Consider the following 60,948-nt stretch of genomic DNA (forward strand, 5'->3'; position numbering starts at 1 on the left):
AAGGAATAGGCAGTTTCAGAAAGTGGCTATTTTAAATGAGGAGTTCAGAAGCACCTGGGTGGCTCAGTCAATTAAGTGTCTGCCTTCAGCTCAGGTCATGAGGAAGACTCAATGAGAAGATGAAATCTGAGCCAAGACCTGAAGAAAGTGAGGGGCCGAGTGAAGCAGAGGTCTGGGACAGAGCAAAGAGCAGCAGATAGCTGTGGGAGAGTAGGGAAAGGCAAGAATGGTTTGTTCTAGACTGATCTCTATGTCTCAGAGTCCAAAAACACAGATTTCAGAATTGAAGGGAACTTTATAGGTCATTTAGTACAACTACCCATTAGATTATTAAACCCATACTACTCTTTCCAAGTGACCATCTTGTCTTGGCTTGAACTATTTTTTTATATTTATTTATTTTTAAAGATTTTATTTATTTATTTAACAGAGAGCACAAGTAGGCAGAGTGGCAGATGGAGGGAGAAGAGGGCTCTCAACTGAGCAGGGAGCCCGATGCGGGGCTTGATCCCAAGACTCTGGGATCACGACCCGAGCCGAAGGCAGCCACTTAACCGACTGAGACCCCAGGTGCCCCAAAGTTTTCAAAGTTTAAAGTGGTAGAGCAGAATCTGAACTTTGCTGTAGCTACTCCTAATTACTGTACTCCACAGACTTTGAAAGTGGGGAAAAAAAAAAGTGGTATTTGGACTTTAACCCTAAACTCAAGTCACACAAATTAAGGGTATTTACAAATGAAACTCGAAACTCAAATACAAGAAGAGGGAAATGAACTGCTGATACATATCTTTAGAATATTAGCTGGAAGCCTAACCAGATATCTAGAGACAACCAGGAATAGTCCTATCATTTTGTTAAGAAAAAGTCTTCTCTTAGCTCTACTGGAAATCAGACCCTTCCCAAGTGTAAGCCTTCTGATTAGAGCTTTCAATCTCTCTCTCTTTTTTTTTTTTAAGATTTTATTTACTTATTTGACAGAGATCATAAGCAGGCAGAGAGGCAGCCAGAGAAAGAGAAGGGAAGCAGTCTCCCCGCTGAGCAGAGAGCCCGATGCGGGGCTCGATCCCAGGACCCTGGGATCGTGACCCGAGCCGAAGGCAGAGGCCTTAACCCACTGAGCCATCCAGGGGCCCCTCAATCTCTTTTTTTAAAAAAAGATTTTATTTTTAAGTAATCTCTATACCCAACATGGGGCCTGAACTTATAATCCCAAAATCAAGCGTTGCATGCTCCAACTGAGCCAGTCAGGCATCCCTTAATCTCATTTCTAATGTCACTCTTACTGACAAAGTTATTTAATGATTCCAAAGAAGTTAACCTCCCAAAACAATTCACATTAGCGGAGGAAAAGAAACACCCACAGAACACCTGCATCACACTGAGAAGTAGTAGAAATATGTTTATAACTGTGAGAGGCATAATGTTAGAAGACCCAGTTAATTGTGCCTACCAAAAAAAGGTAAATGTCACTCCTCATTTATGAATATGACCATCAAGGAACCTAATGTTCAAAAAAAGAAGGAGAGGTAATTATATGTATACTGTTCAAGCAATGGTGTCTTCAAAATCCGTTCATAAGTCACACTAACAGTAAGCTTCATTCAGTCATGGGGTGCTGAGAGTACTATCCATGTTCTGAATACAATATCCTAAGAGGTATTTATCCATCAAATATTTATTGATCACCTACCACTGTTCCAGAAGACAGAGGTGAGGTGGTAAAAAAGATAAAGGCCCTACTCTCATAGAGCTTACATTGTAAGCAGGTATTATAAAAAAGAAATTGAGGCTCAGTTCCCAGGTCTGTTAGACTCTAAGACCTACACTATAGATTTTGACGTTATCAACTCCCACAGGCAAGATACTGCTTCTCCTAAAACTCCACACCTAACCATGCAGTCCTGACAGCCCCGTCTGCAACGGTTTAGGGTTCATCTCTGTCGGCAGTCCAGTGTCACTTTCTCAGTGTTCTTCCAAGTCCCAAGAGCAAAGATTGCTTGGTCAGCAGTTTAAAACATCATACTGACGTGAGTGAAGTTCTTTTTCTTCTTTCATTAGTCCCTAAACTCCCTCAGGGCAAGAACCATGTCTTAGCCTTTTTATATGTCTAGAAGATGGTATAGGAAACATTAAATAGCTGAGTGGAGCTCATGAGAACATTTCCACAGAGTAGAGGGTGGGAGTCAGACTGGAATGAACGAAGGAGTCAAAGAAAGAGAGGGCAAGAGTGTTTGCTCTTCAAGAACACGTCAAAAAAGAAAGGAAAAGGAGGGAAATGGAAGTAGTCTGAAGGAGACATGTGATCACAGGAAAGTTTTATATTTTTTTTTAAGAATGAGAAAGATTTTTGGGGTGCTTGGGTGGCTCAGTGGGTTAAGGCCTCTGCCTTCGGCTCAGGTCATTATCCCAGGATGCTGGGATTGAACCCCACATCGGGCTCTCTGCTCAGCAGGGAGCCGGCTTCCCCCCCCCCCGCCTACTTATGATCTCTGTCTGCCAAATAAATAAACCTTATAAATAAATAAATAAATGTTTCATGTTTAAAAAAAAAAGAATGAGAAAGATTTGAACATACTTGTTGGGAAGGTGGTACAGCAGAGTAGAAAGAGCAGGGATGACAGAGTCAGATAGGCATAAATTTGAATCCGACCCTGTCACTTACTACATCTGTAGGCAAATTACTTAACTTCTGTACTTCAACTTAAACAAAAAAAGAATGATATACCTACACCTCACTGTGACAATGACAGCATCTGTTTGCCACATGCTGTCACTGTCACAGTGAGGTGTAGGTATATCATCTTTTTATGTTTTATGAAATCCAGTAAATGCTATTAATGACTATTACTGTATGCAGAAGGCTGGACTCTGGTTTTCTAACCCCTCCTACATAGCTCGTGCTTCAATGCAGATTTCCTATCCCAGTCTATGTGCAATATGTGATGGCAAAGAAACAGGATCCTTATTTCTTCTGTGTGTACCATCCTCTGTGCTATTCCACTTCTTAGTGACAGTCTGCATGAGCTCATGAATGGCTACTATGGAAAATTACTAATGTCATCAGCTGAGGAAATAGAGACAATCTGGAAAACAAGCAGATAAAACTGAAGTTAAATCATCAAATGTACAAGATTCTGGGCTCCTGCCAAAACTCATTGAGAGCTAGGAAGAGAGAAACCGAAAACACAAACACACAGAACATTGTTTAACTTCCTAAGCCAACAAGGTGTTCCCAGCATCCACCCCAGGCACAGAAAGATGGCTGTACGATAAAAGGAAGGGTTCTCGGGATGCCTGAGTGGATCAGCCAGCAGAGCCGTCCAGCAATTCGTTTCAGCTCAGGTTCTGAAGTCCCAATATCAGGATCAAGCCCCACATGGGGCTCTGCACTTAGTGCAGAGTCTGCCTCAGATTCTCTCTCTCTCTCTCAAATATCTTTTTAAAAAAGAGAGAGAGGGTTCTCTCCTGAGTTTCTTTCTCAATATTTCACCCTCATGTCAGAGTCATTCCTATGAGTTGCTACTCCAGTTCACCAACTTTTCTGTCATCTGACAAGTTTCCAAATTCACAAGATTAGCACGCTTTTTAAAAAAAAATATTTAAGGGGCGCCTGGGTGGCTCAGTGGGTTGAAGCCTCTGCCTTCGGCTCAGGTCATGATCCTGGGGTCCTGGGATCGAGCCCCACATCGGGCTCTCTGCTCAGCAGGGAGCCTGCTTCCTCCTCTCTCTCTGCCTGCCTCTCTGCCTACTTGTGATCTCTGTCAATTAAATAAATAAAATCTCTAAAAAATATATGTAAGTAATTATTAAGTAATTTTTATTCACAGCCTTTTAAAGTTAGTTCCCTCATGCTCACTTCAGCAGCACATATACTAAAGTTAATGGTCTGGCCATGGGTCATGTTCACCTGTTACCCATATCTGATGGACAGAAATACCTCACGCCCTTCCTCCTAACCATATCACAAATCTCCATGCTTAAAAAGGGATGCAGGGAAGAGGACTAAAGCCCAGGCTACTGTGACAAAAGCCTACACATAGCTAGGATTATGGGAAGACAGGAAAGATACTGACTTCCATTTAGAATGAGATTACAAATAAATCACGGAGAACAGATATGAGTATGTAGAACAAAGATGATATAATTACTGATTAGAGTTCAGAGGAAACTAGAAGATAAGGAAAAGAAGATGAGGAAAAAAAGAAGTAGGAAATATATGTGTTATCTACAAACTTAATCACAAACATAATCACTAAAAGCTACTAGTAGGGGCACCTGGGTGACTCAGTCGGTTAATCATGTGACCGGGTTCGTCTCAGGAGGTGGTCTTGGGGAGGGGGGAATCAAGCCCCAAATAGGGCTCTATGCTGAGGACGGAATCAGCTTCAGGTTCTCTCCCTCTCTCTTCATCCCTGCCTCATCTCACTCTCTCTCTCTCTCTAAATAAAATCTTCCTTAAAAATAAATAAATAAATAAATAAATAAATAAATAAAAGCTACAAGTAAACAACTCAAGGTTGGAAATTCAGTTTTTGTGAATCAGTCTTATTAGGAACTTGAATTTACCAAGGAAAAATAAGAAAGAAGGGCAAAGAATAGTTCAGGACACCTCTGACAACCCACCAAAACCCACAGAGCCAGCAACCCACCACAAATTTCACGTGCAGCACGAGACTGGAACCTACGACAGTCACCCGTCACAGAAAAGAAACTTTAAAACATCTTTTCATCCTCCATAGAAAAAGCATCCTGGATCATTAAACTAAGTAAAATTTTCGGAATTATAACCCTAACCACGCTGAGTGATCTCGGCTAATACATGCCTCAGTTTCCCCAAAGTTAAAACACACGCATTACAGCGAGTCTCCGCCTGCATCTGAGCCTGTGTTCTGACCCCGGACCTAACTCTTCAACGTCAAGTCACGAATTAAGCCTGAGGAAGCAAACAGCTTAAATGTGCCCCAGGAAAAGAAAAGAAAAAGAAAACGCGCCCCCCCCCGCCCCCGGCCTGAGGTGCGGTTTCTGTAAACCCGCTCGCAGCTGCTCGGGGAGGGGTATTATTCGGACTCGAGCCCCCAGGACACCGAGGCTCCGGCGCCGGTGGCCCCCGCTCCCGCGGTCCGCACTGGGAGGCCGCCCCCGCTCCGGGCGGGGATGCGGGGACGCAGCGACACGCGGGTCCGAGCCCCGCCGCGGCCCCGCAGGCCCGGCAACCGCCCGCCAGAGCCAGCGCCCGGCGCCCCCGGCCGGCGCCCCCACCCACGCGGGCACCTGCGAGGTCCCGCCCCGCCGCTCTCCTGGCCACAGGCGGTGCTTCTCCCCCTCGTCTGCCGCGTCTGCCCGTCAGTCCTTCAGTCGGTCGCTCCACAGCCGCCCCCGCGACCCCACCTGAGGGGCAGGTGTGGGCGCCGGGCTTCACAGACCCAGCGAGTCACGGCCGACCTCTCCCTCCGCACTCACCTGCCCGGCGCGGGACGTCCAGCTGCCTCGCCGCCCCAAATCCCCGCCACCTCAGTGCTAACCCAGGTCCGGCTCGCCGCTCCACCGCTCGGACCGTCTGCGCTCGGTGGCGCCACCGCGCACGCGCGCTGGGCCTAGCGGGGGCAGGGGGGTGCCGTTGAGCATGCTGGGGGCTGTAGTCCTCTGGGGGCATGGACTGAGGTGGCACTGGGGTCTGCGCCTTCCCGGACCCCACACATGAGCCTCCTTTCCGAGCTGAGACCCGGTCCCCTGGCGAACGGCGAAGGGGGGAGGGGGCGCACAGAAGTCCTTCAAAGCCCATTTTTTTAGCTCAGCGATACCCACTGGCCTTCGTCATCACTGCAGCCTGAGGAGCTCAGGGCAATATGGGGTAGACCAGCCGCTGGGATGCGGGATAGACGAGGCAGGACTCTGGAAAAGAGCGGCCTTTACTTGATGCTCATTTTCTAAATATTTAAGTGCCTTCTTCACAGGTGTACAGAACCAGCCCTAAAGCAGCCTGAACCACTCTTACACAATTCACAAGCCCTGCAAGGAGCCACAAATTGGAAAAAATTTGGTTGAGGGCATGCCGGAAAAATTCACTCTCCCGGCATGTATAATGCAGTGGGCGTAGTCCGAAAGCTGTGTTTGGGTCACTCAACCACGCTAACATTTAGCTCATCCATGAAATGAGAATGTGAACCTACGCCTGTGAGAACTAGAGGTTGTTTGAAAAAAAATGTTAAGGCACAGTACGAATGAACAGTCCAGGAAGGTAGCAGGCCCATCTCCATTTGATATCTAGGTCTTAGTAGACGGTAGATTCTATCCTGAAGAGAATGTGTTGGGGTGCCTGGCTGGTTCAGTCGTGGAGCATGCCACTCCATCTTGGGGTTGACGTTTGAACCCCATGTTGGGTGTAGAGATTACTTAAAAAGAATAAAATCGGGGCACCTGGGTGATTCAGTGGGTTAGGCCTCTGGCTTCCACTCAGGTCATGATCTCAGGGTCCTGGGATCGAGCCCCGCATCAGGCTCTCTGTTCAGTGGGGCGCCTGCTTACCCCTCTCTCTCTCTCTCTGCCTGCCTCTCTGCCTACTTGTGATCTCTCTCTCTTTGTCAAATAAATAAATAAAATCTTTTTTAAAAATTAAAAAAAAGAAAAAGGTCATCAAAAGCTACAATAGTATTTCAGGAGTGTTCTCCTAGAAATTTCTCCCTACCCAGAAGAGATTATTTAGTTTTAGAGCTGCTTATTAACCTAAGCATGGGTTCCCAATGGTGTTCCAAGGGGGTGATGCCTGGGTGAAGGAATGGACCATTGGCAAAGTCTACACAGACAGCAAGGCAATCTCAGTTGTGACCTCACTGTTTTGTGCTCACTTTGCAAAGCAATTTCACGTTATTTACATCCCTACGAAAGCTCGGTGAATTTTATCATTTGAATTTTACAGAGTACATTGGCAAAACCAGTAAGTGGCAGAGCAGAGATCTGAACCCTGTTCCTGGGGCTACCTTCACTTTCCTTCCCAAATTCTGCTTTCTTAAAACACCCCCACCCCCAAAAATACCCATTGTCTTAGAGCAATGAATTCCAGCCTTTTTAATTTGGTAATATCCTTTTTTCTCATCTCATAACTGTGGCAGGGGCCATATTTCTTAAGTTTATGGGAGAAGACAATTTCTTGAGACAGTTGTCACGCCAGCTGAGGTGTCAAAACTCAATGGTTAAGTAATGCTAGCTTCAGCACAGGCCCCTCAGGTTTTTGCAATAAGTCATTAGCATTCATTTTTGCTAACTTTCCCTACACACTTTATAAGGAACTAAGGACTTGTCAACACTTGCCAAATAAAGCTTCTAGCCCTCCCCCCCTGGCATTCCAATGGAACATCTATCAGAGATCAATACTGGGTAGGCCAGGGGCACCTGGCTGGCTCATTCTGCAGAGGGTGGTGAGTTCGAGCCCCACGCTGGGTGTAGAGATAATTTAAAAAAACAAAAACAAAAACAAACTAGGTACGTCCAACAGCCACAGGAGATAGAAAACCAGTACTTCCTTTTAAAAACTGGTAGATGACCTAACAACTCTATGAAACTTTCTTATTTGTAAGTGCGGTGTGAGAATTCTATAGACACATTTCACCTCCATTAGTCAGACAACAAAAAAGAAAAACGCCAGTCTTAAAAGCTTCCTAGGATGCCACTCAAGGCAAAGCCCTTCTCAATTTGTGCCACGGGAAGAGTGGATAGAGCCAAGTATACTGAAGGAATTCTGCCGGGCACCAGGCTGGTGGGAAAAGCAGTATCTACATCATGACGATGGGAGGCTTACAAGGTGATAAAAACCAAGGGAAGCAGTGTGGATCTGTTTAAGTTACATTTCAAAAGCGCCTTTTCTCAGTGGTGCTTTAATGAACCTTACATGTGTTCAGTTGTTAAACAGTGTATGTCCCATTACTGAGGAGCCATTCAGCACTTTGCTCCATAAGCTCCAGGAGGGCAGACTGACATTCACCACTGTACTCCCAATACATAGTAGGGTGCTGAAAAAGAAAACGTGTTAAAGCATGAAATCTGGGGGCGCCTGGGTAGCTCAGTTGGTTAAGCAGCTGACTCTTAATTTTGATTCATATCATGATCTCTGGAATCGAGCCCATGGGGATCCACGCTCAGCAAGGGAATCTGCTTGAGGGCTTTCTCCTTCTCTCCCCCTCTCTAATAAATCTTTTTTTTTTTTTTTTCAAGATTTTAGTTATTTATTTGAGAGAGAGACAGTGAGAAAGAACATGAGCAATAAGTTCAGAGGGAGGGACGCCTGGGTGGCTCAGTTGGTTAAGCAGCTGCCTTCAGCTCAGGTCATGATCCCAGCGTCCTGGGATCAAGTCCCACATCGGGCTCCTTGCTCAGCAGGAAGCTTGCTTCTCCCTCTGCCTCTGCCTGCCACTCTGTCTGCCTGTGCTCACTCTCTCTGACCAAAAAAAAAAAAAAAGAAGAAGAAGGTCAGAGGGAGAAGCAGACTACCCGTGGAGCTGGGAGCCCGATGCGGGACTTGATCCCAGGACTCCGGGATCATGACCTGAACCGAAGGCAATCATCTAACCAACTGAGCCACCCAGGCGTCCCTCTAATAAGTCTTAAAGTATGACATCTGGAACAGAATAAAAATACCTTGTAAATACCTAGTACCTCCAGGTTATCACTAAAGAAATGCTTTCTAAGTGTAAGGTATGATTTAACCCCTTTCTTGAAAGAAATGAGCAACTTATTTAGGAACTAGGAAATGGACCCCTCTGAGATCTCTTTATGTTTGCATTTCTGCTTCATATGTTTTGTTTCGGGGCTTGATCCCAGGACCCTGGGATCATGACCTGAGCCAAAAGCAGAGGCTTTAACCCACTGAGCCACGCAGGTGCCCCTATATTTTGCTTTTTTAAAAGATTTAAAGTTACCTCTACCCCCAACTTGGGGCTCGAACTCACAACCCTGAGATCACAAAAGTCACTTGTTCCACTGACTGAGTCAGCCAGGTGCCCCTGCTTTAATAATTTTAAGTACACCTGGCCTGTGCTCTACAACTGGCATTATCCTAATTACAGCTTTTTGAAGTTTAAAGGAAAACTACTAAGTTAAACAATTAGTGTTTAAAGCTGTGGGAGAGGTATGACGTTTTCTCATGGTTTTAAACTTCTCAGGACCATAGAGCCACAGCAATGAAAGGCTAGATCATTCATAGAAACACTGGGGTCAGTCATGCTTCCCAAATTCTGTCTTGACTTCTGGTTATGTTCCAGATAAGCTAAATTTGAGCTAAAATTTGTGTCTATTCGACCACACCTCTGATAAAGAATATAGCTTGTAAGCAATATATACGAATCCCAGCACTTAAAAATGCTATTATGACTAAATGTAATTTGTTCTAAATGGGGATTCTAGAACAAAAAAAGGACATTAGCTAAAAACTTAAGGACTTTTTTAATAACATTAATATTGGTTCATTAACTGTGATGACTATACCGTACTAATGCAAGACGTTAATAAGGAACATGAAGTGTGGGGTATATGGAAACTTTGTATTATCTTTACAATATAAAAATATTCTAAAATTCAGTTTAAATAAAAATTGCATTTAAAACCTGAAAAAGGGGATGCCTGGGTGGCTCTCAGTTGGTTAAATGGCTGCCTTCGGCTCAGGTCATGATCCCAGCATCCTGGGATCGAGTCCCACATTAGGGTCCTTGCTTGGCAGGGAGCCTGCTTCTCCCTCTGCCTCTGCTGCCATTCTGCCTGCCTATGTTCTCGCTCTGACAAATAAATTAAAAAAATCTTAAAAAAAAAAAAACCTGAAAAAGGGGGCACCTCAGTAGTTCAGTTGGTTAAGTGTCTGTCTTTGCCCCAGGCTATGATCCCAGGGTCCTGAGATCAAGGTCTATGTTGGGCTCCCTGCTCAGTGGGGAGTCTGCTTCTCCCTCTGCCCCTCCCTCCACTTATGCTAATAAATAAAAATCTTAAAAAGAAAAAAAAAAAAACCCTTGAAAAGATACACAAAACTTAAAAGAAAATTAAAACCACCTTAAACTCATCACCCAAGAAACCACACAGTATTTCATTATGTAACTTTATTATTATCTTTTCTACTTTGTCTCTCTTTAAGTGCTATGCCAACATGGGGCTTGAACTCATGACCCCGGGATTACGAGTCCCATGCTCCACCAACTGAACCAGCCAGGTGCCCCAACTTTTCCTATTTTTTTATGTTGACTCATTCCCCATTCTTTGGTTGGTTCAAGTTCAGAATGTACTCTCTTCCATGGCGGGCAAACCAAACAACAGCCTCCTCCTCAAAAAAAATTTTTTTTTTAAAGATTTTATTTATTTATTTGACAGAGAGAGATCACAAGTAGACAGAGAGGCAGGCAGAGAGAAAGAGAGAGGAAAGCAGGCTCCCTGCTGAGCAGAGAGCCCGATGCGGGACTCGATCCCAGGACCCTGAGATCATGACCTGAGCCGAAGGCAGCGGCTTAACCCACTGAGCCACCCAGGCGCCCCTCCTCCTCAAATTTTAACCTGCTCCCTGACTGGCTGGTGAATTCTCCCAGGCTCAGAAAGGAGAATCTTTTCCTGAGTACCTTCTTCAAAAATGTCAGACCCTATGCTACACAATTTCAGCCAGCTAGTCCTCACATCCATCCAAGATTTACATCACTAATCTGGAGGCACTTACCCTCTGTGCTTCCACTTAAGGACAGGAGACTCTCCGGGTTATCAGATGAAATCTACCATCAGCCAGGAGAATAGAGCAGTTAAGTACTGGGTGTCTGACTGCAGCTGAACAGAAGATGGTTGCCCCACAGCTGCCCAGATCCTGATTTCTACATGATTTAGATCCTGGAGTTCAGATCACTGGTTAACTGATTTCAATCTAATTTTGAGAAGGCCTGAGTGTTCTCTTCTCAGCCAACCTGCAGCCCACCCAAATGCCCTTAATTAATGTTAACTGGGAGGGAGGGGGCCTGACTGGCTCAGTCAGTGGAGCATGTGACTCATCTTAGAGTCCTAAGTTTGAGCCTCATGCTGAGCGTAGAGATTACTTAAAAATATTTTTTAATTTTTTTAATGTTAAACGGGAAAATAAGAGCAGATAACAAAATTACATTTGATAGTATAACTTCAGTACATTAATATAAAAGCAAAAGAGACTAAAAAGGAAAGAAGATACAATAAACCCACCCAAATTGCCCAGGAAGAAAAACCAGCCAAATCACCAATTACTAAAGATCAGACGTCTAACAATCATCACAAGACTGTCACCTTATTTCCTTATTTTCTGTGAGAAAATTTAAGTAAAATCCCTGGTACGCGGTATCCCGTGTGTCTGGTATATAACCTAAATTCTGATTAAAGACACATCGTCAGGGGACGCCTGGGTGGCTCAGTGGGTTAAAGCCTCTGCTTTCGGCTCAGGTCATGATCCCAGGGACTTGGGATCGAGCCCCGCATCGGGCTCTCTGCTCAGCAGGGAGCCTGCTTCCTCCTCTCTCTCTCTGCCTGCCTCTCTGCCTACTTGTGATCTGTCAAATAAATAAATAAAATCTTTAAAAAAAAAAAAAAAAAGACACATCGACAGTAGCTACTTCCTCTTAGGTGGCCCAGACTAGAGAAGGAAGTAGACAGAATGCTTGGGAAGTAGAGCCCAGTGAGTTCATTCCTTGCATCAGACCTAGCAGTTTCAAATGTCCCCTCAAGAGTCACACAAGAGGGGCACCTGGGTGGCTCAGTTGGTTAAGCAGCGGCCTTCGGCTGGGTCAGAGCAAGTCCCGCACCGGGCTCCCTGATCAGTGGAGAGCCTGCCCTTCCCTCTCCCTCTGCCTGCCGCTGTGCCTACTTGTGCTGTCAAATAAATAAAAAGATCTTTAAAAAAACACGAGAAGAATAATAAACTGTTTCCGAAAGAGCTGAGACCTTCTATGGCTCCAAGCTTGCTTACCACATTGAACTGCACTTAGAATCTGGGTTCAAGGACTGTCTCCTATTCTCCCTTCTAATCATTTGAGCTCTTTACTCAGGACTACCTTTGATTGTATATGGCTGGAGTCAACTCCGCCTCTTTCCTCTCAGCATCCCCATTCCTGACAACTAGGCAGTTTGGCTTCTGACTGAACTGAAGAGAAAGAATGAGGTAGGGCAGAGGGAGAATCACTAACTCAGAAGAGCTTTACTGTATGGGCCCAAACCGGCCTGACTCCCCACAACGGATGTGGGTCTCGATTGTGTCTCTTGGGGTCTGCCTGGGTGGCTCAGTTGGTTAAGCATATGCCTTCCACTCAGGTCATGGGCCCAGGGTCTTGGGATCTAATCCCACATCAGGCTCCTTCCTCTGCAGGGAGCCTGCTTCTCCCTCTGCCTCCGCTTCCTGTGCTTGTTCGTTCTGTCAAATAAATAAAGTCTTTTAAAAAAAAAATTGTGTCTCTTGGGGCAACAGCTACGTAAGTCACTCTTCTTCCTCTAAGTGGTATTTGAAGCACTGATAGGTTTTTCTACTATAGGCTCGAGTGCCCTAACACTCCTTTACCACTCCTCACTGCACAACACAGGACAAGGTCTCCTTTGGAGGCTGGCTCTCTAGTGTATCTGTTCCTCAGACTGGCTGTCCAAAATGGAACATGGCAGAGCAAGATGGGAGAGGAGTAGGAGGCCTAAATTTCATCTGGTCCCAGGAATTCAACTAGATAGTTACCAATCATTCTGAACACCTACAAACCCGACAGCAGCAACTCTATGAACGGAAAAGCGACCACTTTCTGGAAGGTAGGATGTGCAGAGAAGTGAATCTGAGGTGATATAGGGAAGACAGACCACGGGGGTTGGAAGCCTGTCAGCGGGCTCCCGGCAAGTGACAGAGCAGCAGAGCACAAAATAAGAACTTTTAGAAGTCTGCTCTGCTGAGGGACATCGCTCCGGTGGCTAAGCAGGGGGTGAGCCCTTGAAGGGACAGTAAAGGGGTCACAGAAGGACCAGGGGTGCCCGAGTGTGGCAGAGCTCCCAGGTATCAAAGCAGGGAAGGGGGCTGCAGAGGCAGAGCTGAGGTGTGGCTCTCAGCTGGGGCTGCCATAAACCGTGATCTGCAGCCCAGTTTGGCCACTACTCTTCGAGCAGGGACCCCACAAGCGGCAGATCTGAGGAGGCTCACCTTCCTCCCCTGGGAAGGAGCGGTGTGGGAGCGCACCGCAGAGATCTGCTGGGTTTGGAGACTCCGAACAGAGTCGTGTTCCAGAGATAGGAACGCTCGGTCACAGGCTCAGTCACAAGCCGGGTGAGCGCGGAGTTCAGCGGAAGACAGGGAGTGAGTGACTGCTTATCTCTGAGAATGCACTGAAGAGGGGGCTCCAAGCTCTCGGCTCCTCCCGGGCCACAGACTGGGACGACACCATCTTCATTTCCATCCTCCAAAGCTCTGTGGAAAGCACTCAGGGAACAAAAGCTCCCAAGGGCGAACCCGGGCAGGTTGCTCAGCCCGGCCCCTGGCAAGGGCGGTGCAATTCCGCCTCTGGCAAAGACATTGAGAATCACTGCAACGGGCCCCTCCCCCAGAACATCAGCAATAACATCCAGCCAAGACCAAGTTTACCAATCAATGAAAACTGCAAAACTTCAGCGTTCAGGGAATATAGCACATAGAATTCATGGCCTTTCCCCCATGATTCTTTAGTCTTTCCAAGTTAATTTTTTTAATTTTAAATTTTCTTCATTTTTTCTTTTTCTATTTTTTCGAATTTTTCTTCTTCACTTTTCAACCAACATCTTATCAATTCCTTTTTAAAAATCTTTTTTTTTAATCTTCACTTTTACAGTCATATTTTATCCCTTCATTGTATTTAACCTTATTTTTTGTTAATGTATGTTCTTTCTTTAAAATTTTGGGATGGTTTCTTCTAACAGACCAAAATACACCCAAAATCTAGTGAGGGGCTCTGTTCTGTTCACCAGCCTGACCATATTCTTTTTTTTCTTTTTTTTCTTTTCCCCCCAGTTTGGGGTCTCTTCTTATTCGTTTAGTGCTTATTTTTCTGGGGTCATTGTTGCCCTTTTAGCATTTTGTTCTCTCATTCATCTATTCTTCTCTGGACAAAATGACAAAACGAAAAAACTCACCTCAAAAAAAAGAACAAGAGGCAGTATCGACTGCCAGGGACCTAACGAATACAGACATTAGTAAGATGTCAGAACTACAGTTCAGAATGAGGACTATAAAGATACTAGCTGGGCTTGAAAAAAGCATAGACAATACCAGAGAATCCCTTTCTGGAGAAATAAAAGAACTAAAACCTAACCAAGTTGAAATCAAAAAGGCTATTAATAGGTGCAATAAAAAATGGAGGCTCTAATGGCTAGGATAAATAAGGCAGAGGAAAGAATTAGTGGTATAGAAGACCAAACGATGGAGAACAAAGAAGCTGAGAAAAAGAGAGAGAAACAACTATTGGATCACGAGGGGAGAATTCAAGAGATAATGATAATATAAGACATAACATCAGAATAGTATTTGGGAATAACTGGGATCCCAGAAGAAGAAGAAAGGGTGCGGGGGGCAGAAGGTATACTGGAGCAAATTAGAGCGGAGAACTTCCCTAATTGGGGGAAGGAAACAGGCATAAAAATCCTGGAGGCACAGAGAATCCCCGCTCAAAATCAATAAAAATAGTGGTGCCTGGGTGGCTCAGTCGTTAAGTGTCTGCCTTCAGCTCAGGTCATGATCCCAGGGTCCTGGGATCAAGCACCACATCAGGCTCCCTGCTCAGTGGGAAGCCTGCTTCTCCCTCTCACTCCCCCTGCTTGTATTCCCTCTCTTGCTGTGTCTCTCTCTTTCAAATACACAAATAAAATAAAATCTTTTTTAAAAAATCAATTAAAAATATATCAACACCCCATCATCTAATAGTAAACCTTGTAAGTCTCAGAGACAGAGAAAACCTGAAAGCAGCTTGGGACAAGGGGTCTGTAACCTATAATGGTAGAAACATAAGATTGGTAGCAGACCTACCCACAGAGACCTGGCAGGTCAGAAAGGACTGGTAATGATATATTCAGAGAACTAAATGTGAAAAATATGCAGCTAAGAATACTGTATCCAGCTAGGCTGTCATTGAAAATAGAGATAAAAAGCTTTCAGGACAAACAAAAATTTAAAAAGTTTGCAAACATCAAACCATCCCTACAGGAAATATTGAATGGGGTCCTCTAACCAAAGAGAGATCCTAAAAGTAACATAGACCAGAAAGGAAGAGACACGGCATACAGTAACGGTCACCTTACAGGCAATACAGTGGAACTAAATTTGTATCTTTCAATAGTTACCCTGAGGGTAAATGGGCTAAATGCCCCAATCAGAAGACGCAGGATATCAGAATGGATAAAAAAACAAGACCCATCGATATGCTGTCTGCAAGAGACTCATTTTAGACCCAAAGACACCTCCAGCTTTTAAGTGAGGGGGTGGAAAACCACTTACTATGCTAATGGACAGCAAAAGAAAGCTGGGGTGGCAATCCTTCTTTCAGATAAATTAGATTTTAAACCAAAGACTATAATAAAAGATGAGGAAGGATACTGTATCATACTTAAAGGGTCTGTCCAACTAAAAGATCTAACAATTTTAAATACCTATGCCCCTAACATGGGAGCAGCCAATTATATAAGCCTATTAATAACAAAATCAAAGAAACACATCGATAATACTACAGTAATAGTAGGGGACCTTAATAACCCCTCACTGAAATGGACAGATCATCTAAGCAGAAGATCAACAAGGAAATAAAGGCTTTAAATGACACATTGGACCAGATGGACATCACAGATATATTCAGAACATTCCATCCCAAAGCAACAGGATATACATTCTTCTCTAGTGCACATGGAACATTCTCCAGAATAGATCACATCCCGGGTCACAAATTAGGTCTCAACCGGTACCAAATGACTGGGATCATTCCCTGCATACTTTCAGCCAACAATGCTTTGAAACTAGAACTCAATGACAAGAGAAAAGTTGGAAAGAATTCAAATACATGGAGGCTAAAGAGCATCCTACTAAAGAATGAGTGGGTCCATCAGGAAATTAAAGAAGAATTCAAAAAATTCATGGGAACAAATGAAAACGAAAACACAACTGTTCAAAATCTTTGGGATTAAGCATAGGTGGTCCTAAGAGGAAAGTATATAGCAATACAAGACTTTCTCAAGAAACAAGAAAGGTGAGGGACACCTGAGTGGCTCAGTGGGTTAAGCCTCTGCCTTCGGCTCAGGTCATGATCTCAGGGTCCTGGGATCGAGCCCCGCCCACATCGGGCTCTCTGCTCAGCGGGAAGCCTGCTTCCCCCCGCTCTCTCTGTCTGCCTCTCTGCCTACTTGTGATTTCTGTCTGTCAAATAAATAAAATCTTAAAAAAAAGAAACAAGAAAGGTGTCAAATACACAACCTAAGCCTACACTTAAAGGAGCTAGAGAAAGAACAGCAAATAAAGGATAAACCCAGCAGAAGAGAAATAATGAAGATCAGAGCAGGAATCAATGAAATAGAAACCAAAGAACAGTAGAACAGATTAATGAAACTAGGAGCTGGTTCTTTCAAAAAACCAGTAAGATTGATAAACCCCTGGCCAGACATACCAAAAACAAAAGAGAAAGGACCCAAATTAATAAAATCATGAATGAAAGAGGAGAGATCACAAGCAAAACCAAAGAAATACAAACAATTATAAGAACATATTATGAGTAACTATGTGTCAACAAATTAGACAATCTGGAAGAAACGGACGCATTCCTAGAGATGTATAAACTACCAAAACTGAACAAGGAAGGAACAGAAAACCCAAACGGACTGATAACCAGTAAGGAAATTGAGGCAGTTATCTAAAATCTCCCAACAAACAAAAGTCCGGGCCAGATGGGTCCCCAAGGGAATTCTATCAAACATTTAAAGAATTAATACCTATTCTCCTGAAACTGTTCCAAAAAATAGAAATGGAAGGAAAACTTCCAAACTCATTTCATGAGGCCAGCATTACCTTGATCCCAAAATCAGACAAAGACTCCAATCAAAAAGGAGAATTACAGAGGCATGTGGGTGGCTCAGTCAGTTGGGAGTCTGCCATCGGCACAACTCATGATCCCAGGGTCCTGGGATAGAGCTCCTCATTGAGCTTCCTGCTCAGTGGGGAGCCTGTGTCTCCCTCTCCCTTTGCTTGCTGCTCTCCCTGCTTGTATTCTCTGTGTCAAAAAATAAAATCTTAAAAATAAAAAAAGAATTTTAAAAACCCAGAGGGGAAAAAAAAAAAGAATTACAGACCAATATCCTGATGAACACGGATGCAAAAATTCTCACCAAAATACTAGCTGACAGAATCCAACAGTACATTAAAAGGATTGTTCACCATCATCAAGTGGGATCTATTCCTGGGCTCAAGGTTGGTTCAACATCCAAACATCAATCAATGTGATACAATATATTAATAAAAGAAAGAACAAGAACCCTATGATACTCTCAGGGCACCTGGGTGGCTCAGTGGGTTAAAGCCTCTGCCTTCAGCTCGGGTCGTGATCCCAGGGTTCTGGGATCGAGCCCCACATCGGGTTCTCTGCTCAGCAGGGAGCCTGCTTCCCTTCCTCCCTCTCTGCCTCTCTGTCTGCTTATGATCTCTGTCAAATAAATGAATAAATAAATAAAATCTTAAAAAAAAAAGGAACCATATGATATTTTCAATAGATGCAGAAAAAGCATCTGACAAAGTACAACATCCTTTTTTTTTTTTTTTTTAGATTTTATGTATTTATTTGACAGAGAGAGAGATCACAAGTAGACAGAGAGTCAGGCAGAGAGAAAGGGGGAAGCAGGCTCCCCGCTCAGCAGGGATGCTGAAGCAGATGTGGGGCTCGATCCCAGGACCCTGAGATCAAGACCTGAGCTGAAGGCAGCGGCTTAATCCACTGAGCCACCCAGGCGCCCCACAACGTCCTTTCTTGATCAAAACTCTTCACAGTGTAGGGATAGAGGGCACATACCTCAATAACATCAAAGTCATCTATGAAAAACCCACAACGAATATCATTCTCAATGGGGAAAAACTGAGAACTTTTCCTTTAAAGTCAGGAACACAGCAGGGATGCCCACTCTCACCACTGCTGTTCAACATAGTATTAGAAGTCCGAGCTTCAGCAATCAGACAACAAAAAGAAATAAAAGGCATCTGAATTGACAAGAAGTCAAACTCTCACTCTTGGCAGATGATATGAAACTTTATGTGGAAAACCCAAAAGACTCCATCCCAAAACTGCTAGAACTCATACAGGAATTCAGTAGTGTCAGGATATAAAATCAATGCACAGAAATCAGTTGCATTTCCATACACCAACAACAAGACAAAAGAAAGAGAAATTAAGGAGTCAATCTCATTTTCAATTGCACCCAAAACCAGAAGATACCTAGGAATAAATCTAACCAAAGAGAAAAGAATCTGCACTCAGAAAACTAAAAAGTACTCATGAAAGAAATTGAGGAAGACACAAAGAAATGGAAAAACATTCCATGCTCATGGATTGGAAGAAAAAATACTGTGAAAATGTTTATGTAACCTAGAGCAATCTACACATTTAATGCAATCCTTATCAAAATACCATCAACTTTTTTCAAAGAAATGGAACAAATAATCCTAAAATTTGCATGGAACCAGAGGAATGTTGAAAAAGAAAACCAAAGCTGGTAGCATCACAATGCCGGACTCCAAGCTCTGTTACAAAGCTGTCATCATCAAGACAGCATGGTACTGGCACAAAAACAGATACAGATCAATCGAACAGAATACAGAGCCCAGAAATGGACCCTCAACTCTATGGTCAACAAATCTTGACAAAGCAGGGAAGAATGTCCAATGGAAAAAAGACAGTCTCTTCAACAAATGGTGTTGAGAAAATTGGACGGCCGCATGCAGAAGAATGAAATTGGACCATTTCCTTACACCACACACAAAAGTAGACTCAAAATGGATGAAAGACGTCAATGTGAGAAAGGAATCCATCCAAATCCTTGAGGAGAACACAGGCAACCTCTTCGACCTCAGCCACAGCAACTTCTTCCTAGAAACATCGCCAAAGGCAAATGAAGCAAAGGCAAAAATGAACTATTGGGACTTCATCAAAATAAAAATCTTTTGCACAGCAAAGGAAACAGTCAAAAAACCAAAAGACAACCAACAGAATGGGAGAAAATATTTGCGAATGACATATCAGATAAAGGGCTAGTACCCAAAATCTATAAAGAATCTATCAAACTCAACACCCAAAGAACAAATAATCCAATCAAGAAATGGGCAGAAGACATCCAAATGGCCAACAGACCCATGAAAATTGGTCAACATCACGTGGCATCAGGGAAATACAAATCAAAACCACAATGAGATATTTACTACCGCACACCAGTGAGAATGGCTAAAATTAACAAGTCGGGGAACAAAAGATGTTGGTGAGAATGCAGAGAAAGGACAACCCTCCCACACTGTTGGTGGGAATGCAAGCTGGTGTAGCCACTCTGGAAAACAGTATGGAGATTCCTCAAAAAGTTGAAAATAGAGCTACCCTTCGACCCAGCAATTACACTACTGGGTATTTACCCCAAAGATAAAAATGTAGTGATCCGAAGGGGCACATGCACCCGAATGTTTATAGCAGCAATGTCCACAATAGCCAAACTATGGAAAGGGCCTAGATGTCCATCAACAGATGAATGGATAAGGATGTGGTATATATAAATACACAATGGAGTATTATGCAGCCATAAACACACACACACACACACAAAATCTTGCCATTTATAACAACATGGATGGAATTAGAGGGTATTATGCTAAGTGAAATAAGTCAATCAGAGAAAGACAATTATCATATGATTTCACTGATATAAGGAATTTGAGAAACAAGACAGAGGATCACAGGGGAAAGGAGGGAAAAATGAAACAAGGCGAAACCAGAGAGGGAGACAAAGCCGAAGAGACTCTTAATCTCAGGAAACAAATTGAGAGTTGCTGGAGGGGAGGGGGGTGGGAGGGATGGGGTGGCTGGGTGATGGACACTGGGGAGGGTACGTGCTGTGCTGAGTGCTGTGAATTGTGTAAGACTGATGAATCATAGACCTGTACCCCCGAAACAAATAATACATTGTATGTTAAAAACAAAAAAACTAGAACATAATGCCGTAGGTATAGAACAGTAAGACTACAATGAAGTTTAAGCCAAATTTATTTACATTTATCTTAATTTTTTCTTCTTAATTTTGGCAACATCATTTCAATCTATTTCAGGTTAGATAAATTTTAGTTATCTTACCAAATACATGTATTGGTTAACTGTCCTAATTTTGTATTACCTGCAAATCTGATAAATATACTTTCTTCATTTTCATCTATGCTGAAACCATTATGTGGAATTGGACAGGGCTGAGGATGGAGCTTTGCGGACTAATACCAGTGCTCCCCTTCTAGGTGCAGGGCAGTTCCTAACGATCTTTGGCTACAGCTGGTTCAATCACCTATTGATCTGTATAACCAGGATTAAAGACTGTCGAAAGCCCTGATGAAATCAATAGACCCAATTAGCATTTCTCTGATACATAAGTTTTACCAAAAGATGAAGTCGGCCTGGGTACAACGTCAGGTGAGTAAACCTGAAAATTCACTGTACCTCTGACTTTCATTACATATTCTGGCAAAACGTAACCAGATACCAAAGGTATCCAACCATACTGAATCAGGGTCCAGGTTACTTTGCTAGACGCAGATCAAACTTACCTTCAGAAGAGAGGACCAGGAGTTTGCTTACTCGCTCATGATCCAGTGAGCATGTGAAACAGACTAGGCTAGCTGGACTACATGCCTGAAAGAACAGGGCGAACTACAAGCTGTGCTGCTGTAGAAAACGAGAGTCCAATTCAACATAATTTTTTTTTTAAGAGCGAGGGAAAGCAGGGAGAGGAGGGGGGCGCTGAGGGAGAAGGAGAATCTTAAGCAGGCTCCACACCCAGCGCTGAGCCTCACATGGGGCTCGATCCCACAACCCTGAGATCACGACCTGAGCCGAAATCAACAAGAGTCAGCATAACCGGCTGAGCCACCCAGGCGCCCCAACATGATTTATTTCTGCTTTGTAAACCTTGAGAATTTGAAGGCACCATGCAAAGAAAAAAGCGCCGTATCAATTTAAGGTGACAAAAAAAAAAAAAAAAAAAAAAAAAGAATAACATTTTCCAAGACTCGGCAATAAAAGTTAATGAAGCCAACGACTTCTTGTTTAATTTTTTCCAATGCTACAGACATAATTCTGCTTTCACCTTCATTACACTTTCATATGGTTTCAGCAGGGGATATACCTCCTCTTCTAAGAATCTCTGCACCTGCCAAAAAGGAAAGCAAATGTAAGACAAAAGAAAATGTCAAGATGTAAATTTGATAACGCTTTTTTCAATGTCCGTTTATATCACCGAGAAATAATTTGACAAAGCTCTTACTCCACCAGTGAACTTCCATTTTTCTCAACCACCTGTCAGGAATCTGGCCCTAGACTGAGGCAGCTCAACCCACCCTGCCCCCATGTGCTTCCCCACAAAGCAGCCCAGCCTGCTCTTTCCGTTGCTCTCCCCATTGCCCACCCAGTTCCCCAAGCTAAAATCATCACTGCTTCTTTCCTCCTCATTCAACCGGCTGCCAAGTGACTAACTTCCTAACCGGCCCTGCAATCTCTCCCCTTATCTGTATCTACCACCACCTTGGCTCAACGCCCTCATCATGTACTGTGTGGCCGCCTCTGGCAGCTTCCTTGCTGCTCTCCTGCCTCCAGTCTGTGTTTCAACTTGAAAGCCTGTAACTATTTCTGGGCACTTGGTGCTCCAGCAACACTCAAATGATTGTAGTTTCTCTCCCATGCTGAACTATGTCGTATGCCAGTTCCTACTTGTCCCTAAGATTCAACTCAGATGTCAAGTCTTCCAGGAAGCCTTTCCGGACCTCTCCTATTTTAGAGCTGTTCTATTCCTCCTTTGTGATCCCAAAGAATGTGCTTCCCACAAATCCTGTAGGCACTCCTTGGTGTTATGACATCTTTATAAGACTTCCCCACCAAGTTTTGTCCCCTGGAATGAAGCATAGTATCTGAATGCATAATGAGCAGCTAGCCTGCACTCGTACATCTTTTTGAATTAGCTCTTGTAGTCTCTAAAAGACCAAGAGGGAAAATGACATTTACTGAATACTTACTATGCACTAAGCACTGTGCTAGGTCTTTTAATCCATGTAACCACCAGCCTGTGAGATATGTATTCTTATCCTGTCGGCCAATGAAAGCCAGAAGTCAGGAACGAACCTGACAGATCTGCCTGAGGTTAAAACCCAATCTTTGTCCATTATACCACATGCTCCAGACCAAAATTCAGAGAAATCACAGGGAGAAATACTTAAGATAGCTCAAAACAACCAAATCATCACATTAGCCTTGCTCTGAATGCTTTCTGACTAGCCTCATTTTCATCATACCTCTTATAAAAGTAGAAACATTGAAGACAGTATTCTAGGTTCTGTAGCCCAGCAGTGTAAAAAGAGGGCATTTTGGGGGCAGGTGGATGGCTTGGTTAAGCATCCAACTCTTGATTTGAGTTCAGATCATGATCTCAGGGTCATGACATCACGCCCTGTATTGGGCTTCATGCTGGGTGTGGAGTCTAAGACTCTCCCTCTTCCTCTGCCCCTCCCCCAGCGCCCTAGCCCCCACTTGCACAGGCTCTTTCAAAAAAAATTAAAAAATAAAAATTTTTAAAAAGAGGGCATTTGGGGAGGCTTACAGTGCTATGGAAGTGTTCTGGTGCTTACCTGTTGGGATGCACGACCTGTAAACGAAGAAGGATCCAGTAGATGCTCCAACTGGGAGTGAATGGGACTGAAGTAGGCATCGGCCTGGATTCGCTCTATGAGGTCATTGTCACCCCCTTCCTGCTTGACCACAGCAGCTGCCTGCTGGGAAAGCACTCTGATTTTCTCATGGCAATCCTGGGAAGACAGTGAGGTACTGTTGGCTTATTTACTAAGAGGGCATCTGAACATCTTAAGAAGTCATCCAACATCACATCCATGCTGTCTGTGGCTGGTACACAAAGCCCTTCTAGGCTGAGGTGGTTCCCCTCACAGTCTGACTCCAAGATCTTGACCCTCTGACCTTATCCTAGGCTGAACCTGAAGTAAATGCCCAACTTGCACTCCCTCCTCTAAAGCCTCACGAACCGTGTGCTCTTCTGTCCTGCCCACTCCCCACCATTTCCTGTTTGGAAATTCAGACCTAATTCCTTCGCTAGGAATGGACCTTTTCTATAGGTGACTAAGTGATTCACTTTTAACAACCCAAGTTCCCCACAATCACTCTCTAGAGACAAGCCTGTTCTATGGCAGAATACGGTTATTGCTCTGTACCACTACCATGACTGAGGGTGAAGACAGAAATGTTTTCATTCTCCTTAAGGGAGGAGAACAGCACTAAAGGTGCACTTTCCACTCATCCAGGACCATGAGGGATCAACGAACCTGGCGGTTACCCCCAGCTTTCACCATGGCCATGATGATGTTCTCTGTGGCCATGAAAGGCAGCTCTTGCCGAATGCGTCGTTCAATTACCTAGAAGAACGAATGCAGGCCTAAGGTGGCTCAAGGTTACGAAGTCACACACACGCAGTAAGAGATCCAAGTGACCAGCAAAACGCACACAAGGACACAAACTATCGTATTTGTAAAGACAGAGAGTAGAATGGATCGTTTTCATTAACAGTGTATTTTTCAGTTTTCTTTCTAATCCAAGGTATTATTATTATTTATTTACATATAGTGTATTATTTGTTTCAGGAGTACAGGTCTGTGATTCATCAGTGTTACACAGCTCACAGCGCTCACTGCACATACCCTCCCCAATGTCCATCGCCCAGCCACCCCATCCTTCCCATCCCTGCTACCCTCCTTAAAGTATTGTTCTGATTTAAAAAACGAATACTGGGACGCCTGGGTGGCTCAGTGGGTTAAAGCCTCTGCCTTTGGCTCAGGTCATGATCCCAGTGTCCTGGGATCGAGCCCCACATCAGGCTCTGCCCAGCAGGGAGCCTGCTTCCTCCTCTATCTCTGCCTGCGTCTCTGCCTACTTGTGATCTCTGTCTGTCAAATAAATAAATAAAATCTTTAAAATAAATAAATAAATAAATAAATAATAAAAAATAAATAAATAAATAAAAAACGAATACTGGGACGCCTGGGTGGCTCAGATGGTTAAGCGTCTGCCTTCGGCTCAGGTCATGATCCCAGCGTCCTGGGATCGAGTCCCATATCGGGTTCCTTGCTCGGCAGGGAACCTGCTTCTCCCTCTGTCTCTGCCTGCCTCTCTGCCTACCTGTGATCTCTCTCTCTCTCTGACAAATAAATAAATAAAATCTTTTAAAAAATAAAGTAAAATAAAAATAATAAAAAATAAAAAACGAATACTGATTTAAATAAATTTTTAAAAATTGCTTCACTGGAAAGATCTCTGAAACTGGAACTTTGTTGAAATTTCTATGCCCGACCTGAAGAGCCAAGTATGTAATGGAAATGAACCCATCTGCCTCAGGTACTTAAAAATGGGCAAAGGAAATTGTCTGCTCTGCCAGTCACGCCACAGCTGATGATTCATGCTCATGAAGAGTATAAGCCAAAGGAGTTCCTTTTCTCTCTTCTATAACGTGTCTGTGTTAGTTCTCTAGAGCTTACGTCATAACCTTCATGTGCTCAGGTTGGACAGGGATGCAGCTCCCCAAACAGATTCACTCCAGAGCAGGAAGAGATGACACTCCCCCTCCCACGTCAACCCCCACCCCCAACATTTTGCTGTTCGATGGAGGCCTCTTACTTTAGGGTACACCACCAGCCCTTCAGAAATGTTCTGCAGTGTATTCAGTATCGTATCTGCAGTGAGAAATGCCTCGGCCAAACAGATACGTCTGGAAAACAAACAGCCCATTCAGTTATTTCTTTAAACAAATACCAATTTGAGTGACGTGTAGGGTGTGTCCCAAGAAGCTGCCTCACTGACTTGTCACGCCACATGTACTACTTGGACAACTTCCTTTAATCTCATGACTTCAGCTACCCCCATATCCTGGTGACCCCACAATCTATCACCCCTTTGTCCAGGCCACCTGCTTCCGTGGCAGACCTGACACCCCACTGGAGAGCTCCGCCTGGTGGATCGGTAGGCACCTCAAACAATGAACCGCACTCAGCCACTTTTCCACTGCTTCCTGCTCACATGTCACACCCACTCTTCTGCTCCCTGTGGCTCCTGCTCAGTAAATGGCACTAGCACCACATCATGTTAATTCTCACTCCTCCACCACCAAGGTCGGCCAATCTGCCCCCGATTTTAGACCCATACCCTTCCTCTCTGATCGCATAGCCACTGTGCCAGTGTGCACGTGGATTTTTTTAAAGTAGCCTCCTAATGTGTTCTGACCAGATCCATGTCCCCTTACATCCGATTCTCCAAACTGTTATAGGGTGCTTTAGTGGGCACATCTGATTAGGTCACACCCTGGTGAGAGATATGCAACGGCTGACTTCTGAATGAGTTCACACGTTTTATTTCCATCAATGTCTTATTCCCTGGATTACACAAAGATCCCAGAGAGTTAGCTTTAACTATGTATTTTTTTTTCAGATCCTACTACAATGCAAGCAAACCAGAGTAATGTGAAACTACTTTAAAAAAGTACATTATGGGGCGCCTGACTGCCTCAGTTGTTTAAGTGTCTGCCTTTGGCTCAGGTCATGATCCCAGGGTCCTGGGATGGAGCCTGGAGTCGGACCCTTGCTCAGCAGGGAGCCTGCTTCTCCCTCTGCCCCTCCATCTGCTTGTGCTCTCTTGCTTTCTCTCAATACATAAATAAATAAAATCTCAAAAAAAAAAAAAAATCTAGGGGCACCTGGGTGGCTCAATGGGTTAAAGCCTCTGCTTTTGGCTCAGGTCATGATCTCAGGGTCTGGGGATAGAGCCCCGCTTCAGGCTCTCTGCTCAGCGGGGAGCCTGCTTCCCCACCCCTCTGCCTGCCTCTCTGCCTACTTGTGATCTCTCTCTGTCAAATAAATAAATAAACTCTTAAAAAAAAAAAAAAGTCTGTTATTTCTTGAGTCTTAGAGCATCACCTCCTCTGTGAAGCCTTCCCTGATTCCTCTACCCCCTCTCCCCTACCCTCCTCTACTCCCCCATCTTGGCTCCCACAGAGATTATCTCATATACACACACTGATCCTGACATGCATCACACTGTTCTATATTCTTGCCTCCCTGCTAGACCCTTCCAGGATCTGTGGGGACAAGGAGACGTCTCCAGGCTCTATGACGACAAGAAGACCCCTCCAGGCTCTGTGGTGACAGGGAGAAAATGCACAGATGTTCAAAACATCCTTCAGGCTCCTCTGCTGGTTCTCCCCCCAACTTGCTGTACACAGCACCCCCCTTCTACTGACCGATTGGCACTATCATCCAGTGTGCGCTCAAACCACTGCACAGATGCCGTCTGCAGCGGGTCCATGATAAGGGTCATCAGGTGACGGGCGAGGCTGCAGCACCGCTCTGAGCGCATAGGGTTCCGCTTGTATGGCATCGCACTTGAGCCTGCCACATACAAGGTGAAGCAAATGCAGAGACTTCAGAGGACAGTGGGTGCCCGAGCACACTGCTGGGTGAGCTATTAACACATGCCCACCAGTCTCCCAGCATCTCTGCAGCGCTCCCACATCTTCCCAGAACACTCACCAATCTGCTGTTTTTCAAAGGGTTCCTCCATCTCCTTGAGGTTTGCCAGGAGTCTTATGTCGGTACAAATCTGGGGGGGGGAAAGGGCCACAGGCATCGTCCCACACTGCTGGTGCGCAGGACTCTGGGAGCATGGGCTAGACTGATGAAGGAGGTGAGCACATCCTCTCCAAGAGCTCCTGGAGAATATCTCGCTCAGACTCCTTCTGGCTCCTGAAGAGCAGGGATGACAAGGAAGGGAGCATGGAAACACGGTGTGGAACATTGCTGAAGAACAGCAAGGACAGACAAGGCAAGATGAGCTTTAATGAGAACGCTGGAGCTAGTCCTGTCTTTTAACACACTTATTTTAAGAGCTGTCACCTATAGACCCCAGATAGTGAAAATGAAGTTTGACATCTCTTGAGAGAGAAGTCTAGATAGAAGTCTGAGGCAAATTCCATCTCTCTGCAGTGTGCAAAGCTCTCAGCCCCTCTCCCACAAACTGCCTCTACCACTCACCTTGTGCACAGATGCCCCCAAGCTAGCCAGCACGGACAGCACCTCAATATCCAGTTTCCGTGTGTAGGTCTGCCCTGTGATGATGAAAGCCCTAGAAATAAATGGAAAAGAATCATAAGTGAAATATTTCAGGGGCACCTGGCCGGCTCAGTTGGTGAAGCATGCAACTATTGATCTCAGGGTTGTTTTTCGCGTCCCACACTGGGTGTGGAGGTTACTTACAAATAAAATCTGGGAAAAAAAAGTTTTTTCAAAATGTGACCATGTCAAACAAATGAGCAAAAACAGACCTTAAGCAAATGCTTGGTCTCACTGGTATACGAAGTCCTACTGAGCCCCCATGACCTCACTGATAATCCGCTTCTGAAACAAACTGTTCTTCCACCCTTTTTCCTAACACCCAGGCCCAAGAAGGAAGTGTGGGCCTGGGGTACCCGTGTCTCGTCATGACCTGATGGAAATGCGTGGAACAAGCAGCCATGGTGAAGCCTGGTGGCCCTCAGTGGAAATGGTCAGATTTAGATGAACCCACGGGAGGACCTCGATGTGGGTGAGACTATTCTAAAAATCTCAGAAGTAAACACTTTCCTTTTTCCTTATAGACTGTAAAAAAGTAGAATCTAGACTGTAAGAAAATAAAAACCCAGGCCAGAGATAAAAGGAAATGGGCAGAAGAACAAAGGAAGAAAAAGTTAGGGTCAAATCAAGAGGTACACTGAACACAGGGCTTTTATCACTTAACAGGGAATAGGGAAGCCAACACTTTTCCCATTTACCTACCTTTTAAATCCTGCCTTTTCTGTCACCATCTTGTCAAGCTGCTCTACCTTGGAAGAAAAAGACCTCCCTGTAGAAATCCAGGTGTGACCAGTATGAGAACATCTCAACATCCTGCCCAGGTTTCAACCCTTGGTACTCCTTCTGGTCCAAAGACTCCACTCATCCCAAGATCAATCCTCCTCTCATCCTGGAGGTCAGCTTTGTTTCTGGTGTTCTCACCACTGAGTTTCCGTGTCCCCCAGTTGCTCTCAGAATACCTTCTGGTCATCTCCCTCGAAGAGCTGCAGGAAGCTGGCCTGAGTGCCAGTGGTGCCCTTCACGCCCCGAAAGCGCAGGTCATCTCGGACCCGCTTCAAGTTCTGGAGATCCATGCAAAGGTCCTGAATCCAAAGACAGCAACGTTTCCCAACTGTGGTCAGCTGAGCAGGCCTGAAAATGACCCAAGAAGGACACACAGAAGTCTCAAACCAAGGACTTACTTCATAAAAGCTGCATTCCTGGGACACCTGGGTGGCTCAGTTGGTTAAGCAGCTGCCTTCGGCTCAGGTCATGATCCCAGCGTTCTGGGATAGAGTCCCACATCGGGCTCCTTACTCGGCAGGGAGCCTGCTTCTCCCTCTGCCTCTGCCTGCCATTCTGTCTGCCTGTGTTCACTCTCTCTCCCTCTCTCTCTCTCTGATAAATAAATTAAAAAAAAAAAAAAAGCTGCATTCCTTTTTTGAACAATTATTGCCATCCCTGGAAAGGGTAAGAATTAAAGTAAGAGATAGAGAAAATGGTGTAGACAAAACCAGAGCTAAGAGTTTTGAGTAAATAAGGTTAAGGAAATTCAATGTCATTTATAAATATTCAATGATTATATAACTAAAGGTCTTCTAACATAGTTCTTTATCATCAAGAGGCAATGGAAGGGCAGGCGCAATGTCTGTTTTGTTTGTTCCCAGACTTTGGCAAGTCAAATACACTCACGTAACAAACACTTGCCAAATATCCAATGTGTTCTTGGTTTTGAAAACACAGCAAACGACACAGAGAAGGTTCCTGTCCAATGGAGCTCACACAGTGGTATAAACAAGCAAACAAAGTAACTACTGATTTTTGGTCAGAAATGTGAAAACAGGGCGCCTGGGTGGCTCAGTGGGTTAAGCCACTGCCTTCAGCTCGGGTCATGATCTCGGGATCCTGGGATCGAGTCCCGCATCGGGCTCTCTGCTCATCAGGGAGCCTGCTTCCCTCTTTCTCTCTGCCTGCCTCTCTGTCTACTTGTGATCTCTGTCAAATAAATAAATGGAATCTTAAAAAAAAAAAAAAAAATGTGAAAACATAAAATAATGAGGACATTGGAGAATGCTACTCCAGACTGTCAACAAAGGAAGACCTGTGAGACAAGGTCTGAGGAGGAGCTAGCCAAGCTGTGGAGAACAGCCCCAAAACAGATATAACCAACGGATTCTAATGTAACACACGAGGGCTTTGCTCCCTGTCCTAAGTCTAAATCAATCTACTGCAGGTCTGTTTCTGAATGTAAAATGTAAGTATGAATATACTACAGTAAGGTTGGAGTTCTAATAGATGGTCTAGCTCATCCCAGATGGATTTTCGCTTCCATCAGGCTAATGACATGAACAGCTCGCACCATGAAGGCATACCATGAGCCACAGTATGTCCCCCATTAATCTCACGGTGTTTTCTAGCTAACTCTCGCTAGCAGATTACTGCTACAAGGAAAGATATAAACGGATGGCTTTGCTTGGATCTGTTCATGGCAGCATTGCATATAACAGCCACAAAGTAGAAACAACTCAAATGTCTATCAATGGAAGAATGGAAAACAAAATCTGGTATAGCTACCACTTCAGCTACAAAGAGAGACGAAGCCCTCTACATGCTATGATACGGATGAGCCCTGAAAACATTAAGCGAACAAAGCCAGTCATAATAAGAGGAATACTTCGTGACTCTATTTAAATAAAACATCCAGAAGCAGCAGATCCATAGACAGAAAAATAGATCGTGACTGCCAGGGGATAGCTAAAGGGGGTAATAGGAATGACTGGTAAGTGGGTATGGGTTTTTTTGAGAGGTGATGGAAATATTCTGAAATTATGTACTGGTGACTATGTAATTCTGTAAATATACTAAAAAACATGCATTACGGGCACCTGGGCGACTCCATCAGTCGGGCTTCCGACTCTTGATTTCGGCTCAGGTCGTGATCTCAGGTCATGGGATTAAGCCCTGCATCAGGCTCTGTGCTCAGCAGGGAGTCTGTTTGAGAATGTCTCTCCCACTCCCTCTGCACCTCCCCTGGCTCATGCTCTTTCTCTAAAATCAATAAATCTTAAAAAAAAAAAAAAAAAAAAAAAAAAACCCTATCATTAGTTGCAGACTTAAAAAGGGTGAATTTTATCTCAATAAAGCTGCTTCCTGGGGCACCTGGGTGGCTCAGTGGGTTAAAGCCTCTGCTTTCGGCTCAGGTCATGATCCCAGGGTCCTGGGATCGAGGCTTGCATCAGGTTCTCTGCTCAGCAGGGAGCCTGCTTCCTCCTCTCTCTCTGCCTGCCTCTCTGCCTACTTGTGATCTCTGTCAAATAAATAAATAAAATCTTAAAAAAAATAAAAAATAAAAAAATAAAGCTGCTTCCCTTTCCCCCCTTTTTAAAAATTTATTTATTTGAGGGGAAGGGAAGAGAGAGCAGGGAGCCCAATGCAGGGCTGGCTCCCAGGACCCTGATATCATGACCTAAGCCAAAACCAAGTCAGCCGCTTAACTGACTGAGCCACCCAGGCACCCCACTACTTTTTTTTTTTTTTAAGATTTTTTATGTATTTATTTGACAGACAGAGATCACAAGTTGGCAGAGAGGCAGGCAGAGAGAAAAGGGGGAAGCAGGCTCCCCACTGAGCAGAGAGCCCGATGTGGGGCTCGATCCCAGGACCCTGAGATCATGACCTGAGCTGAAGGCAGAGGCTTTAACCCACTGGGCCACTCAGGCACCCGCCCCCCCCCATCTTTTTAAGTAGGCTTCATGTACAACATGGGGCTTGAACTCACAACCCTGAGATCAAGAGTCACATGCTCGACTGAGCCGGCCAGGTGCCCCAGAGCTGCTGCATTTTAAGTGCAGGAACTGACCTATGCTGAGGTGATACCGACGCATCAGCACTTTTCTGAGCGCCTAATGCTGCTAACTGGGGCAGCAGGTGCCCTCATTACGCTCCGCGCACAGGAATACCGGGATGCACGCGTTCTCGGACACTCTCCACTACTCACAGGAGCGGAAGAGGAGCTGCAAGTCAGGTAAAGCTCAGAAGCCGATGGAAGGCCACATTCATCATGGCCACCCCACATACTGCACACGGACTCCTCATGACAATTCCCTCAGCTTTCTGCTACCGAGAAATGCAGACCTGAACTTCAAGAAGATTAAACTCAACAGCCTCTCCTAAGTTATAAGAGATAATACCCTTGTTGCCACTCGATACCCCACCAAAATGTAAGCAAATGCTAACACGCCACTACTGGAATGTCATCATTAGAAGTTTGCTACTACCATTCCAAAAATGACATTCTCTGCTTTTGAAAAGGATTTTAGTTGATAATCATAAAAATATGTGCACACTTTAAAAAAACAAAATATAGGGGAAAATGTAATTATCCTATTATGCCACAAATGAGATAAATCAGGATTTATATCTTGGTGTATTTTCTTCCAATCTTTATACAATTTATATGCTGTCTTTATTCTACAACATTAACCTAAGCATATTTCCATGATATTAGACTTACAAGCATCATTTTAATGGCTGCATATTATTCTAGCCTATGAATATACTACATACTATACCTTAATTATTCTCTTATTCTGGAAATTTAGATTATTTCCAATGCTTACTACCAAAACCAGCATGTTGTTTAACAGAGATCTTTGTACATAAGGCTTTTTGCATAATTTAGATTACTTCTTTGGGCTAGAGTCTTAAAAATGGAATTACTAAATCAAGGAGCATGAATATTTTCTACGGCTCTTGATCCAGATTTCCCAATGTTCCCCCAGTGAACTCTTAAGAATCTAGCTTTTGGGGTGCCTGGGTGGCTCAGCGGGTTGAAGCCTCTGCCTTCAGCTTGGGTCATGATCCCGGGGTCCTGGGATCGAGCCCCATATCGGGCTCTCTGTTCCTCGGGGAGCCTGCTTTCTCCTCTCTCTCTGCCTGCCTCTGCCTTCTTGTGATCTCTGTCGAATAAATAAATAAAATCTTAAAAAATAAATAAATAAATAAGTAAGTAAGTAAGAATCTAGCTTTTACAGTAGGGACAAGGTTCATTCCTCATAAGCATCCCAAGTTATCTGCTAAACTATGTTTTGAGATTCTTCACCTCCAGGCTTCCACAGAGAAGGGAAACTGAAGAAAGAAATGAAAGCCAAATGCACATAAACTAGCCCAAGTCCCAAGAAGTAATCATATCACTTACTGGAAATGTGTGAAACCTAAGGTGGGAAGATCAGCTCGTTCCTTAGCAAAGTCAGCAAGCCGAGAGATCACTCTAGCAAGCTGTAAGAAAGACCATATAGAGAAGAATGAGTTCACTGTGAGCTCGTTATATAATCAGGAGTTAAACTTTTAGACAATATAAATTTATATTATAGAAATATAAATATAAATTTAGACAATATAAATTAGATCTCCAGCTTGTGGAAGGCAGAGACATATCTTTTCATCTTTGTATCCCAAAGTGCCTTCATGAGTTCAAAGCAACCAATATTTGAAAATTGAGTTGACTACCTAGAGTCATGAACTTTTTCTGCACAATTTAAAGATCACTTATGTGCTCATGCAGAAAAAACAGGATAAAATCACAAATCTGACCCACATATTCCAACAACAAGCAGGTAGTTAACTTCCTTCATTTAAAAGGCTATGTTTTGGGGCGCCTGGGTGGCTCAGAGGGTTAAGCCTCTGCCTTCAGCTCAGGTCATGGTCTCAGGGTCCTGGGATCGAGCCCCGCATCGGGCTCTCTGCTCAGCGGGGAGCCTGCTTCCTCCTCTCTCTCTGCCTGCCTCTCTGCCTGCTTGTGATCTCTGTCAAATAAATGAATAAAATCTTTAAAAAAAAAAAAAGCTATGTTTTATTTTCATTTTTTAAATTTTTTTTAAGATTTTTTTAATTCATTTATTTGACAGACAGAGATCACAAGTAGGCAGAGACACAGGCAGAGTGAGAGAGGAGGAAGCAGGCTCCCCGCGGAGCAGAGAGCCCGATGTGGGCCTCGATCCCAGGACCCTGGGACCATGACCTGAGCTGAAGGCAGAGGCTTAACCCTCTGAGCCACCCAGGCGCCCCATATTTTCATTTTTTTTAAAGATTTTATTTATCTGACAGAGAGAGACACAGTGAAAGAGGGAACATAATCAGGGGGAGCAACAGAGAGAGTTGGAGAAACAGGCTCGAGCTGAGCAGGGAGCCCACAGGGGGTTTGATCCCAGGACTCTGGGATCATGACCTGAGTTGAAGCAGACGCTTAACCCACTGAGCCACCCAGGCGCTCCTAAATGGCTATGTCTTGGTTTGGTTTTGCTTGTTTGTTTATTTATTTATTTACTTATTTATTTATTTATAAAAGCTACGTTTTAAAAAGCATTTGCTTAGAGCATTTTAACCCAAAGAGACAATTAGTTCTACAGATCTGACACAGGATCATTCGCCTGAGTAAAAGACAACCTATTTATATTCACATTGTGTTGATTTATTTGAAAGCGCTGCCGTGTCCTATCTTGGGGAAACCAGGGCTGACAGGAAACTGACACCAACTCCTTACCTTTGGCAAAAGCAGGTCAAATGCATTTCTAAGAATAATCAGGTCCTGCAAAGGAAAATGCAGTGGTCTCACATTAAACAGCTTGGCCCAAACAATATTCCATAACCCCTTTTAGCCCTCACATCTGGGCTTCTCAAGTAGCCACTCATCTCACTATTAGCTACCCTTGGTGCAAGCCAGAAGATCCTAACAGAAGTTGTTCTTTTCAGGTTACTGTTTTAAAAGCACATCAACCTAGAGAGCAGTACTTCTGTGATCTCCAAGGAACAAAAACCTTATCCCCCCAAAGGCCAGTGCACACGGTATCTAAAGTGACTGGAAAACAGTCACGGGGCAAACTTCCATCCTGGATACTGTGAAGATGTCCGGGTGACCGAGCTCCCAAAGAGAAACGCCTGAGTCTCAGAGAAGCTTCCAGGGGGAAAAATCCATTAGTTTCCCCTCCTTTGTCCACATCTACCATTGCTAACAACAACAGCAACAAAAAGACATGAACCAGAATATCACGGTTTAGATCAAAGTTTAGGAAATTTGAAGCTGTCCTTGAGGGAAATAGGAGATGCATTTCAGGCCAACTCACATGAGACAGTAATTGCTGAGCCCAACTACACACTGGGTACATGTAAAAAATTAAAAAAATAAAGTAGGGGCGCCTGGGTGGCTCAGTGGGTTAAGCCTCTGCCTTCGGCTCAGGTCGTGATCTCAGGGTCCTGGGATCGAGCCCCGCATCAGGCTCTCTGCTCAGCAGTGAGCCTGCTTCCTCCTCTCTCTCTCTGCCTGCCTCTCTGCATACTTGTGGTCTCTGTCTGACAAATAAATAAATAAAATCTTTAAAAAAAAAAAAAAAGTATATTCCAAGGGAAGGGATTGTTGTTCTTCCATTACTTGAGTCACCAATTACAAACAGATGCCTTTAATTATGTACCACTTGAGACTACAAGTATTTGGGGCAACTTAAAAATCAGTGGCTTCTTTCTGACTTGGAAGGGTATCTGGAATGGAACTTCTGGTCTCCCCGGCACAGTGTGATCCAGAGCACAGCTTTGGAGCCATTCTCCCTGGGCTTGTATCCTTTCTAGCGGTGTGGTATTAGGCAAGTTCTTCAACCTAAGTGTCCTCATCCGTAGAGACAGGAATTATGAAGCCAGATCCAAAAGACTACACATTCTGATTCCATTTATAGGACATTACCAGAAAAGGCAAAACTACAAAGAAATCAGGTCGACAGTTGTTTGGGCTGGAGAGAAGGAGTGGGGACTGACTGCCAACAGGCGTAAGAACTCCTTAGAGTGATGGATGTGCCACAAAACCGGACTCTAGCGAAGGCTGAACTGTAACAATTTACTAAAACTCACTGAACTGCACATTTGAGATAGGGAAATTTATGGTATGTAAACTACACCTCAAGAAGCCGTCAAAAAATGGAGATAAAAGCACCTCTCTTATGGTTGTGAAGAATAAACGAAGTAAGACATATAAAGTGGTCAGAACACTGCCAAGGGCCTAGTAAACTCTTAAGAAAATGTGGTATTACGTTTTCATGTTTGACGATAAACTCCTCTGCCAATTAAGTGTTTTGTGAAAGAATCCTAATGCAAACCTCCCCCCCCACCCCCCGCAGAAGTTACAACAAAGAGTTATAAAGGACTTTGGAAAGAAACCCCCTCGGGACAATTGCCTTGCCACTAAAACACTAAGACCATGACTTGGGTCCAGCCAACCAATGCATAAACTGTATCTGCCAGTCCTCCATTATGGAAGTCATTAGGAGCTTATAGTTTAGACTGGAAAGATAACAAAAGCAGAAAATTCCCGAGTTTATGATACCCCTAAAGCTAATGATCTATGGAATCACTTCCTAAAATTAGACAAAAATCACATAAAATTCATAAATCCATTATGAAGACTGAATCCTAAGTGGAAACAAAACAGAGGCTCTTACCGTATTGTCTCCAACATAGCAGGAGGTGGCGCCAAGATGAATTATGGCTGCAGCTTTTGGGCAGCAGTGGCCAAACGTGTGCACATGAGCCATCACATCATGTCGCAACTGCTTCTCCTCCTCAGCTGCCATCTTGAAGTCGATGTTGTCCAGGTTTGACCTCATCTCCTGGATCTGTTCATCTGTGATAGGCAAACCCAATGTCTGCAGCACAGGCAAAACAAAATAAATAACCTCAAATGTCACAACAACTTGAAGTGACACCAAGAAAAAAAAATGGTGCATCTTAGCATTTACGCTCCACCTCCCAATTCTTAAATTCAAATTTGGGGTGGGGATCTGGGTGGCTCAGTTGGTTGAGCCATGCGGGCTCTTGATTTCAGCTCAGGTCATGACCTCAAGGTCTTGGGAGGGAGCCCTGCCACAGACTCCCTGGTCAGTGGGGGTGTCTGCTGGTCTCCTTCTCCATTTAGCCCCTACCTCTCCCTCCCTCGCACATACTCTCTCTAAAATAAATCAATAAATCTTTAGAAAAAAATAAAAATAAAATTTGGGGCAACGAAAAGTACATGGGGAGGAGGGCATGTTTTCTTTTTTCAAGATTTTATTTATTTATGGGGCACCTGGGTGGCTCAGTCAGTTAAGATACTGCCTTCAGCTTAGGTCAGGATATCAGAGTCCTAGGATCAAGAACCGCATTTGGCTCCCTGCTTAGCAGAGGAGTCTGCTTCTCTCCCTCCCTCTGCTCATGCTCAGGCATGGCACTCTCTCTCTCGCTCACTCTCCCTCTTTCAAATACATAAAATCTTTAAAAAAAAAAAAAAAAAAAAAGATTGTATTTATTTATGGGGGGGAACATGCATGCACACGGGGAGGGTCAGAGGAAGAAAGAATCCCAAGCGTAGGGGCACCTGGGTGGCCCAGTGGGTTTAAGACTGTCTACAGCTCAGGTCATGATCCCAGGGTCCTGGGATTGAGCCCTGCATCAGGCTCTCTGCTCAGCGGGGAGCCTGCTTCTCCATCTTTCTCTCTGCCTCCTCTCTGCCTACTTATGATCTGTCAAATAAATAAAGAAAATCTTAAAAAAAAAAAAAAAAAAAAAAAAGAATCCCAAGCAGACTGCCGGGAGTGGTAAGCACCATGCAGGGCTTGATCCCACTACCCTGAGATCACCACCAAGCCAAAACTAAGAGTTGGATGCTTGACCAACCGAGCCACCCAGACTCCCTGGAGGGCACGATTTTTTTTTCTTTTTAAAAATTTTTTTTATTTTTGAGAGAGAGAAAGAGAGAGCTTGCACCCTCCAGCAAGTGGGGGTGGGAGGCATAGGGAGAAGCAGACTCCCCAACCAGCCAGGACCCTGGGATCCTGACCTGAGCAGAAGGCAGACACTTAACTGACTGAGTCACCCAGGCACCCGAGGGCATGATTTTCTTAAATAATGTAAATTACATTCTAAGTAAATGCCAAAATATGCAACAATATATTCTGATCTTTGTTCTTTCTGCCTTTATATCTCTGCCTGGCTCACATGTTTTGGTCTTTGGGCTCAAATGTCATCTCCTCAAAGAGGTCTTTCCCAAGTCCAAACTGAAACATCCTTTTTACATGTCATTCAACTATCCCTTTAACCTAAATTTATCTACAGCACTTAATACCACATGACACTTTTACAAACGCATTAGCCTGTCCCTCCCCCTAGAATATATATTCCATAAGAGGAGAGTTTGTTGTCTTTATTGCTTACCCCTTAGTGCTTGGCCTGTAAGTGCCCAAAGTGAGGGATCCAGGCCAAAACTTTACATTTGACCCAGATGGATTTACTTAGAGAAATGAGAATTAAGAATGTTGCAAGTAGTTTTGCCAACAAATTACATACAGCAAACTCAGTAAAACTGAAAACCACTACAGGAAGTTATTGAGAAAATAAACGCATAAACATCTTACATTCATTCATCACTGGAAAAACCAGACTGGCAAAAAATAGCTTGCAGCCCAGAGGCAGCTCAGAATCCTGGAGTCAAGTGCTAAATACACAGACTGGTGAAATTCATTCAAACCTGTCTTGAAACTCCCAAGCCTTGACCCTGGGGAGGTTCGTGCATCGAAGGCCTATCTTGTTTAAGACAGTAGCTACTTGCCAGATATGGCTATTTACATTTAAGCTGATTAAAATAAAAAGTAAAAATTCAGTTCCTCAGTCACACTAGCCAAATTTCCATAGCTCAGGTAGCCATAGGGGCCAAGCTTTATGACAACAGAGGGTATCTCAGGTCTCCTCCCAAAGCAAAGCAGCAGGGGGCAGTGTGGCGGAACTGCTTCCTGCCCCCAAGCAAGTCATCTTGTTGAAACTCATCCCCAACCCCTGCTTTTCTGCATTCCTCCCGATCTCTCACTCAATTTTCTTCTTAGCTACTAAAATTACTGCGCAGTTTATGCTAATTTCGACACCCTAACATATTCCAAACTCAGATTATAGCAATCGTGTATGCATTTCAGGCAATGCGCTGACTCGGCAGAGGAAATGCGTAATCTGAATCTGAAATCTGAATGCATATTCAGATGACTCTACATTTCAATTCCAGCTAGGAGACATTTCCTAGTTATGGTGATCCTGGCGTTTTTGAATGCCACTACCCTCATCTATATAATGGAGTATCATATGAAACAGAAAAGAGTACATGCCAATACATGATAAATCACAACACCCTATTAATGTCCTTTTCTACCCATTACTGTCATCTGAGCCGATAGTTGATGAAGTCTTTCTGTGTCTCCATTCTGTCATCTGTCAAACATCTGTAAAACAGTACTTAGCATACAGGACTGTTCTGAGGGTTAATGAACCATTAGTACACAAGGTCTTAAGACAGTGCCTGGCACACAGTAGACATGATAAATGTGTCTATTATTATGTCACTTAATTTTCTTGAGCACAATGAAGGGGAAGTGGAAAATCTAGTGAGTTTTCTGCTTGGGGAGTTCCGCTATACCTCGGTCCCAGGAACGCGCTCAGATTGTTTCCAAGTTTACTGATACCCTTTAAGAGGACACTGCCATCTTGCCTGTTGTGGCATTTTCCTCCGAAACTTTATAGCTCTCTGGATCACCTTCAGCTCCCTTCAAATCCTCTGGGAAGGCCCCTCTGGAGCTATTTCTGAAAGCGCTGAGCTGAACAGCTTTGTATGCAGCTCTTAAAAAAAGATACCAGAAATCCTGTCTAATAAATCCCCTACCCCGATTCTCCCTCCTTAGAAAGGCAAAACGCAGCCGAGTGGACGGGAAATAGCGGCCTAGGAAATACGAATTTTGTAGTGACACTCCTGTCCCTAACTCGATCGAGGCACCGTGGAAGACAAAGTGGCTGAGTGCTCAGGCTCTGCACTGAACCCAAGTTAACACCCCGGTTCCGCTATTAATGGTTAGGAGCCAATAACGCGCATGGCTATCACTGAGGCTTGATTTCGCCCATATCATGGGGGCTTTCCACATACAATGTGGAAAAAGCACCACCTAGTTTGCGAAGTCTTTACGAGTTAAACGGGAAAAGATGTGTAAAGATATTAGAACAGCACACAAGCACGTAAGGAGCGCTCAGTGTCCGTGGTCAGCGGAGTATTCCTGCAGGAATGGCCAAGATAAATCCTTAAAACCACAGCGTGCACTTCTCGCCGCCGCCTCCGCGTCTCTAACCCTCCGTGAGTCTAAACTAGGGAGGCAACAGGTGTCGCTCCCGGGCCTCCTGCCCTGACCTTCCTCGGGCCACAGCTCCTCAGGAAAGGGATACTCGGCCGAAAATAGCGGGGCAGCTGCCCCCAGGGGCCAGGTCCGGGGCCAGGCCCAGGCCCATGTCCAAGCCCAAGCCCAAGCCCGGCGCCAAGCCGCGCACGTGCCGAGCGGGCCCGCCTCTCCCAACCCGGCCCCTATCCCCGTGGCCCCGTTACCTGCTCGGCCTCCGCCAGCCACAGCCAGAGCTGCCGCCAGGTCCGGAATTTGTACCTGTCACTAAACACGAAGCACATCTCCGGGCTGGCATAGCGGGAGGCAAGCGGCGAGCGGTAGCTGTCGTACCCGCAGGGCGCCTGGTGCCCGCCGCGGTCGCCGCTCTCCGCCATCCGGACCGGGAGTACCTACTAGGTGAGGGAGGGCCAGCGAGGGCTGGAGCGGAAGTCCGGGGGCGGGACTTCCTCCATCCGGGGCGGGGCCTTCTCCACGAGGTCCCACCCCGGGGTTCTGGGAGACGCCGGCGCGTAAAGTTGTCGGGCTAGGGCTGCCCGCGGGTGAGGTTTGGTGGGTTTCTCTGCGTGGACAAGGAACGTGATTAGCGTTTCATTGGTTACTTAGCCACTCTGTGCCTCAGTGTCCCCATTTGAAAACAGGTACACATACCTGCGTTTAAGACGACCGTGAAGTGTCAGGGTATCAGACCGATGTCTGGGACACTTAGAAAATCCTCTATGTGTTTTGCTATTATTTTTTTAAATATTTTATTTATTTATTTTAGAGGGAATGAGAGAGAGCGCACGAGCAGGGGGAGGGACAAAGAGAATCTCAGGAAGACTCCCCGCGAAGCGCGAGCCGGATGGGGGGCTCGATCTGATGACCCTGAGATCAGGACCTGACCAGAAATCAAGAGCCCATGCTCGACTGGCTGAGCCACGCAGATGCCCCTGTGTTTGCTGTTATTCATTATAGCCGCCGCCCAGCCCAGGTTCACTGCCACTGCCTGTCTGGCACCAGCGCAGTTCCGAGGAGAAATGGTGTCCAAGCGAAATCAGCATTTGTTGAGGTCCAAGTGAGCCCCTTGCACGAAACTGCAGTAAGAATGCATTTCGGCCAGTGGGGGACTGAGACTCCAGAAGCTGAGTGACTTGCTGAAGGCCACCCAGCTAGTAAGTGGAGCCACCCCACTTGAGATTCTGCACTCTTAGCCACTGTGCTGTATGGTTTCCAACACACACCATGCCCTGTCAACCCCTGGTAAAGGCATTTCCTCAGTCTGGAACACCTCTCTCTTTCCTTCACAACTTTCTACTTTTTTTTTTTTTTTAAGATTTTATTTATTTATCTGACAGAGAGAGAGAGATCACAAGTAGGCAGAGAGGCAGGCAGAGAGGGGAGGAAGCAGGCTCACCTCCCAGCAGAGAGCCGGATGCTGGACTCGATCCCAGGGCCCCGAGATCATGACCCGAGCCAAAGGCAGAGGCTTAACCCACCGAGCCACCCAGGCGCCCCCACAACTTTCTACTTAAGGCTCAGTTCAGAAAATGTTCCGTAATGATCCCACTCTTTCCTCTGGCTGGCCAATAATAATAGAAACCTCGAACACTGTGGCGCCTAGGTGGCTCAGTCCTTAAGAGTTTGCCTTCAACTCAGGTCATGATCCCAGAGTCCTGGAATCAAACCCTGGAGCCTGCTTCTCCCTCTCTAGCTCTCCGTGCTTGTGTTCCCTCTCTTGCTATCTCTCTCTGTCATAAATAAATAAATAACAAAATCTTAAAAACAAACCAACCAACCTCTAACATTTGTGGAGGTCTTAGTAAGTTTTTCTTACCTACAGGCAGTAGGTTTTTACACTCAATCTCATTTAATCTAGCTGGCTCAGTTGGGGTATGCAACTCTTGATCTCAGGGTGTTAAATTCGAGTCCTACACTGGGTATAGAGCTTACTTGAAAATAAAATCTTAGGAACACCTGGATGGACCGGTCAGTTAAGTGCATGGGACTCTTGGTTTCAGCTGAGGTCATGATCTCAGGGTTCTGAGACCCAAATAAAGTTCTTGCCTCAATGCACAGAGTAAGTGTTCAGTAAATGCCAGCCATTGTTACGATCCCCATTTTGCAGGTGGCAAGACAAAAGCGTGGGCAAGTTGAGCCTCTAGAGAGTGTTTATGTGGAGTGGGGGGAAGGCTAGGCATTAAATGCAGGCAGATAGGCTCCAGAAACTTGGTTCTTAGCAGCTCCAAATGCATACCTTCCTTCATGCTGCAGTGGCAGGCACTATGCTGCTTTGAAATAACCTATTTCCGAGTTCCTCAGTAGAAGGAGACCTCCCAGGGGAATTCCATTTTGAAGTCCCAGCTTGTTTGCTGAGGTGACCTCCCCTTTGCCGGTAATCATGATACTTCAGGGATATTAAAAGTTGCTGATGAGGGGTGCCCGGCTGGCCCAGTCATGTGACCCTTGATCTCAGGGTCATGAGTTCAAGCCCCACCTTAGGTATATAACTTACTTTGAAAAAAAAAAAAAAAAGTTGTGGACTAGATCTCAAGGCTTCAAGATCTTAACTTTTGACAACAGTTTCTTTTTCTGTCACCTTTCCATTTCTGCTTTCATTTATTCATAGATTCACTCGAAACCCTATGGACCACACCTGTGGTATCTCCTAGATGACAAATGACCTCCTGGCTTCTTTTTTGTTGTTGTTCTTAAATATTTTATTTATTTATTTGACAGAAAGAGACATAGCAAGAGAGAGAACACAAGCAGGGGGAGTGGGAGAGGGAGAAGCAGGCTGAGCAAGGAGCCCGATGCTGCGGGGCCTGATCCCAGAACCCTGGAATCATGACCTGAGCTGAAGGCAGATGCTTAATGACTGAGCTACCCAGGCTCCCTGACCTCCTGGCTTCTTATAGGCCTCTCATAACTCTCACCAGAGCTCAGTGTTTTTGGTTTTGTTTTTTTAAAGATTTTACTTATTTATTTGTCAGAGAGAGAGCACAAGCAGGGGGCGCAGCAGGCAGAGGGAGAAGCAGGCTTCCTGCTGAGCAAGGAGCCCCATGTGGGACTTGATCCCAGGATCCTGGGATCATGACCTGAGCCAAAGGCAGACACTTAACTGAGTCACCCAGGCGTCCCCAGAGTTCAGTGTTTTTGCCTTTCCAACTGAGAGCAGACTTGGTTGGGGCAGAGATGTCATCTCATCATGATCAGAGATCATGACATCTCAGTCACTGTGTCCCTGGAACTTAGCACAGGATCTATCTAGCATAGTGTGGGTGCTCAGTCAGTGTCTACTGGATGAACGAATGAATGCTGCTCAAAGGAGTCTAGCAGAGAGAGAGAAATAAGGCCCACAGTAGGCAAGATTCAAATTAGAGCCTAACATTACACTTCCTCTTTCCCCGCCTCTCACATTTCCTCCATGTCCCCATTCCACGGATCCTTCGTGCCTCCAGCTGGACCTCAGAATTAGCAGCCAGAATTGACTAAAGCACTAATTCCAGAATACCTTGGCCGTCAGAGAAGCCCATCAGTTACCTGGGCTCAGCACTCAAGTCTTCTACGTCCCTTCTGGAACTGCAGAGGCTTGGTGTTGGGGGTGAGGACAGACAATTCTGGGAAGACGGAGAATTTACTTCCCAGAGCTTCCCGCTCTTTGTAGAGTGTGGCAGGGCTGTCACTGCTTTGATGTGCAGTGATGAGTGTCCTATTCTCACTTTCCACTGTGACTGCTGCAAACTCAACTGTCCCCTCCATCTTCCAGCACTCTCTTGGCCTCTGCTTCACTCTGCTCTCACTTTTCCCCCCTCAACATAGGAGTTTCTGTCTCCAGTTCTTCTAGATCCTCATTCAGGAAAGGATCTTGCTCTTTCAATTACTTGATGTCAAATCTTTTATCCCTCTAGTTCTTCCTCCCTTCTTGTGATTAAAAAAAAAAAAAAAAGCACAGGTCTCTCCCACTATAGAAGCATTTCCACTTGCCCTGTTACTTCTTTAACACGGGAACCTCTCTTTCTGGCTGTGTCTTCACCAACCATTCCTGGCACCGTGTGATTTGCAATTGCTTAACCTTTCAGCACCTGGACCTTCCCCCCTGCCGGAGGTGGCTGATGATCCCCAGGTGGACAGTGACTGACGAGCAAAGGCAAGAATAGAAGCTGACTGCCTAGATCACTCACTGTCCAGGATCCGCCTGTATTGAACAAATGTGCTCCGCTGCCCACTTTATTCCTTAGCACTTTCGTATAACCTCTGCCCTCTGGTTTCCTCCAAACCACACTCATTCATCACTGAGAACTTCCTGTAATAAACACATCAAAAGGCCCTTGCCCATAATATATTCGTTTGCCTATATTTGCATGAAGAACCACTAATATGTAACACTGTGTGTTACATATTAGTTTTTGTTGTGGTTTTTTTTTTTTTTTTTAAAGAATCACTAGGGGCACCTGGTGGTTCAGTTGTTAGGCATCTGCCTTTGGCTCAGGTCATGATCCCGGGGTCCTGGGATCGAGCCCTACATTGGTCTCCCTGCTCAGCGGGGAGCCTCCTTCTCCCTCTCCTACTCTCCCAGCTTGTGTTCCCTCTCTGTGTCTCTCTCTGTCAAATAAATAAAATATTAAAAAAAACAAAGGATCACTAATAAAATCTGTGTGCTGGGGGACATGCAGGGAATGAAATTAGCAGGGAAAGAACAGGGAGCCAGCTTTTTTTTTTTCTTCCTAATGTATGTCTTTATGTCATTTTCAGTTTTGAGTCCAAACAATTATTCTTGTTTCCTATATTAAATCACCCCTCCTGGTAGACTGAAGTGCTTAGCAATTTTGACAAGCCCTCCCTCCCTCTTGCTTTGAAAACAGAACCGTACTGATTCCCCTCCCTTTCTGACTGCTCTTTCTTCGCTAACATTTCACCTTCTCACTTCTGGAAAAGGAAGCAGTGGGAGTTTCTGCAAGACTTAACCCACCTTTCTGCCCACTGGAAATGGGTTGCACATCTGCAAGGCTTGCCTTCTGAGTCTGCAGGTTCTCCAGAGCTTTGGTTCTTGATCTTCAAAGGTCACTTCCAGGGATGCCTGGGTAGCTCAGTGGGTTAAGCCTCTGCCTTCAGCTCAAGTCATGATCTCAGGGTCCTGGGATTGAGCCCCGCATCTGGCTCTCTGCTCAGCAGGGAGCCTGCTTCCTCCTCTCTCTCTGCCTGCCTCTCTGCCTACTTGTGATTTCTCTCTTTCTGTCAAATAAATAAAAAAAATCTTTAAAAGAGAAAAAAAAAAGGTGGGGTGCCTGGGTGGCTCAGTGGGTTAAAGCCTCTGCTTTCAGCTCAGGTCATGATCCCAAGGTCCTGGGATGGAGCCCTGCCTTGGGCTCTCTATTCAGCAGGGAGCCTGCTTTCTCCTCTCTCTCTCTGCCTGCTTCTCTGCCTACTTGTGATCTCTGTCTGTCAAATAAATAAATAAAATCTTAAAAAAAAAAAAAAGGTAAGACTGAGAGAAGAGAGCAGAGAGCCTGATGTGGGGCTTGATCCCAGGACCCCGAGACGATGACCCCAGCCAAGGGCAGAGGCCTAACCCACTGAACCACCCAGGCGCCCCAGGAGTCTTACATTTAAAAAAAAATTTTTTTTTTATTCTATGTGGGCTCAACACTCAACGTAGGGCTTGAACTCACAATCCTGAGATCAAGAGTTGCATGCTCTACCGAGTGAGCCAGCCAGGTGCCCCTCTGTCCTTCTTTCTTAAACAAATTATTCATGTAATGTCCTGTTACCCATTAGGCTCATTCATTCCACAATGGTGCATACTGTGTGCCAGGCATTGTACTAGGCATTGGGATACAGCGGTCAGCTGATGAGGCTGCAGTGGAGAGGACAAAGGTGAGAAGAGGAGGTAAATTTGGAGAAGTAGATGGAAGCCAGACCAGGAGATCCTTGTTGGAAAGAAGGATATTTGGGGATTTTATTCTAACCCATGGAAAATCACTGAAAGTTTTAATGACAGACAGTGACTTAATCAGATTTGTGTTTTGAAAATATCCCATTGGCTATGTATGGAATGGAACAGGGGCAGGGAAACTGGGGTGAATGACATGAGAAGCCGGTTGGGCTAATGCCGTAGACTAGGTAAGACCGAAGGGTATGGGTAATCTAGCTTGGATAAGAGAAGTGCGTGCAGAGGAATTAAAGAGTGGGAAGAGATTAAAAGGTACACTCAATCCATCTTAGCGACGGATTAGTTCTGGCGTGTATGGGACAGGGCGGAGTCATGGATGCTTCTAGGTCTCTAGGTTTTATCACTGCATGGATAATAATGCCACATACCATGGGGTGGGAGGAGGGGCTGCAGGCAGAACGGACTTCTGTCATGGATGTGTTAACAGTGCTGTTATCTAGGTGTTTTGGGACTCCTCGGTGCCTCAATCGGTTAAGCGTCTGCCTTAGGCTCAGGTCATGATCTAAGGGTCCTGGGATTGAGCCCCACATCGGGCTCTTTGCTCAGTGGGGAGCCTGCTTCCTCCTCTCTCTCTCTGCCTGCTTCTCTGCCTACTTGTGATCTCTGTCAAATAAATAAAAAAATCTTAAAAAAAAAAAAAGAAAAGAAATCTTGAGCAGACGATGAAATATCCAGGTCTGGAGCCCAATGGTAAGTGCTGGAAATATAAATTTAGTGGTCATTAGCACATAGATGATAATTAAAACCATAGGAGTTTTAGGTTCTGGAGCTGATGAACAACACGGAAAGAATTCTGCCTTGGGGCGCCTGCCTGGCATAGAACTCCATCTCTGGGTCTTAGGGTCGTTGAGTCAAGCCACAAGTTGGGTATGGAACCTACTTAATTTTAAAAAGAAAAAAGAAAAATAAAAAAAGATGAATTCTGCCTTTTGTGCAGTGCTTACATTCCAGTGAGGGAGATGATGTTAAAGAATAAACAAGACGATTTTGGAAAGTGCTAAGTTCTTGGAAGAAAATATAGCAGGACAAGAGCACAGAGTAACTTAGGGTGGGTATGGGGGGGGTGACAACTATTTTTTATTTTTTTAAGTCTATTTATTTAGGTAATCTCTACACCCAACGTGAGGCTCAAACTTACGACCCCAAGATCAACTAAACTAGTTGAAGGCGCCCCAGTGACATCTATTTTTGATAGGACAAGCAGGCTAAGACCTCACATTTGACCACAGATCACACAATGACGCAGGGACCAGAGCATTCCAGGCAGTGGAAAAATAAATACGATGCCTTGAGGTGAGCACGAGAAGTCTGGTGCGACTGAGAGAAAGGAAAGCTGACAAGGGTCCTGTAAGATTGAGATTGAGAATCACAGAGAATGAGACCGAATATGGGTTTTGTGGACCATGATATAGAGTTTGGATTTAATTTTTAGGAGAAAGCCCTGGAGGGTAGTGACATAAACCAACAGAGAAGTCTGGGGTGGGCGTGAGGGGAGGATGGGTGATGGGGAGGGCCTCCTGCAGTGGTAGCTGGACCCAAGTTGCTTGTGGGAAGATGGGGACCACGTGGGGATGTTTGACATACAGCTGAAGTGCTTCCTGATGGCTGAATCAGGGGCGTGAAGCAGCTGTGAGTTTGAACCATTAGGTGAACAGTGGTGCCATTTACTGAGATGGTTAAGACCAGGGAAGCGGATTTGACCAGGAAGGCAGAGGGATTTGTCCATTAGACTTGGCTGTCGACAGTGTTGACTGTGTCAGTGAATAGACAGGACAATAGAAAGGCCAAGGCCGGAGATAGAATTTGGGCAGGATGGGGACACGTGTTGTATTTTAAAACACTGGGCTAGCTCATCTCATCTAGGAGGAGCAACGTGACTAGAGAGCAAAATTCAGGACTGGGCCTGAGCCCGGGGCATTCCAAAATTTAAAATTTAGAGCTCAGTCAGAGGAAAAAGGAGACTAAGAACGGCGGCCCATCAGGAGGACACTGTAAGGGCCTAATTAGCCAGAGCGAGCCATTTTGTTGTTTATGCAGTAAACTTAGATTGAACCTGCTCCTTCCCCCAAGAGGAAAGTGCTTAGAAACAGAATTGGTGAAATACACCCAAATAGCCCCCGATAACGGAATCCAGATTCAAGGACGTGTTTGGCCAGGTGGAGACGTCCAATCAAGTAAAAGCGCACGTATTACCCGCCAGCGAGCGTGAGCCCCCGCCTTTTGGGCACCAGACAAAGGCGCCAATTCTAGCCAAGGTCATAGGCTGAATTAGATGACTCTCATGGGGTAAAATGTAATTCAGTTGGCCACCTGTGTGTGGCCAGGCTCGACCACACGGCCTTTACTCTGTAAAAGTTAGTCTGTGAGGCTGGGGGGTGTCGCCTCTTTGCAAGAGACGGCCCTGGCCGGTCAGTTTGATTCTCGATGCTTGGCGCGAAATAAAGCTTTGCTTGACCTTCGCTTTGTATCAGTCTCGTCCTTTTGTCTACGGACCCTTTCAGTGGGGGCTCGTCCGGGATAAAACGGTGAGGACTGAGCCAGCATCAGAAAGCCTCCGGAGGTAAGATCTCAAGACCCCTTGAGATCCTATCTGTCTGTTTGCCTATCTGTCTGTCTGTCTTCGGAGCTCCAGGGTAATAAAGCCCACCGGGGAGAAGCTGGACGCAGCATAGCTCCCAGGGCTGGAGTGGATGCGGGGACGCCTCATCCCTCAGGGGGGGATTGCCATGGGGTACGGGCCCTCCCAGGCAATCAGGGGACCGAGAAAATCCCCAACATTGGGTGCATCTAGGGGACCAAGAAAATCCCCACCAGCTAGTGCATCCGGGGGACCAGGAAAATCCCCACCAACGAGCATGTCGATGGGACCGCAACCGTTGGGTTTATGGAAGCACATAGGGAACCGAGAAAATTCCCTGCTGGGTCAACGGATGCTCATAGGGAACCAAGAAAATTCCCTACAGTGGCAGGTTAAAGGCTGCTGGGTCTGGTTGTAGGGGGCCGGGTAACCCCTGTAGTGGCTGGAAAAACCCCCACCCAGGGCAGGCTCTAGATGAGGGCCACTGGGTTTGCGGTTGTCTTTGTCTTGTCTTTTTGTTGTCTGTTGTTTGTTGTGTTTGAAGGAATGGGGCAAGCAGAGAGTGAGGGGACTCTGATTTTCATCTCTCCATTCCTCCTCATAGATGTGGGGCTTCTCCCTCTCTCATTTCCCGTGTTAATGGCTATAACTGGAGCCAACTGGGGTTAGTCTAACTTGAGACAGAGACTGTAAGGAATATTCCCAAGCAGCTGCCAAAACTCCTTTTGTTTCGGGGAATTTTCCCTGTCTTCTCTGGCCCGATGTGGACTGCTTAACTCCTCCCCCCTCACTGGTGGGAAAGCATGGCGTCTGCTCCTCTGTTGGAGCTGATGAGCTCTAAAACTGGGAATCCTTTCTCTGCCTTCTGGCGGCACCTTGTTTCTTCTGTCTCCCACTTCTCATGTTTCTGCACCAACATGCATGCGGCCTGCATGACCAGCCTCTAGACCATGCACCACGGCTCCTTCTCTCTTCACTGTCAAGGAGCAAGAAGAGCACACCTGGACCTAACACCCTCCACTCCAGATCCTCCTACCCATGTCTCAGGTAAACATTCAAAGTGGAGTGGGCCCAGGTGGAAAGTAAATCAGTATTGGAATTAAGTTAAGTTTGTTGGTTTAATTAAGATAGACATGTCTTTTATCAGCAGTAAATATGAAACTTTAGAGTTTACTTAAGATCAGATAAGCTCTCGTTATTTCTGTTAAAATCTGTTAAAATCTATTAGCAAAAAAATGACTAAACTGATGGTTAATTGTCTGTCTCAATGTTTTAATGTGTAATTGCTAAGATAGCTTTCAAAGTCTTTGGTAACCTGAAAGTTTAAAGTTTTGCTTGGATGACAAATGGAATTAAATTATGGACATCTAGGTCTAAACCAAACAGGATAAAATGCTAAGTCATTGATTACTGGATGTAGGCTTGTACTTTTGACTTCTTACTACAAAGAAACTAAGAATATTTAAATCTGTTGGTAAACATGTTTTATGCTTAACTGATTCATAAATTGGCATCTAAAAAATTCTGTTGTAACAGTTCACAATTGCCTAATAACTGACTAGAGGTTAAGGTGTTTCTAAGAGTACAAAATTCTGCCAACTGTAAGACTGATGGAAATAAAGGAAACAACTCTGTATGTAAAAAAGTAGAAGATATGTAATAAAGATTTAAGGAATGGGAATACATTTTGTTGAGGGTAAGAGAAGGTAATTTTGTCCTAAATGAGATGATGGTTTGAAAGGAAATGGCTTGGGACAAAACCTGAATACAAAGGAAAGTTGTAAAAGGTTTGTGAAGGGAAATCTTCAGAAAAGGAATTTTAGATATGGTCAGGACGGACTAAGGAAAAAAAAAGGGAGAAAAAGACCAGATGCCTGACCCTGTCTAAATAAAGAAGAAAGAAAAACAGCCTCCAAGGTGATTTAGCACTCTCCTGACATGCCTCCACATAGATTATACTTCCAAGTGAAAAGGGTCATTTGGCCTTGAGAGATTAAGAAAGCGGCCGACCTTGAGGGACTGCAAAAATACCCTGTTACCAACCGCCATTGCCTGTAACCATAAAAACTCACTCTCATTTGTAAAGAGTGAAAGGGGAGACGGATCACCTCCCATTAGCCAGGGATACCCAAAAAGGGGAGGATGTCCAACCTGTTTGAATCTGAAGAGTGCCTGACTGTGTGAATGTGTCTGTATGGCTCCACCGCTTCGGCTACGGAGTCTGAGTGGGCTGCACCCTGAGTCTCGCGGGGCGTCATATGGCATAACGGTCATCTACTCCATGGAGTAGCCTGCTCCGGGGTTTATACGGACAGACCTTAGCTAAGACGCTAAGGTCCCGTGAGGGATGCGAGCAGGACAGCATCTGAAAGATCCCCCTCCCTTTGTCTGCGACATCATTCACGATGGGAGGGAAACCCAGAAAACTCATATTTTAAGACTGCATACTTAAGAATAAAAAAAAAAAAAAAGGAAAAGACACTGGTATAAAAAAGCTGGTTTTCTCTGTTTGAAAGGGCAAAGTTTTCTTAGGTTAATTGATCTCTTAAAAAGTATAAATGATTTTCTCTTTGCCTGCCCAGAAAATTCAGTTCCTATGTTTTGTTTTATCAGGCGTTTAACATCCCTAATTATATTTAGGCATATGTTTTAAAACTTTCTAAGGTTTTAGCAATTGTTGACAAGATTTAAACCAATGATAAACCTTGGGTTACATTTGGGAAAATGCTATAACTACTCTAAAGATTCTATGCATTTCCTAAAGTTTTAATGCTTTGATAAGGTCATCACCTGGTAATTTAACCGTATCTATTCTGAGTTTTTGTCATTTGTAATTGTTTTAATTCTCTTGTAAGATGAATTCTACCTTAAAGGAACTTCATATGGGAGACTTTCAGGACAAATACAGGTCTTTGATATATTAAAATCCTGGAACGGAAACGGGTAAGAATTTCCAGAAATAAAAGCTGCATTCAAACTAAACCAGAATTAGCAATATGGAAAGTAATATGGGACTAAATGAACTAAAAGATTATAGTGTTGTGTCTCTTAATGTTTTGTCTTATTTTAAACATTGCTGGTTCTCTAATGTTTGCTCTTCCAGACTAGGGATACTTTTTCTTAAGTTATCTGTAACTTACAGAGAGGTAAAAGTATTGATTTGTAAACAAATCAAGGCATTCAACTTTTCTCTCTATCTGAACCCTCTGAAAATCAGAAGGTCTCAGTAAGTATTCTTTCTTCCATGGCAATCAGTCATTTGCATAAGTTCAATAAGAATCTGTTTTCCTTGTAACAGGACAGCATTGGAAACTGGTCATTTTACCAAGGCTTTGACTGGGATGTCATATTTGAGAAGACTCAGGTATGACCAGACAGTTTAAAGGAACTAAGGTTGACTTTATGAAACCTGGAGCCGTAAAGCCCTTTGGAACTGTTGGCCTGATACCTTGCTTACAGAGTTCCCAGCAGCCTCACCAGGTGAGTAAAGAATTTCACTCCTTGGTAGGTGCAGAGCCTCAGGAAGAGAATTTTGCCCAAGTCGACAGGTATTACAGGCATGTCTGATGGCAAGTATGTGGCTTGGCTTCTGGCCTGGAGAGGCTACTAAAAGTTCAACCTAGAGATTCCTTATAAAAAAGTTCCAGCAAAGCAGATTCTAAAAGATCTATATGATTACTTACTGTTCTTGCTGAGCTTATGTAAATAATAGGCCAAGTTTGTTAAAATTGGACTTGTTTTTCAAGTAAGTTAGTCCTAATTTGGCTATCTCTGGAAATGAGGGTTATTTTAGAGAGAAAAATTATGTTTTAATAACACACCTTTATGGATGTTAAATTCTAGATTTGGTTGTCTTTAAATGTTTGTTTACCTAAGCTAGACAACTTGAGGCAAAAACTTCAGAGGAAGATTTAAAATATTTATAAAAATGGGTTAAACTAGACTATGAAGGGGACTGGGCTAAGACTAGGAAGAAATTAGTAAGCCAAATACATCAGGGCACTCATTTGGGGACACGCAAGCTTAAGGAGTTTATGGGCAAGCAGTTTCAGGTTTCTAAATTATGGCATATAATTCAGGATGTGGTTGATAAATGTGCTCAATGTCAGGCGGTAAATGAGGGAAGAACTAGAATGGGAAGAGGAAAGAAAAAAAAAAAAGAGGTAAGGAGCCAGGAATTTATTGGGAAATGGATTTTACAGAGATAATACTGGGAAAATATAGACACAAGTATGTGTTAGTTTTTGTGGATACCTTTTCAGGCTGGATAGAGGCTTTTTCTGCCAAACATGAGATGGCAGGAGTGGTAGCCAGAAGTTACTAGAGGTTTGGGTTACCTCTCACGATCGGGTCAGACAATGGCCCTGCATTTGTGAGTTCAGTCTCACAGGCATTGGCCAAGGCCATGGGCACTAACTGAAAACTATATTGTGCCTACCGGCCCCAGAGTTCCGGGCAAGTAGAGAGAATAAACTGGACTCTTAAAGAGACCTTGACAAAGCTAATTCTGGAGGCTGATGATGGATGGGTGGCTCTCCTTCCTTTCGCTCTCCTCACGGCGTGATGTACACCCTATTTAAACAAGGTGACCTCATTTGAAATGATGTTTGGGAAACACCCCCACCCGCTCTGCCCTCGGCTACAAGAGGCTGCCCTAGCAAAAATAATTGGTCAGTCTGTACTTCAGTCACTGCAGGCGTTACAGTCTGTCTAGCCCACGCAGGGATCCAAACCACCCACACTGAGACAGAGACAGAACGGGAACCACATCCTTACCAACCCGGGGACTTGGTTTGGCTATGTCACCACCAAGTGGGAAACTTGGAGCCTCGCTGGAAGGGACCTTTACTGTCATCCTGACCACCCCCACGGCAGTGAAAATAGAAGGCATGTGGGCCTGGATTCATGCGGGTCACATTAAACCAGCCAAGGACGAGGACGCCCCCCCGCCACCCCAGTGATGGAAGCTGCTGCCAATGGACCCTGCGGATCGTGGACTAAAGCTGACTCAAAAGACATGAGTTCATTGTTGCTCCTATTGTTACCTGTTTTTGTAAGAGCTTCTAAGTCACCTCATAAGACAGAAAAGTATAGGCGGGAAATTAAACGAACAAAATTAGGAAAAATGAAAAAGGTTATACAAAGCGGTAAATGGCTAACTCATCAGCCGACTGTGCAATTTAATGTAACCTTATGCCAATTGGCACCCATTAACCCCTTACAACAGAAAAACAGAACTGGCTAAAAAGTCAAGGATTTGACGAATCTCCAAAGAAAAGGGGGGAATGTAAGGGCCTACTTAGCCAGAGCGAGCCATTTTGTTGTTTATGCAGTAAACTTAGATTGAACCTGCCCCTTCCCCCAAGAGGAAAGCGCTTAGAAACAGAATTGGTGAAATACGCCCAAATAGCCCCTGATAACGGAGTCTAGATTCAAGGACGTGTTTGGCCAGGTGGAGACGTCCAATCAAGTAAAAGCGCACGTATTACCCGCCAGCGAGCGTGAGCCCCCAACTTTTTGGGCACCAGACAAAGGCGCCAATTCTAGCCAAGGTCATAGGCTGAATTAGATGACTCTCATGGGGTAAAATGTAATTCAGTTGGCCACCTGTGTGTGGCCAGGCTCGACCACACGGCCTTTACTCTGTAAAAGTTAGTCTGTGAGGCTGGGGGGTGTCGCCTCTTTGCAAGAGACGGCCCTGGCCGGTCAGTTTGATTCTCGATGCTTGGCGCGAAATAAAGCTTTGCTTGACCTTCGCTTTGTATCAGTCTCGTCCTTTTGTCTACGGACCCTTTCAGACACCACCTAGGATTCTGGCACAGAGAACACTGGAGTTGAGCACTGATGAAATCCAACATTTGTTGGCCAAGGCAACAGAGGCTGGGAGCGATGAAGGAGGAGGTAAAGGAACACGGTAGAGCATAGGAGGAAATCCAGGGGCTGTGATATCAAGAGGTAAATGGCCGTGTCCACTGGACTAGGGAGGCTGTTAGTGACCTTAGGGGAACGATAGAGGCAGAGACCCAGGAGGAGGAGGAGAGAAAGTTTCTCCAGAAGGAACATGGGACAGCAGCTGGGGGTGGGGGGCAGGGGCCGGAACGGGGGCCCACAGGAGGGTGTCTACAATGGCACGGACTCGACTGAGCAGGCCGACTGGCCAGGGCTCCCAGCCAGACACGTGAAGACAGAATGGATGATGGAGAGTCAAACGCACCTAGAGGGCCGGAAGGGAAAGGGTCCCACACACCAGAGGAAGCAGCACTTGCAGGGGGAAGCACCTCTCTCTGATTATACTTCGGAAGCAGGAATTTAGGGGGTTTTCTGACACCTCTCATTTTCTTTCTCTGGGCATCAGGGTGCGCGTTGCGTGGCGTCAGGGTCTCACTGCTGGTTGGTTACAGACTGACAGGAGTCCTTATTTGCCTCGTTGTGACTTTTTTTTTTTTTTTTTTTTTGAGCAATACTGCTCTTGGGTACTGGCAGAAAATAGAGAGTAGGGTTTCCAAAGTGGGGATTTTGTCACGTGGGTGTCAACACAGGAGCGGCAAAGGAATTTAAAGGACTCTGCAACCATGTTATTGAAATGATGGGCTATAAAACCTCACCTGCTTAGGAAAGAGGAAGGAGAGGGCTGATGGTTTGGAGAAAGTAAATAACGTCGTGTCCTGGAGTGGCTGATGAGTTTTAAAACACAGAGAGGAGAACCAGTTGGGAGGACACGAGGGCAAAGTCAAGGATGCTGACATTTGTGATTGTGGAGGGGAGCCATGTGGAGTGACTATGGGAGCGTGTGGCTGGGCTGGCCTGGAGGAAGGAACGTAGCAGCTTGGGCTCTTAGGGCGATTCTGCACGTGGACACTTGGGAGTCGCCCAAGGTGACGGCAGGCCTTACAGGGGAGAGGAGGGCGGAGTCAGACGATGAGTCTTAACCACTACTTCTCCTTCTACAACCCCATCCCCACCCTTCGCCATCGATGCATTCCTAAAATACCCCAGATTTAAAACAAAGTCCTTGGCGATACAGGTCTTCGGAGCTCCTGCGGCGATCTAGTCCGTGGATGACAGCACTTGCTTGGACAGGTGGGCCCTGGGAATGTTCTCGGGCATCTCGTTCACCTCTTCTCCCATTTCCCGGCACTGACGTATTTTACAACACAAGAACTGGAAGGTGTGTGGCCTACCGCTTCCTACAACAGACTCGCTTAAGATCATTTTCTCAGAGACCCAGTGGTTTCCCGCAGAGGGCGTTTTGGCACGGTAACTGTGGGATCCCGTCCAGGTTCCTGGTATGGTTTCACCAGTGATTGAGACGAGGGTCAGGTAAGCAAGTGCATGTAGGTTACGGGGCTCCCTGAGCAGCGCCCGGTCTATGGTAAGCAGTCCATCAGCGCGATCAGCAGCTCATTTAAGTTCTTCTGAGACTGTTTCCTCAAGGAACGCGTCTGCTGCCATGTTTGGCAAAGCATCCCGAGAATTAAGTCAGACAACAGTACCTGGGAATCAGAAAATGTTCGTTTCCTTCCGTTCCTCCCCTTTGCCATTCTAGAGGCGCTTCGGGGCCACGTGTCTACCGGGTCTCTGTCTGAGCGGCTAAGCATGGGTAAGAGGCTGCGGGACCGGGCATCGGCGGGCAGGTTCTCGACCACGGCCTCCACTGGGCGCTTCTCTCTGCTCTCGTGGCGCTCACTCCAAAGGCAAGTAGGGATTCAACAGGACAACAAGAGGCAGAAGGAGAACATCATTTTCTTTTAGAGACTTTGGACCCCGCAGCAGGGGGCAGGCAGCGGGGAGACGGGGCCACGGCCCACCCGCCACTCTGACCTCCCCAACAGCCATGACCTCACAGGGCAGGACAGATACCACGGAGGCCCAGTTCAGATGCTGACTTTCGGGGAGCTTCCGTGTGTGGAGCAGGGAGGGCTAGAGAAGAAGAAACAAAATCTAAACCTTCCACAAACAAGCCAATTAAATCAGTGGAATAAAACAGGAAACCACAATCAATGCTTAGCAGCCAAACACATTTATTAGTCTTTTTTCTTTTTTTTTTTTTCCAGGAACCCAAAAATATTTTGTAGTTATAATGTAAGCAACTGAGTTGCACATAATACAATCATATCTTTCCAAAATAAAATAAAATAAAAAACTAAACAAAACAAAAATAAGCTGTTTAAAAGCCCAAAAAAACCCTTCAGAAAACTCTTACATATGCATTACATCATCTCTCAGTTTTAATGAAATGACGGCGACTTAGTTCCTCAGTACGCAACCTGTCACAATCCAATAAACACCACCCTTTAGTTTTTTTTTTGTTGGTTTTTGAGATTATTTTTTTTGTTTTTTTTTCTTTTTGTTTTTGTTTTTGTTTTTTTAAATCCAGCATGAGAAATACAGTACCTGCTATGGCGAAAAATACACATAAAATGCAACTTTTCAGCTTATTTGTACATTAGTAGAGTTTAACATTTTATTGTTTGTTTTTTCTTTAAGTGAACCAGTGATTTTAAGTACCACTATACTAAAAAAAGTAAAATAAAACAGAGAAAAGGGGGGCCCAGCCTGCCATGCAAGTGCACCTCTAAAGTGCCTAGTTTCTGTGTCCATGTAAAACCAGTAACATGAGGAGCAATTTCAACACATGGGAGTTTGATTAAACCTCTATATGTTTAAAGAAACACACACACAAAAAGACAATGCCATATCCTCCCTTTTCTCCCCTCACACTTCCTTGAATCCCATCATCCGCTTCCTCTGTCGCCCACCAGAAGAGAGAAAAGAAAGCCGCCAAAGTAACATCGTCAAAGCTATTTCAAGTATAAGAAAACCAAACACTTCTAGGTAACTTGCAGAGAGTGTCACTATGTGCGGCTGTGGAGTCGGGTTGGGAGGCTTTGTTTCTGCTGAGTGTTTCAGATGAGAAGATTTTTTGCTGTACCTTCCTGTGAACCTGTTTGTGTGCAAAGTTGGAAAGCTGCCTTTTAAAACTCCAGCCTCTTTCTGATGCCCTTCTCTGTGCCTTCTGTTCAAAGGGGGCAAGGAGAGAAGTCAAGGGCGGAGAAAGGAGGAGGGGAGCGCTTCTCCGTCTTCTCTCCCTGTGTCCCCCTCCCACCAGATCCCCTCACTTCTCTTGTTCACCATCGGTAACCTAATTAGCTCTCTCTCACTGCAGAGATCCCCATGCTTGTTTCCTGATTTGGTAGGATATATTTTACTATGTAAACATAGCCCCTAGGATTATGGAACCCAAAGCAGCATTTATATCTCCAGCTAAATGGAGAAAAGACAAAATAGTACAGAAACCTCTCCTCAGGTTGCTTTTGTTGTCTCTTTTTGGTTACTCGAAACAGGGATGGGTTGGGTGGGCACAGAATGAAGTTGTAGGCAAATAGTAGAGTTAGGAGTGGGCACAATTGAGCTGTTTCGTCTGCTTTTCCCTCCCAGAAGGATTTTTTTTTTTAATAACCTGTTAAAAATGTTCCTGCACCTTAAGTCATACAGAGGTTAAGGCCAAGGGTGCAGAATCTTGTGCACGTGTCTCTGTGAGCACATTCGTGGTGCAGGCACCATTTTTGATGACTTCTGTGAGATCACTGGACACACTTTGGTCACTGGTGTGTGCAAAGGGTGGTGGCGGGGGAGGGTCCCAGGAAAGAAGTGCAGAGATCAGCAAAGCCCTTTGGGAGCATCGTGGATGATGTGAGGGCAGGAAGAACTTACGGGGGACGAGAGGAAGGAGACGGACAGAAAAGGGACCTTTCAAACAAACACGAGAAATAAAATCCTAAGGTGGTCAGCGCCCCAAATCAGAAGGTGGGTGGTGAATTAGCAGATGTGCATTTATTCTCAAGCTTCTTTCCTTCAGAGGAAGTCGTCACTATACAAGGTCGGGGGCTCAAACTAAAAACAGCCTCTAGACAGATACAGGGTTGATCTTTGAGATGGGGGTGGGGAGGAAAGAGGTGTTGGTGAAGAAGCTGTTCAAAAACGATCCACGGTGACCCTGCCTTGTGAGCGGCCAAATCCCAGAGAGCGGCAGCTGACAGATCCTACAAGCAGCATTTGTTAAAATGTTATTTCCTTCTCCATCCTGTCAGCTTCAAGCCTCAGATAGGGAGGCATTCAGGGAAATGCCCGAGGGGGCCCACACCTGTCAGGAAGGTGGTTCGCAAGTCTCAGATGAACTTCCTTCTCAGTAAGAAATCAATACATTTCTCGAGCACTGCAAAGTGAGGGGTCTGTGAATTCCACAGTGCCGGACTGAAACGCCAGGAGTAAGGCCCTTTGTGAACTACAGAATGCTACTCCATGACTCAAAGAGTGAGCCTGCGGGCAAAGCAGGAAAGGTTGAGAGCTCAAGGTCTCAGGTTAAAAAACATCCTGGAGTGCCCGGAGGGGATGAATCTTCTGGAAGAGAGAAATTCAGCCAATGCCCCACCCTGGAACTAGATCTGGAGTAGATGGCATCTCTACGAAACAGGGTTTAGACTCCGGGCGGCTGGCACTGTGCGTGGCAGGCAATGGAGAGACCACCACCCTGCAAATGCACGTCTGCTCCCCCTGACCTGTTCTGCTTTCTTTTCTTAAGCATGAAAGGAGATCTGAAACTTCAGATGGCTTAAAAAAAAAAAAAAAAAAGGAAAAATATCATATTTTAGGGCTACTTTCACAGCAAAGAAAATTGTAAAAGTTATCTTACTATTTACACATTCATATTTCAAAAAGGATAACCCACTGATGTCAGAAAAGGAGAGGGGCGGGGTGAGGGGTCTACATTGCAGGAGAAATGTACCTCGAGGTATCGTTTTGTGTTAGACAGTTGAAACGTCAGGATTTTTTTTTTCTTTTTTCTTTTTTTTTTTTTTTTTGTGTGTGTGTGTCTAAAGGCAATCTAACAGATTGGAACCCTGATAAGATCGTGCCTGTACAGCCCTGCACGGGCACGAGGAGACTGTGATCAAGTCTGTTACTCGTTACAGTACTGTGAACATCGACGACAAGAACTGCTTGCGTGGAAACACTGAAAATGGGCAGAACAATCTGTGGCTTACGATACTGTAGGCTGCAAACAAGGCCTAGACCAGAGGGAGGCGGATGCCAGGACCCACCACAGGCCAGAATCAACAAAGGAATTCTGTCAGGACGAGGGGAGGCTGTGGGAGGTCCTGTGGCCTGCACCTCGCCGCCGCTCACTAGCTCTCTGCGGAATGAACGCCAGGACGCAGAGAGATTACGTGTGGCTGAGGGGTAGGGGGTGAGGGAGAGAATTCTTTCTGCCTGCCAAGCAACAGTCCCCTTCCCCACAGAGCAGGGCAGTTTCCTTATAAATAAGCTCACTCGAAAAGGATGACGGAAGAAGAAAAGAAAAATTCAAAGGAGCGAGGAGGAGGAGCAGGAGGAGAAGTTCTGGAAACCCGACAGAAAGATCAACTTGAAGGTCAGCACGAGGGAGGTGTGGTTTCCTGAGCTTGAAAGGGTTCTGAATTCAGGAAAGGATGAGTACTTTGTCCCAGAGAACACTAGGGCCTTTGGGGCCCCCTGTCGCCCTGGGCTAACACTGCACGGCTGGGGCGGAGAATCTGGTACCACAGCAGCTGGCAGGGACCGCAGGCCCCACGCACCCCCGCCACTCCCTACCCGCCCCGGGACGGCGGGGAGGACTGGACTCCAGGCCTCTTTCTACCTCACTGTACAGACTCCACTGCTTCTCACTCTCACTCCCCTTCCCCGCCAGGACGTGGGGATACCATGGACACAGAAACCGTAGAACAAGGATGCAAAGCTACTTCCTTCCCCTTTCTGCCCTCCCCCCCTTTGCAGAATGCATAGTTACAATTCACGTTACAAAATAAAGAAGCAATGAATGACCACATATGGGACCTTTTTTTTTTTTGAAAAGAAGAAAAAAAAAATCCAACAACCTCTTCTTAAATTCAGTATCAAAATTCACATTTGCATAATAATACATTTCAAGGCCATTAGAGAGGAATGAGAGAGAAGCACAGAAAGCCGCATCTCTCCTCCCTTTGTCTCCTGAATGAAGCTGAAGGAATCTTGCGGGAGGGATTGTTTTCCTCTTTGGGGAGTTCTGAGGAATTATGGAAATGGCCCTTAGCATTCACTTGCGGTTTCTTTAGAAGAGAGGGCATGGGGAGAAGAGGTGCAATCGTTGAAAACAAACACAAAAACAAATGAAGAGACACTGCAGATTTCTATGCTTAACTATAATAGTTCGGAAGAAATAAAATATGACTTCAGACTTTTTTCTTTCTCAAACATTTCCATCTTATTCTTTGAGAAGCTTTTTCCTTGCGTGTAATACCCTGTTCGCGTAAACAGCCAGAGGATGTGAGGAAAGTAACTGCCTTCTCAGGACAGACTCAGAGGGGGAACAGGTGCTGCCCGCCCCGCACACGGCAGAAGCTAGAAAACGCCTTCTTGACATGCATGAATGGGTCACGAACATCACCGTATTTCAGTTCTCCAGTGCTTACAGAAACACAAAAACTCAGATAGGCACAGCCACACGCGCGCGCTTGCACACACACAGATCCACACGAAAGAAACTAGGTTCTGCAGATAAATTCGACCTGCACGCTTGGACGACCCTGGGTCTCTGTCAATGTGCACCATCACCTCGTTCTCCCTCCCGAGCCCCAGGATCTCTTCCACAAAACTCTACACTGTGCAACATTGATGCTAATGGAAACTCCAGAGCTGCCCCTGGGGACCGCCGGGAGAATCATTGACTTCCCTAAAAAGACTACGCTGACCGCCTTTCTGTTTCATCCTCACAGATAGCTTCTTCCTAAAACAGACGGTCTCTGTACTCACAAAGGCACATTCA

At 45.2% G+C, this 60,948-nt stretch overlaps 2 protein-coding genes across 3 annotated transcripts in view; both read right to left on the bottom strand.

The window, feature by feature from the left end:
* Window positions 1-5,555, bottom strand: part of SGSM3 (small G protein signaling modulator 3) — a 45,991-nt gene extending 40,436 nt beyond the window's left edge. The window contains exon 1 of the mRNA XM_032882938.1: window positions 5,461-5,555. The gene's annotated coding sequence lies outside the window, so the exon portion shown is untranslated. The remainder of the gene's footprint in view (window positions 1-5,460) is intronic.
* Window positions 5,556-21,263: 15,708 nt separating this feature from the next.
* Window positions 21,264-40,015, bottom strand: ADSL (adenylosuccinate lyase). 2 transcript variants are annotated; one of them, XM_032882940.1, is made up of 14 exons: window positions 39,804-39,882; window positions 38,853-39,052; window positions 35,860-36,063; window positions 33,918-33,962; window positions 32,574-32,653; window positions 28,357-28,528; window positions 28,100-28,146; window positions 27,320-27,410; window positions 26,819-26,888; window positions 26,530-26,677; window positions 24,915-25,005; window positions 23,570-23,659; window positions 22,865-23,041; window positions 21,264-21,396 (listed from the first exon to the last, which is right to left on the bottom strand). In XM_032882940.1, the coding sequence occupies exons 3-14, from the start codon at window positions 36,022-36,024 to the stop codon at window positions 21,310-21,312; spliced, it is 1,263 nt and encodes a 420-aa protein (XP_032738831.1). In that variant the 5' UTR covers window positions 36,025-36,063; window positions 38,853-39,052; window positions 39,804-39,882; the 3' UTR covers window positions 21,264-21,309. The 2 variants fall into 2 exon arrangements, with proteins under 2 accessions (XP_032738831.1, XP_032738830.1); XM_032882939.1 differs by lacking the exon at window positions 38,853-39,052 and having other exon boundaries at window positions 39,804-40,015.
* Window positions 40,016-60,948: the final 20,933 nt, after the last annotated feature.

The sequence above is a fragment of the Lontra canadensis genome, unplaced genomic scaffold, assembly GCF_010015895.1.
Source record: "Lontra canadensis isolate GAN:19392208 unplaced genomic scaffold, GSC_riverotter_1.0 scaffold84, whole genome shotgun sequence".
Lineage (NCBI taxonomy): Eukaryota > Metazoa > Chordata > Mammalia > Carnivora > Mustelidae > Lontra > Lontra canadensis.

Bases quoted from the DNA above. Each gene is read 5' to 3' on its own strand.
- ADSL (XM_032882939.1), bottom strand. From the start codon at position 39,974: ATGGCGGAGAGCGGCGACCGCGGCGGGCACCAGGCGCCCTGCGGGTAC. The intron at 26,678-26,818 runs GTGAGTGTTCTG...TGTATGTGGCAG, and splicing joins CTTTGAAAAACAGCAGATTG to GCTCAAGTGCGATGCCATAC. The intron at 25,006-26,529 runs GTCAGTAGAAGG...TTTGTTTTCCAG, and splicing joins CTGGATGATAGTGCCAATCG to ACGTATCTGTTTGGCCGAGG.